This window comes from Mesocricetus auratus, unplaced genomic scaffold (assembly GCF_017639785.1).
Source record: "Mesocricetus auratus isolate SY011 unplaced genomic scaffold, BCM_Maur_2.0 Super-Scaffold_100014, whole genome shotgun sequence".
NCBI lineage: Eukaryota > Metazoa > Chordata > Mammalia > Rodentia > Cricetidae > Mesocricetus > Mesocricetus auratus.
In genome coordinates this window covers 26,858,177-26,930,265 of record NW_024429197.1, presented here as the reverse complement: position 1 = coordinate 26,930,265, position 72,089 = coordinate 26,858,177, and the positions used below count along the sequence as shown (strand labels likewise).

The following is a 72,089-nucleotide window of genomic DNA, read 5'->3' as shown; positions in this document are numbered from 1 at the left end:
AGATGGAGTCTGGGAAGTTGAATGCACACATTCAGTTAAAAATCGAATGGGTTGTTTGGATTACAAGCGCTGGCCTAATGTGGTATGTGATGCTTGTTCATGAGGGAGGTGGGTTAAGGGTGCACTGATTGGAGCTGGACATGACTGGGCATGGCTGAAGTGGACTGCTTTGAGGCAGGCTGGATGGAACACACATGGATGCGTTGGAATGGTTCAGGGGTGGGGTTTGATTTGGGACAGTATTAGACTGAATGGAGGACAGGCCAGGTTGGAGATTCCTTAGCTTCTAATTTCAGACACAGAATTCACTCTGGGTAGTTGAAGCAGAAATAATGTAGTAACTGTATTGAATGGCTTACAGAAATATTTGGAAAGCTGAAGAAACAGACTCTGGGATGCATCTTCGGGAGCAGCTCCCAAAGCTGGGCTGCAGAAGTGGACCACCAAGGCAGCCGCTCCTGGTGCAAGCATCAGGAAGCCATCTGCCAAGCCTGGAAGCCGCTGGCCCAGCTCTGCTTCTAGAAACAGGCTCTTCTGCATGTCCACGCCAGCCAGATGCTCATCTCACTTGAAAGCCCCAATAGCTTTCACCTCCAGGAAGGGAAATGTGGCAAGGAAATTCTTTGGTTCGATACCACAAAATTGTGGAGATGCTCCTAACTGCTATAGCTGGCTGGCATGGACACCGGAGCATGCATACTTCTCTCCAAACAAGCATGCATTTCTATCTACGAATGTCTTTTGGATGGGTACCTCCCTCCTGTGGCTCCATGCTCCATGCATTTAGTTCACATCTGAATTCAAGCCTGACATGAATATGTGATGTTTGGTGGAACTCTCCTCACATTCATAACCCTAATGACAAGGGAGTGTGGGAAACACAGATTTTGGGTTTTTCAGCACGTGTGGAATCCAAAGCTCATCAGAAGCAGAGAGGTGTGAGGGTGGACTGGGCGGGAGCAGGGGCAGGAAAGTTCTGGATATGCATGGTTGGCTGGCTGAGCTAGATTGGGTGTGGCAGCAGTGGGTTAGAAGTGTTCCATGTGGGAGCCACCGTGAGGCTGACATTTGGACACTGGTGCCAAGCCCTTTGAGCCAAATACAATGTCTTATTCAGCTGGAACTAGGGAGGCAGGACTCAGAGGATGACCTTACTGAAGACAGTGACACTCCTCAACCTGACTTTCTCTCTATTCTCTAGTTCCAAGCCCATGAGCCCTTCATTCAAGCCAGGCCTGTCCCTAGGCCTAGGACAGTTCCTGTGTGCAGTACGATCACCTCTGCCTTCCTTAAAATGGAATCTATGTTAGCAAGAGGCTTGGGAAATAAGGTCCAAGCAGGGAAACTTACAGGATGTATTGTTTCAGGGCAAAACAAACCCAGTCAGGATATCAGAGCCAGATGCCCCCCTCTCCCCACCTCTGTGGGAGGGATTGTGGATTTGATGGAATTCAGTACCAGTTCCGGAGTCCCACAGGTGCCGTGCTCACTGAGCCAAGGAAAACGGGTGCTGGCAAGCATGCATGTTTACCCACACCCAAAATACTGCATACACCGCCTGTAAGCTCAGGGCTTTCCAATCAGAAAGGCATCTTCAGTTTATGCCTGTGTTTCAGAGCAGTGCTGTGTTCTGAATGCCTACTCTAACTACAAAAGTTCATTGAATTGTATAGTAGTTGGGTCTGGATAATGAGAGTATGCTTTTATTTGCAACACTTTTAATAATAAAATGGTTTGAGGTTTGTTTCTTTTGTTTTTGTTTTTATTGGGTTTTTGTTTTTGTTTATGTTTGTTTTTAGAAAAGTAAGGCAGGGGTCCCTGTAAAGCATGTTCAAAGAGACAGGGTGATTCACTCAACAACATCCAGCAGATCTAGGATTAGCATTTTATTATTTTTGCTTTACATAAACATGTATGAGCTTGACTGAATCTAGTCCACAAGGTATATGATTTGACCATCTTATTTGTGGTGGTAGCCTAAGCATGTAGAACATGATACAGTGGGCACTCAATATACATTTTCTCAAATAAATTTACTAAATTAATGAACAATGATATCCATGCCTCAAAAACTATATTCATTCAATGGTCACACACAAGGACATACATAAGCACACATGCTCACCGCACACACACACAAGTCCTAAGATCTTGAAGTCCTGTCTCTGCTCCCTGGAGTAGTCTGAACCACACTGTAGGCTCCTGCTTTTGCTAAACCCCTGCTCAGGGTCTAGGGAAGAGGCCTCTGGACTCAAATCTCTGAGCATGCCTGCCACAGGCCAGGTGTGACGAATGTACAATTGTTGCCCCCTCCCCAATCTGATTTTATATAGACACTCTTTGGGGATAAAATGGAAAGGCCAATTCCAGCTGGAAACAAGGTCTGATTTCTGAGAGAGGATGACGATTCAAGAGCACTGGCCTTTCCTCAGATGAGCCCCCAGAGCACAACCCTGAGATGGAAGAATCATTGTACCATCTTGCTCCTAAGGAAATTCAGTCTCCTAAGGAAATCGCCCAGTTGCCCAAGGTCACATGGCTAGTCAGCACAAAGCCTGGATCAGAAAGGATCTAGTCTGGATGATTCCAAGGTCTATGGGCATCAATGACTCACAGTCCCTGGATGCCAAGAGACACCATCTTTCTTCCATACATGGGCTCTATGAAGGGTAGGGACACATCCTCTCTTCCCTCTACCCTGCCTCTGTTCTCAGGCAGGTCAGCACATGGTGGGGGTAGGAGGGCATTGCTAGCTGTCTCTGTCTGATATTGACAGATGGAGTGACTATTGTAAATGCTATGGTGTCATATAATCAGTAGGAAAATGTGACTGTGTCCCCAGAGATGCCAATGGCATTTTGGAGCAAATCCTATCCTTGGTTTTCTGGACCTTCTCAGTTGAAATGTCTAAGTGACTGGTATGGGCTAGGGAACTGTGATACATAGGACCCAAGCAGGCCACTTGCTAGTCTAGCTTCTGTCTAGAGCCTGAGCATGGACAGGTGTGTGTGTGTGTGTGTGTGTGTGTGTGTGTGTGTGTGTGTAAGAGAGAGAGACAGATATACACACACAGAGAGAGGGAGAGACAGGCAGAGATACAGACAGACAGACAGACAGACAGACAGACAGACAGACAGACAGGCAGAGAGATGGGGTGGGGACTGATTCTGAATGGGAATAGGGTGGCATAATGGCCAGAGCGGGCAAGGGATCTCAAGTCACAGAGTTGGCTCTGTCTTAACTGTGAGTACCTTTCTATCTTTGTTAGGATTAACGCTGCTGTGTGCTGTGATAAAACACTGACCAAGAGCAACTTGAGAAGGAAAGGGTTTATTTGGCTTACACATCCTGAATCACAGCCCATTGAGGGAAGCCGAGGCAGGAACCCAGAAGTAGGCTGATGCAGAGGCCGTGGCAGAGTTCTGTTTAGTGGCTTGTTCTCCATGGCTTGCTCAGCCTGCTTTCTTGGCACCCATTATCAGTTCGGTGGTAGCACCATCCAAAATGGGCTGGGCCATCCCCTGTCAATTACCAACTAAGAAAATGCCCTACAAACTTGCCAAAGCCCAATCTTATAGAGGCATTTTCTCAATTAATGTTCCTTTCTCTCAGGTGACTTTAGTTCATGTCGTGTTGACAAAACCAAACAAACAAAAAGCCAGCATGCTCCCCAGCTCGCATTTCTTCTTCGATGAGGAAGAAACAACTCACGAGGAGGAGAGGTGGAAAGGGCTGTAGCACTTACCTCAGGGCCTGGCCCATAGCTGTGCACAAAACGTATGTGTTAAGTGAATATATGAACGAACAAATGAATAAGAGTGTTCCAGTAGCAAGGTGATAGCATTCATCCAGGAGACACAAATTGAAGCTGCTTTTGTCACCTACTGACTGAGTGACCTTAGGCAAGTCACTTAACCTTGCTGAGCCTCAGTTAATAATAGCAATAATCCCTGCCTCTCAGGTCAATGTGAGAATTAATGGAAAGTGCTGGGTAGAACCACTCCATAGTGTCAGGACACTGTGCAAATGTTAGTTCTAATTATTCCCTGCAATTATGATGGCTCCATGGGAGGTGCGTGTGTTTGTGTGTGTGTATGTGTGTGTGTGTGTGTGTAAGTTTTATAGGGAAGCTGGGTGTGAGGATGGGTCTGTGGCCAGACTGTGTGTGAGTGCGCATCGTGTGTGTGTGTGTGTGTGTGTGTGTGTGTGTGTGTGTGTGTGTGTGTGTGTGTGTGTGTTTGAAGAACCGGGGCCATTAGAAAAACCATCATCCCTCTAAGTTGTTCTTTCGTTGGCTAAACTCAACCTGCCAGGCTGACATCGGAAACAGGCATTAGTGGTGAGTCTGGGGGGACGGGATTAGCAGCTGAACTTTCTATTCCTGGAGACCCTCTTTTCTCAGGAGGTCAAAGCAATTTCCATATATTATCCTGATGGCAGCTTGGGAAGGTCAGGGAAATGGCAAACACATGCCACAAATTCCTGGGATGGAGAAATCAAGGCAGGAAGGGCAGCCACTACTGAGACCACCCTGTTCTGCCGATTTTCCATAGGAAGAACTTTGCAACCACCTGGGCCTAGCCCTATCATGTCAGGCCAGGCCTTCTCATGGCTGGTACCAAAGCATTCCTCAGAATGACTGCTAGAGACACCCACCCTAACCCTCAGCCCTACGCTGAGTGTATCAGGAAGAAGGATGAAGTGGGACCCTAAGTCCCTGACACGTATGTTTGCAAACTATTGAGGGGCCTACTTTGCTTCCAAATCTACTTTTCAAGCCCTGGTCAGGCTGTAGGGACCTGTCACCTGCTCCAAGATGTCTGCCTATCCCCAACAGAACAAGAACCTGCCATGTCCTTTGCTGTCCATGGCCCACCAAGACTCATTACCAGAGTAATGTTCTCTGTGTCTCTGTGTATTTCCATAGTGGCTACTTCCTTAGCCCCCATGTATGCCCAGTCTTAAGGACAAGGTCTCATAAGACTTGCTCAAGTCCCTTCTCACCCAGACTCTGCACTGAGAAACCAACAACCAGTTCTGCTCCCAGCACAGCAGCTGTTCCACCCTTGATGTCCCTGGTCTACAGAGAACCACAGGAGGGATGTAATTCACCATCCTTCAGCCCCTCAGCAAGGCCCCCACTCCCAGCAGCTGCCCGCTTTCCAGGTTAACACACCTTGCTTCTAGGAAGGTACCAGGACTTCAGTGGGTTTCCAGAAGTCCGACCTAGGTTCATTAAATCACTCCTCCCCCAGCAATCCTCAGGCATCCTCATCCACTTTGACTGACATCCAGAGAGGTTCTGTGGTTTGCCTATGATCTCATCATCAGTACCTGACTGGACTCATCCTAGACTTCGAGGTCTGAATCCTAGCTCCAGGGAACTGCAGAGCTGGAAAGGGCAGCAAATCAGACTGGGCCAGGGTTCTGCCCCTCACCGCTTACCCACCTGGCCTCCACTGTCCTGTCTATATAGTGGGAATTCATCCCTGCACTTTCAGCCACCCTGGACACCTGTAAAACTCAAAGTCAGGAGGTCAGGACTGGATTAAGGGAAACCAAATTGCATGCCCTGACCCAGTGTGCACCATACTTCCTGGCATGCTAAGAGTGTATTCGTGCTATTCTTCCCTAATTTAGCTGTCCTTCACCCAGGGAACAAACTGAGGCAGCAGTGTTTAGACAGACTAGACCTGGAGCGGCAGGCCTTGAGCATGGTGCGCCTCTCGCCACGAACGCAAGAGGGAGCCATGGCCCCGCAGCGGCCGGTCCGGGCCAGGCAGACCAGCAGGCGGGCCATTCCCCTCTAAGGCCGGGAGCTGTGCCCAGAAGGCAGTTACTAGGCTTCACCAACCTCAGAGAGGTGCCTAGAAACCTGGCGAATCTCGGAGGAACGGCAGAGAGGTAGGAAGAATCTGGGCTGGAAATATGTAGCCCAAACAACTCTCTGCTGCTCCCGTTGTGCGATTTCTGGTGAGATGTTTGACCTCTCTGACCTTCATCTGCAAAGGTGGAAAAAAATTTCTCTCCTGCCTCCAGGCCAACACAGCCACCAAAGACTCTCCAGCCCACAAACGGAGATCTCTGCGCAAGCTTGCCATACAAACTGTTAAAAAGGAATTAGCAGGAAGCCCTTTCTGGCCCCGCCCCTACCCCCTGTAACTCTATCTGAAGCCCCTTGCCTACCCATTTTATGGGCATGCAAACTAAGGTTCAGGAAGTTGTTCTTTTAGGAGTCAAGTGGTTCATACACACGGTTAGGCTGGTCTTCGGATTCCAACTGTGCCTTCCTAGTCCCGTGGCCTCAGCTTGGGTGGTGCTCATGGGACCACCGAAAGACCGGAATGCGCAGCCAAATTTCTCCAGGCCTGCTGGGAGAGCCAGCATGTTCAAGCCTCAGGTCTATCTAGAGTCTCCATCAGGTGGGACTACAAGCCGCCACCCCTGGATTCCTGGGCCGCCTCGCATGTCTGTGGTTCCAAGGGCACCGGCATCCTGAGTCCCGTGGTGTCTCCCACGCCCTCCCCCAGCCCTGTGCAGCAGCTGGGCGGCTGCGGTGGGATGCCCGGGTCAGACCGGCCCGAGCCCCAGCCCTGGACTAAGGCTGTTTGCACACATGTAATCAGCGCTAATTACCCAGGGTTTTCAAAGCTTGCCGACTCCCGGCGGCGTGAGAGCCAGGCAGCCAGGAGCTGCTGCCCTATGGGTCGGCCCTCTTCACACAGCTACAATAGGCCTTGATCCCGATGCCTAGGACATCGTGTCGCCCAGCTGTGTGTGCTCCAGGGTCTACAGGGACGCCACGTGCTGGTCAGCCAGCGTCTTTGTGTGTCCGCTGCGGTGTGTCCGGAGAGGCCACCGGGGCACGTTTAGGAAACCGCACACGGGGAGCTGGGGGTGACTCGGTGCGCTGTTCCGAAGGAAGATAGCGCCAGCACCTGACCCCCTCAGCCACCGCGGGTCCTATAGGATACCTGGTGCTGTGGCTACAGCTGCCCTGTGCAACCAAGGTGTCGCCCACCGAACCCCCGGGGCTGGTCTGTCCCTCAGGAAGCGGCCACCAGTGCTTTTCTCCTGCAGGTGGCATAGCCCATGTGCAGAAAGGTTAAGCAAAGGCGCCACTCAACAAACGAGGCACGGGATTCCGGTTCTGCTCAAATTCAGAAGGTCCGCAGTGGGGCTCCAAGGAGGGAGGGTTTCAGCCTCACCACAGCCTGGGCGTTTGCTCTCTGATCTCGAATCGCTAACTAATCCTAGATCTGCCACTTCCTTCTAGTCCTATCGACCTAGGCCTATTCAACCCCTAGGACTGAGACTCATAAATGAACCGGAGAGTCCAAGGAAAGCCACCACAATCTCAAAGGCCTTAGCTGCAGTCCCTTCCTTCCCTTGCCCTGGGGTCTTGAACCCATCCTGCTGCTGCTGGGGCCTTCCTGGGTTCCAATGTGTTTCTGTCTTAGCTGCTGTGTGTCCCTCTCCCTTTGTTTCTGTTTTGCTCTGACCCCGATGACCTATTTTCAACTGTCTCACTGAGCCTTTGTCTATAGCTGCCCCTCTCTCATCAGATCTCTGCCATGCAGCAAACACCAGCCACCACCCCAACACACACATGCACACACACACATGCACACGCACACACATGCACACGCACATGCACACGCACATGCACGCACACACGCACACACGCCCCTGCAAGGAACACACACCGGCAGAATCCGCCTTTTCAATTAAAAAAAAACCGACAACTGGGAAACAGAGTGAATTAAAAAGCATTAACTTAAAAACAATCCATGTGTCTGCAAATGTGTTCCAAATGGCAGTCCTTTGGGGGGGGTGTTGGGAGGGCAGCAAGTTGGCTACATTTCTGGAGTCCCAGATACATAGGGGTGAAGGGGGCCCAGATCCTCACAGTGCACCCTCACACCCTAACCACAGGGACCTCAGGAGAGGGGACCTCTCTGTCCTCATCATGCTGGACCTCAGCAGGTTGCTTGGACCCTCCTGGAGTTATATTTTAGCATCTGCTAAATCTTTCCCAAGCCCTTCTTTGCACTGACCTCAGCTCTCCAGGGGCATCAGCCCTCCCAGGACCCGGATCCAACACACACACACACACACACACACACACACACACACACACACACACACACACACACACACACAGGAGGCCTGGCCTGCCTTGCCCTGCTCCACCCCAACCCCCTCCCCATGCTGCCCTCCTGGCCCTAGACCACCCAGCAACCCTAGCTCAGGAGGGAAAAGTGGTTAGAGCCAAAGCTGGTCTTGGCCTAGAAAGCTTCTCCTGGGAAGCAGCCATCAGAAAGTAGTTGCTGAGCACCCCACCTGCAGCTTTTGTCAAGCCTGTTCAAGCTGTTTGGAAGGCTGCTTCTCTAAGGTGGCAACTCTGCTGTCCTTTGAAAGCCCTTAGGAGAGAGGATTCCTCCAAAGTCTGCCATGCAGGTACCCTTACCATCCCCAACAGCCTTCTTTCTGTGGGAGGGAGAAAGAACTGTAATATATCAGTTAGGTAGGTGTGTGTGTGTGTGTGTGTTGCTTGATTAGTGGCTCAGGGGATGAACCTAGGTCCCTTTTCATGTTAGGAAGCAGCCTTTCAACTGATGCTAATGACTTACAGCTATGACACTACAATAATACTATAGGTAAGTCAGTGCTTACTGTATGGACTGCATAGAGTGCCACAAAAATGACAGGTACCTGGATGACTTTGAGCTGTGTAGCTTGTACTACCTTGAGCTTCAACTTCTGTATCCACAGCAGGAAGAGATGGGACCTTCTCAGCTCAGGCAGAAACATGTAGCTGAAGCAAAATCTGCTGGGCAAGTGTTTGTTGTTATTGCTCCTACTGTTTAAAAAACAATAAGAAAGGCAGCTAGGAAGGCGTTTGCTCCAAGTTATTTTGCTCTTGAAACAACAGAACAAAAAAGTCATCGCTTACAAGAATCACAGCCATTCTCACCAAATTACTGTGCTCTTCCTCTAAGTAGTAAAAGATGAGTCATTTTATTTTTAATGACCAAAGTGTTCTGTGTTCACTATGCAGAGGAGCCTTTCAGGTTCACCGGTTCCCACTCACATGCTAGGCCCTGGAGGAGCCCGATAAGGTCAGTACACAAAGCTCACACTGGTTGTGCTCTGAGAATTCTGATTCCTACACAGTGTCTGCGAGTGTGTCAGTCATGTGATGCCGGCCCTGGTGTATCATTCTTCTCTGTTCTCACTCTCCTGCATCTGATGGGACTTCTGGCTGAGAATCGCTAATGTGGGCTTTGGAGAATTTTTGTTTCAGTGGAAATATTTATTCAAGCAGCTTCTGCCCCCGCGTATGTGTGTGTTCCTGGGAGCTTGTGGAGATGTGTGTGCTGCATGCTTAAGTGTAAGAATGTGGAGGTATGCCTGTGCGGGCAGCCATGTGCTTCCTTGGGTGTGTAATACAACTATAAGTATGTTTATTTGTGGGTGTGCTATATATGGAGGGCCTGGAAGATACTCTCCTCCGTGTGTGTGTGTGTGTGTGTGTGTGTGTGTGTGTGTAGGTGTGTACTATATTTCCAGGAACATTTCTGTGACTATGCCTTTGTGCCATATTCATATGTGCAGGGCAGTCAGTGCCTGTATGTCTGTATGTGGACATGCCACGTGGGTTGTACTGCCAGATCCACCATTTTCTGCAAGGATTTCTGTGGTTGGAGCCAGGTTTGAGCCACTGAGTCCTGGAGTAGTAGTAAGACCTCTAGGACTCCATTTTCCATGGGTCTCCTCTCTTGCTGGAGGAGAGAATCAGCATATTTTGATCCTAAATACAGACCTCTGTGCTAAGCATTCTAATCCCAAGAGTCAGAAAGGAGTGGGGAGCCAGCAGCTGCCTGTTAGCTACCTTACTCTGGAAAGGGCATTGCATGTTGGAATAAGTCATATGTTTGACTGTTTCTGAGAAACCCTTGACCATCTAGATGCTTTTCCTTTCCTTGTCACCCTCTCCCAGGGGTCTGGGCCTCTACCTGCTCAGAATGGTGGTGTGATAAATTCACAAGCCAGGGCACTAACTCATGAACTTTTCAAACAGACCAATTGCTAAGCAAATGCTGCTTAAACTGGAGTTTGGAAGGGACCAGTGAGACATTGGAATAAATGAGGATGGGTCCCAGACCAGATGGAGATGAGCCATTAAGGTGCCCATAGCACCAAAGACAGAAAAACTGCCCCCAGAGCCAGAAGCCCTTTCATAGCAGAGACAAAATCCTTGGGTACCTGCAGCAGACATCTTAGGCTGGATGAATCCTCAGACCAAAGAGTCTCTGCACCCCTCTTCCAGGGTGATAAGTTGAGGTGAGCAGGAGACTTGCTATGCTGAGCTAAGAGCCCACTGTGGTCCAAGTCATTCTCTCCAAATGCATGTATATAACATGTATGCATGGGAACTCTGTATCTACTACTAATTTTGAGCCTGTGACTTTAACCTTTGCTATAATATCATGTATATACAGGCCTGCAAGCAGACATATATGTAAATGTCTATAAACCTCCATGCACTTTTGATTTATTTTAAAACATGTAATACATAAGTATACACTAGTTTACACTAACACAACACACAGACTCATAAGCACTGCATCGATGCTATATACAGATGCTGTTACAGACTGAATGTGATCCCTAGAAATTTATGCCAGTCTCATACCCCATGTATGGGGGAGATTGGCATTAGAAAGTAATTAGATGAAGTCTTGAGATGAAGTCTTGATCCTTTGCAATGGGATTACCATCTTCATGAAAGAGGAAAGGGCCAGCAAGATGGCTCAGCAGACAAAGGCACTTACCATCATCCCTGAGTTCAATCTCCTGAGTCCACGTGATAGAGGAGAGAACCAACTCCCAAAGATTGTCCTCTGAACTCTACATATGTGTTGTTACGTTTGTGCTCTCCCCGAAGAAAATAATAAATGTAATAAACATTTGTAGAAGGGATAGGAAGAAAGACAGCACCCGGGCTCTTTCTGCCATTCATAGAGACGGTAAAAAAGCTGGGCAGAGTCCCTCCTGAGAAACCAAACCTAGAGGCACACTGTGAGACTCTTCCCCCCTTGCCCCATAGCACTGTGTAAAGCTGGGCAGAGTCCCTCCTGAGAAACCAAACCTAGAGGCACACTGTGAGACTCTTCCCCCCTTGCCCCACAGCACTGTGTAAAGCTGGGCAGAGTCCCTCCTGAGAAACCAAACCTAGAGGCACACTGTGAGACTCTTCCCCCCTTGCCCCACAGCACTGTGTAAAGCTGGGCAGAGTCCCTCCTGAGAAACCAAACCTAGAGGCACACTGTGAGACTCTCCCCCTTGCCCCATAGCACTGTGTAAAGCTGGGCAGAGTCCCTCCTGAGAAACCAAACCTAGAGGCACACTGTGAGACTCTTCCCCCTTGCCCCATAGCACTGTGTAAAGCAAATAGCTATAATTTAAACTACCCAGGCCACGATATTTTGTTGTAGCATCCCGGGGAGACTAGCAGATAAAGCTATGAATTGTGCAGGCTCACATTTCTACATATTTGCTCTCATATAAATAAAAACCACTGCTATTGCTCTAGAGGGATGCTGCAGGGTTAGTTGGGCACCGTGCTTACAGTGCTGAGGGGCTGCCATGCCTACTTACTGCACTCCCAAGGTAGTCACGCAAGAAGGCACTTCACAGCTCTATTTTATCAAAAAGGATAGTAAACCCTGAGTACACACTCAGGGTTGCTTGCACAATTGCTGATCTGTACAATTCAGTACTATGGGATCTGAACTTGGGTTTTCAGACCCCAGTATATAGGAATACATGATGCAGCATTTAGGGCTCAGGGAGAGAAGCTTCACCAGCATCCAAAGAGAACAAGTCTACAAAGCCCACAAAGCCCAAACCCCCATTGTCCAGGGCCACCTACCTTGTTGTTTAGTTCAGCACCTCCTAAATGGTGTTACTGAAACAGGAACAGCTGACTGCCAGAGTGGGCAGGGTTTTCCCAAAGTGCAGATTCATGGGCACCCTGAAACAGCCCAAGAGTTGCCTTTTGAGTTTGATTCAAAGTACTGGCCATGAGAAGAGGAGGAATATAAACTGAGTTTAATATTCTGTCCAGCTTAAGCGACAGGCTTAGTTAGCCCCATGCCACAATTCATGGACAATGCAACTATCCTGTTCTCAGCGCTAAGCGGCTTCTCTGGGGCTGTAGCTGGGGGGCGGGGTGGGGGGCGGCAGTGTTCAGTTCATCTTGAAATGGCAGGATACTGCATTTGCATCAGCCTCTGCTGCAGCCTTGCTCCCTCATATGGTCTAACCGATGCCTGGGTGTTCTGATCCTTCAAGTCGGGCCTCCCCTTAATGCTCACACCCAGCACCGGTGAAGCCTCCACCTTGTCCCCATCCAGAGGGGACATTTGGAAATACCCACAAGCTCTGAGCCTGGAGCAGGCCCACAGACATGTCACCCTCTGTTAGTCTGAGACTACAGTGTGGCTAGCTCCTGCTGAAGACAGATGAAGGCCCTCCCGACAAGCAAACATAAATATTTTCTTTCCCAGCCTGATTCAGATGGAATCTTTACTGTTAATATAGCGGCAGTTGGCTATCTAGGAGTGTCTGAATGTGGCCTTTCCTGGCAGGGAGCATGTCATCTGTCTCTGTCTGTACCCTGTCAGGTGACAAGACATCGCTGGCCTCCTCCCCTTTGGAATGTGCCTCAAATGGCAGAAAGTAGGCAAGGAATATTTGCAAAATACCAGTCTCCTCTCTGTCTGTGGGGGGCAGGAAGGAGTGGCCTGAGCTTGTTGTCTTTGGCAATCTGGCCACCAGTGCCAGCCAGGCTACTTATTTAAGCTCAACATCAAGCAGTGACATTTTATGTGTGAGGACAGGAGGGAAAGAGCTGAAACAGGCTCATCTTCCCACTTTGAAATGTCCTCAAACTAGAAAACAACGGGACTCACTGTAAAATATACCATGCTTCGTGACGTGCAGCCTGGAAATGGAGCAGCAGGGCCAGGGAAGGGTTTGAAATAACATTTCAGGTTGAAGTCCTGCCACCACCTGCAAATAGGTGTTAGGATGGAAAACAGGTCACCTCTCTTGGCCCCTCATCACCAACCAGGGTTGTTTGAAATGAAAACAAAAACTTCTTCCTTAGAAGAACACGTGTTTCCAAGACAGCGTGAGTTCCCTTCATGAGCTGCGAGCCCAGAAGAGGCCTCGTGAAGGTTCCGTTCACAGCTTGCAGCTTTGGAGGCTGCTCTGGGGACCAGCAAGCTGCTGCTATGGGCTTAAATGCCACCAGTATCCAGGCTTCAGCAATGGTTCACCCAGAAGTTTGGTGACTGCTAAGTCTTTAGATGACAAAGGTTACAGAGAGTTCCCTGGGTCTGTTTTCAAATCCTGAAGCATTGGGTAGCCTCAGAGAAGGTTTTCCAACTTCCTGTGCTTGTTTCCCCAGAAGACTGCAGACACTAATCCAGATGTCTCAGGGAAGTTACGAGGAAGTCTGAAAACATGGGACCACACAGCACAGGACTCTCGGTAGCCTGGCAAAGGCTTGCATTGTATTGTGTGTTCTTTCAGAAGTTTCCTGCTGCTCACAGGATAGGCAGAGCTCTTCAGTTTTCTAGTCAGTACCCTCTGGGGTTTGATTTCAACCATGTCTCTTGCCCAGTGTCCTAATATTCTCCTGCAGGAATCAGGGTGCCTACAAGCATGCCCACTCACCATTGCTGAACTCATGCCACACTGTAGACATACCCACATGCTTGTCTATTCTGCACCATGCACTCACCCCACTCCACCTCCCAACTGGGTGCCCTTACTTAGGGAAGCTGGAACTACAGCTTACAGAACGTATGTCATGTATCAGAGGCTTTACATTACAGTGCTAGCATGTTGGCACTCAGAAAGGGTCAAAGTTTGAAGCATTTCAGATTTTCAGATTAGAATTATTCAACTGTCTATCTAAATTAAATAGTCTAAAATCAAAAAACCTCCAAAGTCTAAAGATGGTACAATTTTAGGCATGCATTTTACAGGAGGACACATAAGATCAAGAGGAAAGAAAGGGGGGCAGTAAAGAGTTTCTGGGAGCGAAATAATATCGTCACATTTACCATAGAGCAGAGATCACCATAGGCCAAAGAGGATATGGAGGTCAGGGAAGGAGACAGGTTTTGGGGAGGGAGACAAGTATTCAGAATAGAAGCTGAGGTCTAAGGAGAGGCTATTATAGTGTCCACCAGGAAAAGAAAGTAACCGTTTTTCTTTTTTCTTTTTTTCAAGACAGGGTTTCTGTAGCTTTGGAGACTATCCTGGAACTCTCTCTGTAGACCAGACTGGCCTTGAACTCACAGAGATCCACCTGCCTCTGCCTCCCGCGTGCTGGGATTAAAGGCATGTGCCACCAATGCCTGGTGTGATCGTTTTTTCTTACATGGGAGAGAAAGACCAGTTTTGAGATATGTGAACACCTGTTGTATGGCAGATTCTGTTCCAGATGTTAGATACAATTGTGAACATCGAAGCAGAAAGCCCCATCTTCCTGGGATTTGTGTGTAGCTGGGAAACACATATAACGAACAAAAAAGTGTAGTATATTAGACAAGGGCTATATAAAAATTCAAAAGCTAGGCCTGCTAGTGCGGATCTGAAAATACTAGTTACCTGTGACTTAAGGCCTCACCAACTGGGTAATTTTTTATGTAAGAAAGTGAGTTTATATGTGTTTGGTAGATCAACCCAGGCAAAGAACTGCCCCCCCCCAAAGACCCATCCTGAGCCACCAGCTCGCTGTGGATGGTGTGCTCCTGGGTGGGGCATCTAAAGCTATGAGTGTTGGCTGACGCAAAGAGCAAACCCCGTACCTGCACCTGGTAGTCTGCACAGTCACAGATGCCCATTCCTGAAGCTGAATCGTAGGCTGTGGCAGTGGTGCTAACCCCTGAATTCTGCATCTCTAGCCCCCTGATGCAGAAGGATTGTCTTTGGACAACCCCGACTTTGGGCTTCTGTCAATAAATAATACATCACATGGAATATGGATTTTTTTCCTCCATACTTAACCTTTATCCTTTCCTTCATTTCTCCCAACACCCACTTATGTATTAATTCATGTATTGGTTGTCTCTCTTATTTTGTTTGCTTATTCCTTTCTGCCCCCATTTCTCATCCATGTACTGATTCACTAATTTACCTTCCTTGTGACATTTATCACATAAGTAAGTGGGACAGGGTGTGCAGCTTTTCATGCAAGGCTTGCATCTAAGCTCAGAGGTGCGAGCATGGGACAGACACATATATTACAGCTGTCTCATCAGTATCCATTCATCCTAAGGCTAGCCTACAGATCATGCTCCTTACATAGATTCTCGCAACCATTTGTTCATGCAAACTCAGTCATTATTTCATTACATTTGCCAAACCATTACCAGTGCAAAAACCTGGGTCTGACATGTTTCAGGACATAAGGGATGGGGAAAAAGATAATCCAGATAAATTATGCGAGTCCCTGTCATCCATCCATCTTTCCATCCCTACATCCATACATCCATCCATCCATACATAAGTACATCATCCAACCATTCTGATAAACCACAACTGGCATTGCTTAGCACCAACTCCTGTGCTGGCAGTTGCTTTACCAAGAATGACTTGGGGAAGGCCATGTTCAACTGCAGCTAGGCCTTGAAGGCTGGATACAACTTCAGGACTATGAAGCAGAAATGCTGTCCAGACAGCTGAATGGCATGGGTGAGTGTGGGGTATGGGGGTCCACAAACACCGCATCACAACTGAGTAAGGAAATCACCCTGCCCAGTAGCTAACATCACTACTTTGAGAGAGCTCAAGGCAAATCTCAGTGAGACTGATTGCCAAGCCAAAGAGTTTTCTGTGCCCCCAGGAAGACCTGGCTTGGCCTCTCATTTCCATTTGTGAGGAGGCTATGGAGCGAGCAGGCACCAAAGTGTCAGGTTGGTTGTTCCTGACACAGTATGCTTTCCTGTCCCTGCCTCCTCTACCCAGAAGGAAAATGCTCCAAAAGGTGGTTAAGATTCCCCACTAGCCCCACACCCCTCATGGCTGTGACAAAGCTTTGTGATGGCTTTCATGCTGAATGAATCAAGAATATGTAAATGAAGTTTTCCTCCCCAAAGTAAAGGTGCTGGTAGAATTGGAAGGAAAGTGTTAGCCCTAGCAGAGCATTCACCCATGAGCCTCCTGGGCAGAGATCAGCGGGCCCTGCAGAATTGCAGAGACAAGCCAAGTGTGGGCTCCCAGGTACCTGGATTCATCTGTCATACCATGGAGCTGGTTAATCCCCCCACCACCATTCTAGCTACAAACTGAGACTAGACAAGGACAAAGGAGCTTGAACCTGACTCTGTTGTACCCCATGTCTTCTGGGCCTGGATACCCCTAGCTGAGCTCCTGAGCCTCCTCTTAGCCCTTGCAGATGGGAGAACTTGCACCTAAGTCCCAGGTCACCAGAGGACATCTGACCCTTCTAGCTAGGCAGAAAGCACAACAAACATCAAACAAGAACAAAAGGAACAGGTACCACTCAACACTTACTTGCTCCTATGGAAACACATCTGACTAAGTACTTTCACCCTCCAAAATCTGAGGGGATGGACTAATGTGGGAAGGGTAGAGTATAATCCCCACTTACATTCAAGCCCATACAAGTAAATGACAGCTTTGCTAAATGTTCTTGGGGGGTCTATTGCATCAGACTCCCAAACCAGTAGGGTCCAGTTTGTTTTTCCGGGAAGATGGTATTTTGAATACAAACAGCAGTGAGTGATCCCATAGGTGGAATATGTTTCAGAAACTCTAGTCCCTCCTATATCCACCTGAACCCCATGGAGAAGGTGAGGCTGTACTGAGCCAAGCCTGGGCCTCCTGACTGCAGCCCAGGCTCTTTCCACTTTATCTGCCCTAACGTTGGCCTTGAACAAGGCACTCCCCATTCCTGCAGCCTCCCCATGGGTGCTGGGAGCATATGAGACAGGTGGCTTTGAAGGCCATGTCCACATCCAAGCTGGTGCTGGAATAGCTCTGAGGACAGGAAATGAAGGTAAGAGATCAGGAAGTCGCTGGACTCCATGGGTGGAGTAATCTAGCTAGGGGGCAGGGGCAGAGGGCACTGAAGCAGCCCTTGACCGACTTCACAGGCAAGGCCCACTGTCCTCTGCTTCCTCCTCCAGCTGGAGGGTCTCCTGCACTTCCAGGTCTTGTTGACTTTTGAATTTACAAGGTGTATGGGTCGCCAAGGCTTGGGATGATTGCACCCTGGGGCCAGACCCGCCTTGGGAAAGCATCCTTTTACTCAGGCCCCACAGGAGGGGGTGGGGACACAACCTGAGGTCTCCTAATCTGCTTAGAAGAGGCAGAGGAGAATCACCAAAAGGAGAACAGAAGAAGGAATGAAAGGCTGGCGCCATTCTGGAAAGGGCAGGGAGACGCCATGGACAGCGCCACTGCCGCATCCCGAAGCCCTGAGTTCCTGACGGTGGACTCTGCTGGTGGGTGAGAGCTCAGGTGGGTGAGGAGCTTTATGGTGTTTACTTGGTTTATTGGCTCTGGGGAAGAGGATATGAGGCCCCATGTAGTTTTCTGAAGATAGGACCCTGCAAGGAAAGGCAAGATTTATGACTTCCGGAAACCTTCAAGGTTACCAGGCTGGGCATGGTCAACTCTCCTTGGCTGTGTGGGCTTAAGGGAGGGGAAGCTAGAGGAAAGGAAATCTCAGAGTTCATCGCCCCCCACACTCTCTTTCAGTCGTTTCCCAGTGACAGCTCCACAGGGTAGACCGTGCTGGGATTCCTCTACCCCTTCAACAAAGCAGGGACTAGGTCGGAGGAGCCCACACTGGGGCCCTTTCTCTCTGGGCAGCTGTCACTAGAGTGCCCTATGAGGCTCAATGGGGAAATACCTGAGTCACCCACACTAGGGTGGTGGCCTATAGTCACCTGTGTGCCACCCCAAGCAGGCCTGGGACAATAACTACTCATCCTGCCCAGCAAAGTGGTCAGGCAGCCCCTAGCACGTGACCACAACAAGGGTGCTTGCCCTCCCAGGAAATGCCCACCCCGCCACGCCTGTGGACACTGGCCCTGGCCAAGTGCTTCTAGAAACAAATGTTTCGCTGACAACCCTACTTCACAGGCACAAGAGGCTGGTTCCTGACACCAGCTCCCAGTCTTCAGTGGCCCCTGTTAGCGGGATAGATTGTGTTTCTGGGCTTAATTAAGGGACAGACCATAAATATTCATGCAACCAAATGAGCCTGCCTCACAAGTGCAGCTGCTTCCCGCTTGGGGAAAATTAACATTGTTTTCCAGAGGAGAGTAATGAGACTGCGCACCACAGAGGAAGCTTTTCAACAGCCTCTCTAGGACAGAAAGGGACAGCCACACTCAGAGGCCCCGCACCCTGGGGAATTGTCCTGGCCTCTGCAGACCTCTCTGATTCCCCTGTGAGGCTCAGCCAGGCTCCTGAATGGGGGGCATTTACCAGGGTGCTCGACAGAGCAGGAGTCTCCTAGCTGTGAAGAGAACTGGTTTTGGCAAAGTGTTGGTTAAGGGCTAAATCCACCTGCCACCACTTGTGTTGGGAAGCTTCCCTGGGACCTGGTCATGTTTGTTTCAGTATTGACTAAAGAGTTGAGTCATTGTGTGGTGGACTTTTTAACCTGCAAAGCCTGAAATGCTGACCACTAGGTCTTGTGCAGGGCCTTTGCTGGCTCCTAGAACCATCTAGAACCACCTCATGCTGGATATTTGTTGTTATTATTAAAAGTCTCATATTTGGGCTGGCAAAATGACTCAGTAGCTAAAGACCCTTTACCCCACAGGCCTGATGACTTGAGTTCAGTCCTCAAAGCCCAAGGCAGAAGAAGAGAACCAGCCTCCAAATGTTGTCCTCTGACTTTCACATGCATGGCATAGCATGCACATGCCCATGCATGCATGCACACATGCATCATCATCATAAATAACAAAAGGAATAAATAAACAGAAGTCCCATCACTTCCATCTCTATGGAATCTAAACACTGAGGGCTGTTTTACCTTGTGGACTTAATCTTCTATGTAGACCCCGAAACCTGAGTGCTGCCCCTTCCCTAGCTGTGACTATTAGCAAGTTACTCACCTTCCTCCCTGCTGGCATGTCCTTTGAAGTTAGGGTAATACTGTCCATAGGTAGGTTTCACCTCCCAGGAGCACCATAAAGTGTGTGCTAAATAAATGGGATCGGTTTCCTTTATTTCAGAGTTCTCAAGATTCAGGATCCTAATCCCTATAAAAATCAACTTGTCAGATCTTAGAGTCTTAGTTTCATCAGGAGCCCCCCACCCCCACTCCAGCCCCTGCCCTGACCCCTGAATTTCTGATACTGGGACAAATGTTTTCCATATAGTGTCTCACTGAAATCCCAAGTTACATTGGAGTGGGGGTTTACTGGCAATATTTATAAAATATATCTATTACAATGATATATAATTGACATGTGATATGATCATAAACTATAATATTAGAAAGTAGGACTTTAAAATATTAGGAGCCTGATCTATAGTTTGGTCACTAGGAGTAGACTGCAAAGTCAGAACCCAAGCCTGGAGGGCAAAACCTGTCTCTCGGGCAGCCCACTTCCCACTGAGTCCTTAGCCTCTGAATTCCTGTTGTGATGAGGGGCTCACCTTCCCCCCTCGCCCTTCACACGGGGGTCTGTTCTTACGTTCACCACCCTCTTGCTCCTAGTTCGAATTGGCTCTTCCCATCTCCTTAAGGCCCAGCAGGAGAACAGGCACATTTCAGGGCCATCTTCCAACTTTCTGGGAGCCAGCAGCAGGCTGAGGCTCGAGCATTTGCAGCAAACTAGATCTGGGCCAACGTTTCCTGTTTCTGTCAGACTCTCCTCCGGGAAGCCTTCCCTGGTGCCCAAAGCTCCCAGAGAGCTTTGCCTGAACCACCTCTCCCTGAGACAGGTTATCAATAACCCCAGGACTCTCTGAATCCTTGCATTCTTTATGCTGGTTTTCAACCTGCCTTGAGATCTCCTCTCTGTCTGTCTGTCTGTCTGTCTGTCTGTCTGTCTGTCCCTCTCTCTTTCTCAGTTCTGTGTCATAATGAAGCTCAGCAAATGCCTTGCATTGTAATTGTCCTCACAGCCAATCCCGCTAGTGAGATGATAGACCGGGGACCCACAGGGAGGAGGAACAGACAATCAATGAGAGAAAGAGACACCTACAGAGAAGCCCCATGTGCCAGTGACCGGGAAACCCTTCAGCCACTTTCTCCTCCCGTGGGTAGTGTGAGCAGGCAGCTGTAGCTGAGGCAGACTCTCTGACTGGTTGGAGGCAACAAGACAAGCAGGAAGCTGTTGAAACAAATCCCACATGTCAAACAGTTTCACATGCACACTGGGCAGGTATTTTGATTCCTAGCAGGTTGGCTGTCCTGGGCATCAGGCTAGACCAAGGATGCTTGCGGAGGGGCGGGGGAGCTCTAGCCTACCCCCAGCAGCCCTAAGAGGCCAGCTCATATCCTTTCAGGGAGTGGAAAAGGAAACACTGGGCCCTTTTACAGGGTTTCTTGTGTGTGACGAGCAGCCTCTGAGGATGGCCGAGCTGCCACGGATGGAAGAAACCGTTTATTTTTCCTGTGAGCCGCTCTGGAGCCTTTCAAAGGTGTGAAGTTCCAGGGCCTGCAAATGCTGACTCTACTGCCTGCACAGAGCCAGCCCTGCCTGGGCCTCAGCCCCCCAAAGCTCCAGCCTCTTCATGTGCCGGGGGAACTCCCCCAGGCCCATCTGGCCTCTCCTGCGCTGAAAGGCCGCAGAGTGACAGGCCAGAAACCTGACTCAGTGTTTATTCACCAAACACTGAGAGGGCCCTCCCGAGTCTCTTCCCCACCCAAAGCCTCTGCTGCTTCGGAGGGGGAGGTGTCACTGGCCATCTCCCATGCTCAGCATACCTGGTATTCTTGTCCCAGGAGATTAGCCTCAAGGAAAAGCATCCAGGCTGGCCCCGAAGCAAGAGAAAATCTGTTAAAACACAAGAAAGAACTACCACTGAGTGGCATCAGCCAAGAGAAGACCTCCACATCCTGTGGACTCAGGTAAGGACTTTGGGTACCTCCACCTCCCGTGACAAGACCCCTGCCCATAAGTTATGCCCATGTTGTAATCCTGCAAGTCTACAGCAGAGAAGGGGGCTCAGGCTGAATCAAAGGGCTCTGCGTGTATTTCTCCAGCCTGTTTCAAAGTCTGCTGTTCAGAAGAGATGGGCAGTTGCACCCATGAAATGACTCGTTGTTTCCTCATGCAGCCACCCAGGAAGCTGCACTGGGGTTGTGTTTTCTGTTTCACTTGAGACGGGGTTTTTCTATGTAACCCGGGCTGGCCTCCAAGTTGTCTTAATTCTGCTCTCTCAGCTTACTAAGTGCTGGGATTACAGCATGAACTTCTATGTTCAGCTACGCAGTTATTTAAAAAAAAAAGTCTGAACTGATACTGTTTGCTGACGCCTTCTCCCCATTCCATTTTGGTAACATACCATACTGCTGTGTGGTTCCCATGTGTTGTCTGTCTGAACCTATGCCTTGTTATGGAGCGGAAAATGTGGCCATTTATCCAGGATGGTCAGCTGTGTGGCGTGGCTGAGGTACATGGGTTTGATCTGTCCTGGAGTTGCTTCAGCTGAACCGATTGAGAGGGGTCCCATCATCATAAACAGCCTCGTGTCCTAAGCTCATCTGGAATCCCAGAAAGATGCAGTGATTTCACGACTAGATTCCATCCTCATCACCACAAAAGGACACTTCATACTTCTGGGGTCTTCAGGCCAAGGAGCCAGGGCATCCATCACACAGCACCTGTCAGCTGGCCGTGCAGGGCAGCAATCACTACCTGTTCATCCTGGTGGCTGAGCCGAGACCTGTGACCTTGCCCATGGTCTGTCAGGGCTGCCACAGCCCTGTCACTCTCCTGCATCTTTGACTGACTGCTGGCACGAGAGGCCCACTGACTTCCAGTGGGACAGTGGCAGAGAACCCTCACCACCACCCCACTCACCCTGGGCACATCCTCCACGACATTCCCGGCCTACAGTGAAAGGGGCTTGTTCACAAATGGGTCATTGTCCTTGTCCCTTTGTAAAGGCCACCGCCTCCCTCAACCCTACTGCTCCAAACCCCAGAATCAGTGGTCTCTGTGAGCTGAGAAGTATATGGAGCACAGTGTTGCCCAGTGCCATGCTGCAGAGTCACGCTGGTTGGGGACTGTGTTTAGGAGAAGACAATCGTGATATTTTCCCTAGCACTCCTCCGCTTTTATAGATTAGAGAAACCAGGTCAGACAGTGTGGCCTCTTGATGCCCCTGCTGCTACATCACTTTCTCATTCCCACATTCCTTCCCTGACTTCCCTCAGGACTGAGCAGGCGTCTGTCCCTTGTTTCACTACGATCTACCCACACCACTGGAAAATGTGTGCAACAGCCACAGCCAACATTCTAGGAAGTTTGGGGTCGTGGTTTTTCTGTTTAGCATCGGAAATCAAAAGTGAGAGCCATGAAAACAGCAATTTTTGGTTGAGCGGCCTCTGAAATAAATAGGAACACCGGCCTGGCTGATCTGAAACACAACTCATAAAAAGGAAACAAAGACAAATGGTTCTTTTCCTGTTTCTAATATTTTCACTCCCACACTGAGATTATTTAATGCAACTTCCTACTGGTGGGTGGGCTATTAGGGATCAGAGAGGAACTGGGACTTGCCTGGAGGCACACAGCACGTAGGCAAGGCTGTGCACCTGGAACTTTCCGTCTTGCACTTCTCTGGTTATTTTCAGTTTGGGGAAACTCTTGACTCCATCGAAATAGTATCTTTAGAAGCCGAGGAGAACTGTGATTTCTTTGGCTATGAGGATTTCCAATCTCTAAACTAAGTGACTTGTTCAGAAAAATATTTGAAATTGGCAAGTAATAAAATAAATAAAAGGGGACTGCTTTCCCCATTTTATCTATAGGACACCCAACTAATGTCTTGGGATTTCTGGCCCATGTTCCTCTCTCCATATGGAGTCTTGAGGTGCTGTAGATGAACATGAGGGCCCCAGGACTTCTGGGAGAAACTGGAGGAAAACCTGACTGTCACTGTCCTTAGGCAGAGGATCTGTATTCAAGCTGTTTGTCTTTGGCTAGTCCTTTAACACTGCTTCGGAGTGGACTCGCTAGAAGCCAGTGTTAACTAAACTATCAGGGTACCTCTGAAGCGATGTAACAGAATCCGGAAAGTTACTTCTCCCCTTGATATCTGACCAGCCTCTCCACTGTGCCATCCCCTGCAGGGATTTATAGCTTGGTCAGGAGCCTCCGCGTCTCCTTGACGGGAATTCCACCATCAACTCATCACCAAAGTGTCCTCATCAACCTGGCTTTAATCGCCTCCAAACCCGATAACCATCGGAGGCTGTTCATCCCTGGCAAATTATCTAATCCACATGTTGTTCAATTTGTGTAAACCCCAGCCCACGAGGATTATAAAACAAATAAGCATGAAATGGTTTATAGTTTCCAGTCTCCTTTCACCTAGACAGGCTAAGCTGCTCTCCCGGACACCACCATGGCTCCCTCCTCCTTCCAAGATAGGATAGATGGTGTGGCTTCTAGGAGTACCTGTTTGCTGCCATATCTGCCACAGGCACACACTGTTCTGCCCCATCTCTTCTGCTACCCTTCCCATGGCCCAGAGGAGCCAAGGCTTCACATTACTAACATGTTATCCATAGACTTGTCCTGCGAGGCTCCGGCATGGTGAATTAAGACACTGGGTGATTTGCAAAATGAAAGTAAGCTGTCTCTAGGAAAAAAGGCTGTTAGGAATTTGCAGTGATGGGAGGTAGAGCAGAAAAGAGAGGCAGAAAAAGATGCCAGCAGCTCTAAAGGGTGTAGGAATGACAAGAGTAGAGTGTGCAGTGCAAAGGTCTCCAAGGCTCATGTGTGTGAACCTGTACGTGCAAAGGTACAAATGTAACTGGGCCAAGAATGGAGCTGATGGGCCAGCAACTCCCCCACCCCCATCCCTGAAATTCCTCCAGGCTACGTCTGAAATCCTATAACACCAAAATTCTGGGATTTGTACATCTACTTCTCTTGCAAACAGACACTGATTGTAATGTTCTGTGGTTCTAAGTGCCTAGCTCCGAAGAGTCTGTAATTATGGACTGCTCTGAATCTCTCCTTCCGCTGTTCCGGGATGCAGACGCTCCGGTTCTGAGATTCCTTCCACAACGTTTCTATATTGATATTCTAACACTGTGCTTGAGGTCGCTAGTTGTTAAGAGTCCACCGACTTGTTTCTGTACATTAACTCTGCTGTATTGCTATTCTATTTTTCTTTTCTTTATTTATTCTGGTTCTTCTAGGCATAGGGTCTCATCATGTGGTTCTGACTGTCCTGGAACTTAATATATAGACCAGGCTGGTCTCAAACTAATGGAGATCTGTCTGCCTTTGTTTCTGCATCACTGCATCCTGCTTCAACAAAATCACAGTTGCAATCTCATAACCCCCAAATTCCTTAATTCTAATATTTGCACTACTAATATTTAAGACATTTATGTGAATATGTCATTTTTTTAAGAATTCTAACAGGATGACTCCAAAATTCTTGGTTGCTCAGACTCTGCAATTAAAAAATGTTACCTTTCCCCACAGTCTACATTTTCCAAAGTCTAAGATTCTCAGTTCTATAATTTAAAGATAGTATGTTATACCCCCAGCATTATAGTTTAAGATTTTGTTATTTGAAATACAAAGTCATTTGATCTGCAAAGGACAGGAATTAAGCCGTAGTAGTACAGAGACCAGGAGTGCAAACTGGGTCCCTGGAATCAGGCTGCAGGGCTTCCCAGGCAGTATCTGCCATAGCAAAGGAGACCCAAAGAAGGCTGGCAGTTCTAAGGGCTGAGAGAGACAAAGACAGCGGAAGTGGAGGAGAGGTGGAGAAGATGGTTCCAAGCCCAGGGTCAGGTGAGGAGTCAGGCCCTACACCATGGGTCCTTCCCCAATAGCCAGGTTCCCAAACATCTGCCTGCACCCGTATCCCGTATCCACATCCTGATTTCTAACTTTTAAAAGTATCCCTCTCCCTTTCTTATTCTCCATCAAGGGCTCCCATGACAATCATCTCAAGCAGCTAATGAGTTTCAGATGGGCCTCAGAAACCGGGTACCAAAGTGACGCTCAAAGAGGGGGTTCTTTAGCTGAGTTTTGTGGGGGTTGGGGAGAGAGTCAAAGGCAAGAATCTTATGTAGCAAACAAATTATGGGGCCACACACACCTTCCCCGGGCCTGGGGAAAGAACCAAGAAAGAAGCTGGGAATGTTGTAGTCGCTACTTGCTCTCTGTACCCCGGCTTGCTGGCCTCCTCTCTCTCCCTCTGTAGATAGATTTACAGACCTGCATTGCCCGGCTTGCTCTTCATTGCTGTTTTGAACTCAGACTGCATAAAAGCCTGAAGTATTCTGCAAAAGCATCAAGGATTTCTTCAGGTCAAGATGTCACCATTCACCTGCTGATAATGTATCTTTGCAATTATATCTGTGACCTGGTGACCTTTCAGATGTACAGAGGTACAGCTCAGAGACTGACTGACTGGCCTGGAGGGGCTGGTCACTCAGCCACCCTGGGGAGTCCTGCTGGTGGCTCTCTGCTTTGGAGCCTTCCCCCTTCAGTCAGCCAGGAATCAGGACACGCTGACTCAAGCAAGGCTTTTCCACTCCTGTGCACCAGAGGGCACCGGTAGGGAGGCAGGGGACACGGGCAGGGGTATCTCTACCTTCTTTTCCATGGCACTCAGAGCACCAGAGACCTGGCTGGAATTACACAGTGGGTTCTGCGGTGTTCTCAGTCCCTAGCTGCCCGGCAACTTCCGCTGCTTTCAAGATCTAATTTAGGAATATGCGGAAATGAGCAGAACACTGAAAGAGACACACCAGTGCATTACAGAGGGAGTCGTGGCCCACAGTCCACCGAAGCTGTTCCGATCAGGGACGAAGGGGGAAATGTTTCGACAGGATGTGTTTTACTTAGGCTTCAGAGAGTATCTCTGTTTCCTTTCAGATATCAGCAACAGCAACCATATTTTCTCCACTGCCTACACAGGACAAGTCCCAGGTTAGGCAGTTCCTGGTGGTCTACACACACACACACACACACACACACACACACGTGCAGAGAGAAGAAAAAATCTGCCTGGAAGCAGGCCTCCCCAGCCTCCCCCCTTCCCTACCCAGAGCCCCCCTCCCCATTTGCAATTAGGGGTAATCTTTTGTTGCCTGGAAAGTGTAAAAATCACCAGCTTTTCTTTTTGCATGCATAATATCCATTTCCCCTCCAAGTGAGCTATTTGGTTAGGGAATTACATCTATTTACAAGAGTAGATGTTGCACAAAGGTTGTGTTTATGTGGAAAATTATATCGGTGACACGGGCTGATTGGCATGTGGAGGCTGGGAGAGCAGGCCGAAGAGGCCTTCTCATCAGCTTGGAATAACAAAATGATTGTATTTTCAGCAAAGCTAATTGATCACACACCTCACCGGGCTATCTGTTTACTCAAAGGCCATCCAGGCCCTGGGAAGGTGGAAAGGAGAGAGCAGCGGGCAGTGGTCACCACCAGGCAAGGCCAGCCAAGGCTCTGGGGGTATGTAATAGACAGGAGATGGGATGAGGGGGCAGGGTGGCCCACTGGGGCCTGCAACTGTGCAGAGATGGGGGGATTTTCTTACCCTGGAAAACTAGGGCTAGACCTAACACCAGCAATTTTGTCATTTCTGCGAAGCCCTTAAGTTCACATGGGCATCAAAACTGCGGGGAAAGGCAGACCAGAGTGGGACCCGGAGCCACTGCAGAGAGAAGATGCGCTCATTCCCTTCCCCTCCTCCTTTTGGAAACCAACCCCACGCTTTTCAGGCTGATGCTCAGCGGTCTACACTAGCATGGAAGAGCAGAGGCTTTGGAAGCAGGCCGGGCTCACCTGCATGTCTTGACTGTCACCCCAGTGCAGAGTTAGGGATCAGCTATAGTGGAGTGCAGACCTTGATAGAGGACATCCAATTTCCAAATGTGCTCAGCAGAACAGAACCCTTCTCCCAGCCACCACAGAGGAGGCGACTAGCCTTAGTCCATGCCCTGCTCCCCTGAGCTGTCTGATGACAATATGCTGGGCCTCCCAGAGAGGTAAATGACCTCCCCAAACCTGGCTAGCCCAATGGGCCCAATAGCTCAAACCATCTTTAAAAAAAAAAAGAATTCTAATTCTCCCTAGAGTTCAAAACTCCAGTTGTGGAGGCAGAAAATAAAACAGTTGAATACAATTAAGCAGGCACTTGAGTGAAAATGACTGGTTATTGTAAAATTAACTGGAGACTAGTGTAGGAACTGATTCATTTACCAGTACTTTGCAACTGTGAAGGTCCTTTGGAAACCACCAGTCAAAAACATCGTCAACACCTGCCATCCCATGACACTATCACCAAGTTGTCTTGCAAACTTCCCTCGGGACCCTGTCCTGTGACTAGTTACTCTTTTTGTTTGTTTTGTTTTTCGAGATAGGGTTTCTCTGTATTGTTTTGGAGGCTGTCCTGGAACTGGCTCTGTAGACCAGGCTGACCTCGAACTCACAGAGATTTGCCTGCCTCTGCCTCCCAAGTGCTGGAATTAAAGGCGTGGGCCACCAACGCCCGGCATAGTTATTCTTTTATAGTGACACACCACACAAGCACGGTTCCTGGTTTGTCAGGTTCTAACTCTGGTTTGATAGTTTTCCATTGCTGACCAATATTAGATCTAGTAATTATTTCCTAAAGCAAAAATGAAAAAACACTCCAGAACAAGCAATAAGTGCCCATGATTTCCTAGAGAATTCCCAAGATCCTCTGAGGCCACTGAAAACAAAAAGCTTATTTTACAAATAGGAAAAATGGGACCTAGGATACCATGCTGACTCCTGCTCTGTTGGGCACAATTTGTACATTATTTGGGGTACTGGATCACACGGCCCCAAATAAACCTCAGGTGCTTTTGCTCCAACCTCAATCAGGACTCTTCTCTCCTCTGCCCAGATCTAAGGGCAATTTGTAACAACCTCCAGCTTCTTGTCACTGTGTGTGTGTGTGTGTGTGTGTGTGTGTGTGTGTGTGTGTGTGTGTACACGCATCTACCACAGCATCTCTGGCCCTTTAGGAGGACAAGCTGTGGCACTCTCTGAATAGTTTTTTTAACTGGAACCACTTTGCAATGAAGGAACATTAATAAAACCTGAATACAAACCAAACTTCTCTGTGTACATTATTTTTACTCTGCAATCAATGCTTTTTATTAGATTTAAAACTTTCACTGTGCTTTTTATCTCTGACTGTATAGTGTTCTACAATAAAAAAGGGGGGGAGTGGGAACCAGTAACTCCAAAGTCTGGCAAAATAATATACTTTCTTGGATGTCTCTGTGTGTTGCCAATTAGCTTTGTTGAGAGCATGGGCCCCATCCATCACCCGCCTCTGGGTGGCTGTAACGGAGACCTAATTTGTTTCATATGCCCTGTGTTCAGGCGTTCATCCTTGCCTCCAACCTGCCATGGAGCCCCTGTCCAAGGAGGAGATGAATGACAAGAAAAACCAAGCCAAGCTAGCAGGACCCCTATCAGAAACGTCTCTGCCGCGGGTGGGAAGATCCCAGCTCTCCTGGGCTTGCAGTTCCTCCCACAGCCCCTGCCCCTCAACACACACGCCTCTCTCCCCACCACTCCTTCTCCCCTTTCACCACCCAGAAGACCCAAGACTCACTGGCGGCCCGCAAGGCCCTGAGTGGACAATGGAAAGCTGCCTCTTCTTCCAGCTTCCCAGGGCTGGCCCTGCCTCGCCCCTCTCTGCCGTTTCCACCCCTCCCACCTACTCCTTCCACAAGCCCGACTTTTGAACCTCCAGTTCCCTAGGAATTTTATGAATGCTCAGCACAAGCCAAAATAAACTCGTAAAGAAAAGGCTTCTAAAGAAGGCCAGAGCCGCGTACAGCAAGTGCTAAGCGGTAAATACAAAAGTTCTCCAGGTCGCTGGGAGCTGTGCTCTGGGTGGTAGAAGGTTGGGGTCAACCAAGGGAAAAGAGGACAAGGGGGACAGTGAGTGGAGACTTCCTTTTCCTTCCTTCAAGGGGCGGGGGAAGCAAGCTCCAAATCCTAGACTCAGTCTTTATTTCTTGTAAAAGCCTGATAGTCTGTCCCCTCATTTATTGATGAGCTAGCCCAGAGAAGTGGAGAGATTTAGCATGTCACACAGTAGTGACCTGTCCAACCTTGGAGCACCCCCTCCCTGTGGAACTGTGGGACTGCAGGGTAAGAAAAGAAGGAGCCTACTGCAACCAAGAGAACCTTCTGTTGTGGCAGAATGCACTGGATCTGAGAATGCAATTTTCTGCCCAATGTGTCTTTCAATTACATTTAAAACTCAGTCTTGGCACCAGGGAGAGAGATGGCTTAACTGGTAAAGGTACTTGACACTAAGCATGGCGGCCTGAGTTTGATCCCCTGGACTCTCATAGTAGGAGAGAACCGACTTCTGCAAGTGATACACATGGATACAAATAAATAGATGTAATGGAAGCATTATTAAAAAATAAACTCAGTCACTACGCCGCTACCTGAGGCCGTCGTCCCGAGTACCACAGCTCTTATACGCCATCACCTCTGTCAAAGTATTACCAGAAGATAGTACTCCAGAGCACAAAGGCCTGGGAACTTGAAGTAATCTTCTGGAACAAGATGGGTTGCTCTGGCTTCCATAGAACTTGGCATGTCTGTGGCTAGTGAAGATATTTGTCACTCAATGTGAAGGGCTCCTGTCCTGTGTACCCTCCCATCAAGGTTTGTCCCTTCCATGCTGGAGACTCAATCCAAGATGCTAGAGTTGGAGAAGGCCACTTGGTTAAGCTCCTCCTGGAAAGAATCTCTCCTCAACTTCCTTCTCTTTAAACTGAGAATGGTTCCTCATCAGTATCCCACGCAGTCACGCTCAGCACACCCCCAGATCCTCCTAGGCCAGGTGGAGCTCAGATGGGCAGGGCAGTTACGTGGGACTGTTCCAGGGAGCCAGCCTCCATGGAACCCATGAGGGCCTGGCCAACTTGGGCTGCAGTTAGGGCAGCTTCACTCATTCCCTGATCTCCACACTTGATCAAGAAGGAAGTGTCAGAAAGAGATGCCAGGGCTGAGAAGAGAGGGCTTAGCAATTGGTTAGCAGTGTGTGTGTGTGTGTGTGTGTGTGTGTGTGTGTGTGTGTGTGTGTGTAGAAGTAGAGCCAAGACTGACTCAGGGATGTGGCATGTGTGTTTTCCGGAAGGAATCTGACAGTCATGACAACATCAGCTGGCATTGATGGAGTACTTACTATATGCTGAGCATTTTATATATGCGACCACACTTAATCCCCTCAGCAATTCCGAGGGTTTTCCAGAAGGAATACAAAAGAGTTGTGACAATAGCTGGCATTTATTATATGCCAGGCATCACGCTAAACATTTTACATACATGCCTTCATTTAATCCTCACAGCAATTGTGAGGAACCCCTCCCACTCTACCCTTTATTCTACAGATGAGCAAACTGGCTCAGAATGGGTGCAAAGTCACAGCCTAGCACTGGTGTTCAGCACCCAGCTCCTCCCTCCTCCCCCACTAACACTCTATCATTTCCTGAATAGCTCCCTGGGTTCCTGTTCTTGCCAGGCTATCCCCATGCTCATGACTACTCAGGCACTCAGGCAGGGCTGTTTCCTTCTCTCTCCTCCTCCAAGATCTTCTATACGAGAACTTACCCTCCCTCGATCCCATCTCTCCACATCTCTGTCCTTCAGCAATGCACACGTGAACCTCGTTCTGAGGCAGGCCCTGCGGGGACCCTGGAGATTCGGAATTGAGTTGACCCCTACCCATGCCATTAGCCAGTACAGGCCTCTCTTTGTAGAAGTCTCCTCCCCATACAAAGGTCCTGCTCTAGTCTTTCCTAGTCTCCCTCCACCCGTTCAGTTTGTTCGTAACTATCATGGCTGAACCACCCTGATTTCTATCTGCAGTGTCTATCTGCCCCCAGAGGCAAGTTCCCCATTACAGATCACACCCCCCACACTCTTATGTTGAAGTCTATATTATTTACTTTTGTGTCACTGTGATAAAAATGGTAGTGGTAAAAATATCAGTCAGAAACAAATTAAGCGGAGAAATATTTATTTTGGCCAATGCATTCAGGAGGTTTCAGCCACTATGTTGGCAAAGGCATGGTGAGAGGAAGAGGAGCCCACACAGGGGGGAGCCCACAATGGCGATAAGGAGTGTGATGATGAGGATGGTGAGGGCGATGGCAACGATGGCACTAATGACAGCGTGTCAAGATGACTCCATTCTCCTCTTGCAGCTTATCTTGGCTTCCTCTTCACACCAGCAGGGACCTACTCTCCAGTTAGCAAATGTTCCCTTTTCCAAAGCAAAAGCCCAGGAGCGCTGGGAGGCTCCGCTGAGAAGAGAAGATGACACACAGGTGAGCCAGTCCAGCTTGAGGGTCCCAGGAAGGACAGGCTTCTGGCCACATTCAGGCTGTGCAGAGGACAGCAGGGTGTGTGGATCCCTGAAGCAGAACTCACCGTATGGGACAGAGATGTGTCAGGCCGACACACCCCAGTACTACACAGGCCAGAAAGGACTAAGCAATGAGGCCAAGTGCTGTAAGCCGGGGCCTCCAATATCCTGATCGTGTTCAGGCAGTGGGGGGGGGGGACCCTGACCTGAACCAGTGTCGTGAGATCACATAACATCAATGGCCATCACCAGTCATTGCAGGATTGTGCCAAGTCTCAAGGCAGGCTCAGGGGAAGGTGCTGGCATCCTTCCGTTTGAATCGTGGAGACACCAAAGCTCCAGACAGCTTAGTCACCATGTCAGGTCTTCCTCACCTCCCCCAAACTGTCCTCCTCAGTGCCTTGCCTCCAGGAGCCGGGACCCTCCCAATTCTTTCTCATCCTCTGTTTCTCCCTGTGGTCTGCTTCTTGACCCCTTGCTTTCTGGACATGGGTCTCTGCCTCTGCGTGTTCCTGCAGGCTACTCTGTATGCTCGTTTCCTGAAACATCCTCATTAGCCACACAGCTTATGAACTACTTCCTCCAGGAAGCCTCCCTGGCTACTTTATTCAGCTGCAAAGAAACTCAAGAGGTCCCCCAGATTTTCTTCCCAGTTCCCCTGGTCCCCTCTTGTCTTCTCATGCAACTCTATCCACTTTTCACTCTGGATGTGTCAACCCAAACGCTGCCAGTTGCTCTAAGGCAGAAACCATGAAGAGCATACAGGTGACCCAAGCACTTCCCACATGGTGTGATACCTAGAAATGTCTAATGGATGAATGAATGAATGAACGAATGAACGAATGAACAAACGAATCATGATGGTGGTTTCAGTTGAAGCCAGGCTAACGGCTTTCTGCTCCATGACTTTCTGAGGATGCATCACGGGGGTAGGAGAAGAGGGTTGGACTTTTGAGCTGGCTGCCCTCAGCTTGGCCCTCTGTTCCTGTGACCCTTTTAGCTCCTGCCTCTCAGTCTTCATACTCCCCTGACTAGGACGGAGCTGAGAAGCCACCTTGACTGAGAACAGGACCTCACCACCACAGACTGCACAGCCCCAGGTGCCCTGTGTGGCCCACCCTGGTGTTCTCTGCTGGAGGTCTTGCAGATCTATGGCTCTCCCAGCTTCGTTGACTCTTGGGCCTCCCCTCTCAGCACCAAATCCAGCTGTGCAAACCCCCTGCTGCCCTAGAAGGACCTCAACCTTAGACATGTGGGTAAGTGGCTACAGATGAAAGTCAGGCTGGCAATTTATGGTGTGTGGAGTCTGCTCCCTCCAGGCGCTCCATCCGTCAAGGCAAGGCGGTGTTTTCCTTGGAAACTACACAGGTGGGACCTCTTCCTGGCAAGGCGCTTGTTCTCCCTCGGGTGCTGCCAGGGTCATCCACAGGGAATTCCTGGGAAGGTCTTGTTCACCAGGAATGGCAGATGAGTTTCCTCAGTTCCAGCCTTGGTCTGAGCATGCTCCTCCGGCAGAGCAAGGTGGGCAGCTCTGAGGGCTGAAGGAACTCCATGTGGAGTCCTTCCTGCTCCATCTCACTCTCCCTTCTTGCTGTCGCCGACTACAGAGCAGCTGATGGGACAGAAAGAAAGGAGTGAGCCACAACACACACCATGCGGGCAGAAACTAGAAATAAGGCAGAGGAATTCAGACATAGACCAAAGTCAGTGACAGCTTAGAGGATTAGAAAGCCACAGGACAGAAAGTGACCAAAGATGCGCGCAAAGGACTTGGCCTACAACAAAAACAGAGACAAGGAAAGAGAGTGGCCAGGAGAAGAAATTGTGAACCAACCCCAGCATGAAAGAGATAGTCCTAGAGAGAGATAAATGGAGAGAGAGAGAGAGAGAAGAGGGAGTGAGGGAGCAGAGGTGGAGGGAGTCACCATGGTCCACACAGGGAAGACATCAAACTCCATGGTCTACATGAAAGGCAGTTCCTGGTGAATGAATGATACACACAAATGATACATCCACATGATACACAACAAATGCCTGGGCCAGTGCCTGTGACACAAACTTTCCAGTGCTCCCTTCCTGAGTGCAACAAGTCTAGGGCCCGTGGCCAGGGACTGGAACACGGGTCAGCCCCATCCCCCAATATGGAGGCTGTGTGAGAGGCTTGGGTCAATCCTATCCTAAGGGGCTGTATGGGGGACAGAGAGGAAAAGGAAGTACCAGGAATCCTGGCTGGTCCAGGGTAAGACGGCCTTTGTATTTGTTATAAACTTAGACTTGTGTGTGAATGGCAATCTCGTCTCTAGCACAGTGGTTCTTAACCTTCCTAATGCTGCCACTCTTTAACACAGTTCCTCATGTTGTGGTGATCCCCAAACATTAAATTATTTTGTTGCTGCCTCATAACTGTAATTTTGCTACTGTTATGAATCAAACTGTAAATATCTCTATCTCCCGATGATCTTAGGCGACTGCTGTGAAAGGTTGTTCCATCCCTCAGGGTCATGAGCTATGTTGAGAACCACTTCTCTAGCAGAACAAGAATTTACTCCCTGGGTGTGTTAGGTACTTTTGTTGTTTCTATATGCAGTGGTTTGGACAAAAATTTCCTTCATAGGCTCTGGTATTTGAAGACTTGGTTCCCCAGTTGGTAGTGCTGTTTGGGGACATTATGAACCTTTGGGAACTGTGGCCTTGCTAAGGGAATATGACACTGGAGACAGACTTTGAAGGTTTATAGCCGCTTCCAGTTTGCTTTCTCAGCTTCATGTGCAATGAAACCAGGTCAGTCAGCTTCGTGCTCAGCCATGCCAAGCCTCCCTGACCAGTATGGACTCCTCCTCTGGAACCAGATGCCAAAACAAACTCTTTCTTCCTTGAGTTGCTTTGGGTCATTGTTTGTTTGTTTGCACAGCAGCTACATTGTAACAAAACACCTGACAAAAGTACCTTCAGGAAGGGAGGGTTTGTTCTGACTGATGTTGTGAGGGTTTCATGATCTGGAGAGCAACTCTAGCTGAAACACAGAGTGTAAAGTGACTGGTAACATTGTTTCCACAATCAGGCAGCAGAGAGATGAATGATGGTGATGAGCTAGCTTTCTCCTTTTTACCCTTTCAGCCAGACCCCCAGGCCATCAGAGGATGCTTCCCACAGTTGGACTGGGTCTTCCTTCTTCAGATGACCCTCTCAGGAAATACAGACACTCCCAGAGATGTGTCTCCTAGGTGACTCCAAGTCCTGTCATGATGAAGATCAACCATCACTTTTACTAAGCCTCTCCAAGAGCCAGGCAGGCCTCTGTCCTGAGAATGTCACAGCAAACAAATGACAATGGACCGTGCCCTGCCCAGCTTGTTTCCAGTAGAAGACAAAGACAAGAAGCAACAAGGCATGCATGCATACATGGCATCTTGGGTACAAGTAATAACTGTGACTGGTAAGAGTCAGCTGGAGCTCTAAGTGTGGTAATAAAGAGACCCACAAAAGACATCTGGAAAGACGAAAGGAATAGGCTGAGAAAACATCTGCGGAGTTCAGATCCCTATATCCAAGTAAGGAGTGTGGTGTGGACATGTGTGCCTGTGACCCCTGCACTATGGGAAGCAGAAACAGAAGTATCACTGGGGTTTTCTTTCTGCCAGCCCAATGCCAGGTTCAATGAGAGACAATGTCTCAGGGAATAGGCAGAGAGGACAGAGCAGGGAACTGGGCATTCTCCTCTGGCCTTTGTACACCTGGTCAAACATGTATACCTGCACACACATGTGCACATACACCACACACACATCCAAAAAAGCACAACTGGAAGGAAAATGTATGTCACAGTTACTATACAAGAGTCTTAAAGAAGAAATGATTTTCTGGGTTTCAAAACCTGGTGTGTGGACCAGGAGTATTTCAATGGCTGAGTCCTACCAGATATCTTAAATCTACATAAGCACAGACACAGTAAATCATGCTTGGCTGCAGAGGCACACGGGAGGACACCATCACACAGTATTTACATAGCACAGCTACAAATTAATGGCAAATTAGGAGACCCTAAATTCAATCCCCAATACTGCAAAGAAGAAGAAGAGGAGGAGGAGGAGAAGGAGGAGGAGGAGGAGGAGGAGGAGGAGAAAATACTCACAAAATTCAACAAAAACCTGATATACAATTTATAAGGTGTTTGATCCCATTTTTCATGAATGGGTAAAGTTCTTTTATGCTCATCTTACCTGTCAATATTAAGTAAAATTATCATCAAATGTTTACATCACAATTACATTCATTCATCAGTTACACCAGATGAATACAAAAACTAGTGAAACTAATCTGTAAAAGTTAACTGGTTACATGGAATTCACAGTAAAAACAAATATATTCAAATATATATAGTCTATGAATGAATTTATATCTAAATACACAAATATAAGATACTTTATTTCATAGTTATGTGATATATTTATATATTTTTATTTATTTTATAGCAGTAAAATCTGTAACAAATGTATATACATACATGCACACATTTTAAGACTCAATTTTAAACATGGAGATTACCAATTTCATTTTTATTATTGTCTTTATACATAGTTCAATACAGTTTCTATATTGGTACAGTAATTAATTCAGACCAAATTCTGCCGTTACATACAACCAGAAACTAATCAACAACAATGACAACAAACTTATATGCCTGAAGTCATTAGAGGGCTGTTGGCAATAAAGCCTTATTTTCATATCAGGCATACATTTTTTTAAAAAATCATGATTAGTACATTTAATAAATTAACAACTGGAGAACTTATATTGAGGGGAAAGTCAGCTAGTGCAATTTCTAGACCAGAAATTAAAATCTCTGGAATTTAGAATTTGGCTGGTCAATGGATCAGATTAGTGGCAAACTAGATATAGTTGAAGATAGAATTAGTGAATTAGAAGAAAAGTTAAAAAGAATTAACCAGAGTAATGTAATGAAAAAAGAGATATAACATACAAGAAACATATATGTATATACGACAAACTTAATGTGATTATAAATACAATTCAAAGTGGGAAAAGAAAGATAATAGAATAAAAACAGTATCTAAAGAGATAATAGAGCTTCCTCGGCGCTACCTGCGAGGTGGCTGCCATCTCTTTCGCGGCATCATGGCTGCCCTCCGCCCTCTGGTGAAGCCCAAGATCGTCAAGAAGAGGACTAAGAAGTTCATCCGGCACCAGTCAGACCGATATGTCAAAATTAAGCGAAACTGGCGGAAACCCAGAGGTATTGACAACAGGGTTCGGAGAAGATTCAAGGGCCAGATCCTGATGCCCAACATTGGTTACGGGAGCAACAAGAAAACTAAGCACATGCTGCCTAGCGGCTTCCGGAAGTTTCTGGTTCACAACGTCAAGGAGCTGGAAGTGCTGCTGATGTGCAACAAATCTTACTGTGCTGAGATTGCTCACAATGTTTCCTCCAAGAACCGAAAATCCATCGTAGAAAGAGCAGCCCAGCTGGCCATCAGAATCACCAATCCCAACGCCAGGCTTCGCAGTGAAGAAAATGAGTAGATGGCTGGTGTGCATGTTTTATTTGCATTTAAATAAAACCACAAAAACTGAAAAAAAAAAGAGATAATAGACAGGAACATTTTAGAATTATCCATCAAATCTCAGAATCAATCAATTTTACTCAATTTGACAAAGCCCAGACACAAAAAGCCACATTTTAATTTAAGTGAATCACTAAGGAACTAAAAAACAATAACAAAAAAGATCTTTAAGCCAGTCAAAATTTAAAAAGCCCATACTGACCCCACAGAAGCAATAACCAGGCTGACAGAATAATTCTTCAAGTCAGACCAAATGGAAACAATTTGAACCAACAGAAAGAAAATCAGAAATGATGGAAGCCGAAAGATAATAAATTGACCTCAAATAGCTATAAGAAAGACATCTGCTGAAAAACCTATTTCCAGGGAAAATTTTCCTCAAAAACAAAATAAAAACGTTTTAGACAAACTTAAAAAGAATTTATTACAAACAAACCTGAGCAATAGGAAATGTTAAGGAATCTCTTAAAGGAAAAAATTATCTCAGATAAAGGTTTAGAGAGACTGGAAGAAATGAGGAACACAGAAGAGTGTAAGGATACATGCAAAAAGCATTGGCTACAAAATAGCAAAGGCTTGTGTGCATTAGAAATATTCGGAACTCAGAGATGCGAAGATAATAGCATTGGAATTAAAATAAATGCTAAGTATTCTGAAATGCTTATATTTTCAATAAAATAGAGTTACATTATGTAATATTTGATATATTAATATCTAGATTAAATAACTAGAAATTGCAACAGCAAAATCAACAGAGGAGATAAGTAAATGAATACAAAGAATGAAGAAAATAAAGCAAGAATAGTCCTGACACATAAAAAGTAGAGGGAAGGTGTAGCTTCAGATTCAAATACTTCAGTGATTATGTTGAAATAGGGGTGAACTATTACCTTGCAATTAAAAGGAGAGACAGCTGTGAGATGGTTCCACAGGTAAAGGTGAATTGCTGACAAAGCTGATGACCCAAGTTCAATCCTTGAGTCAGAAGGAGAAAGCCAACTTCCAAGTTATTCTGTCTTGTGGCACACACACATACACACACACACACACACAAGAAATATACTAAAAAAGATAAATATGCACAAGTGTTAAAATCAACTTAGCCTTATCTGTTTATAACATAAATATAAATAAACCAAAATATTTAAAATAGAACTATGTAAGATGCAAACTATTCTTAAGGGATACAGCTATGTTAGTATCAAACCTTGTGAACATTAAGGAAAGGGTTTACAAGACTAATGAATATAGGATCAATCACCTAAAACCCAGCATCAATTCTATGTAGAACACCAAACAGTTTAAAAATGACAGATACTGAGGCACTAAAAAGTTTTAAATATCTAGGAGAAATCTAACTAAAGGTATTATAGCATTTTGAATGTAATTAGCCCCCATAATCTCATAGGGGGTGGCACTATTAGGAGATGTGGCTTTGTTGGAGTGAGTATGACCTTGTTGGAGGAAGCATGTTACTGTGGGGGGTGGGAATTGAGGCTTCCTATGCTCAGGATATTATCCAGTGTCTCAGTCAACTTCCTGTGGCCTGCAAAATGTAGGACTCTAACTACTCCTCCAGGATCACATCTGCTTGCATGCCACCATGCTCCCCACCATGATGATAATGAACTGAATCTCTGAAACTGTAAGTGAGCCACCTCAATTAAATGTTTTCCTTATAAGAGTTGCTGTGGTGATGCTGTGTCTTCACAGTAATGGAAACCCTAACTAAGACAGACATTGGTATCAGGGTCTGGGGTATTGCTATGATAGGCCAGACTATGTTTTTGTTTGGAGGAATTTGGGCTTTGGTACTCTGGGTTATGAAAGAGGTGGAATACTTTAGGTGCTGTTTAATTAGCCCTACTAGTAAGAGCAAGGAAGACAGTGGTACTGAATATGATTTGATGGACAGTAGGAAGCTGGCTCAAGAGGTTCCAGAGGAGAATTTTAGTATGTTGCCTAGAGATTGTACTTGTGATACTCTCAGGAAGAAAGTGGATGCTCTTTGCCCTTGTCCAAAGTGTCTACCTGAGGCTAAAATGAAGAGTTTTGAATTAATTCTGTTGGCAGAAGAAATCTCAAAACAGCTTCATATAGACTCTGCTGTGTGGTTTTTAGTGGTAACTCTAATGAAGATTTATAATCAAAAGGAGCAGACTGAACAGGGTAAATTGCAAAATGTAAAATTTAAGAAGAAAAGGAGCACCTAAAAGTGGAAAGGAACTAAGTCCTATGCTCAAAATAAACATATCAAGAAATGAAACAAAGGCAGTAATGACCTCAGGGCAAGACCCCAGACAGCCACATTTCCAACATGTGAATTAAATGAAAAGCATAGAGTGGGTGTGGTGGTGCATGTCTTTAATTCCAGCACTGGGAAGGCAGAGACTGGCGGATCTCTGAGTTTGAGGTCAGCCTGGCCCTGGTCTACAGAGCGAGTTTCAGGACAACCACGAATAGACAGTGAAGGACAGAAAGCTGGTGGAGACGTAATTGAACAGGCGGCCATGTTCCAGCCCCAGCAAGCAGCAGAACTTGGCAGCTCTGGCCACATGGGTCTGTCCTTAGAGTTAAGGATAGAAGAAATGGGTTGTGGAATTTGCTTCTGTGCTTAAAGAAAATCACTAAGGCCAGGCATGTGTCAGGGATGTCGAGGCCATTGCTTGAAACTATAAAGTTGAAGCCTGGATTGCCTTAAAGAACCCAAGATTATAGAGATGCCAGAGTTATGGGATACCTGTTGAGGAGGTCTGCTAGCAAGCAGTGGAACAAGCCCAAAAGAAAGACATATGTTGGAATAAAAAAACTGAAAAGAGTTGGAAATCTGAAGAGCTTTTTGACATCAAACATGAAGATGCAGAGTTTGCCCAGCTGGCTTTCAGTTTTGTTTTGGTCCAGTAGTTCCTTACTATACTCCCTTCCCTATATTTAGGGATTGTAATGAATATTCCATGCCATTATATGCTGGAAGTGTGTGTTCTGCTTTTTATTTTGATTCTTTTACAAGTGATTACAGTTAAGAGATTACATGAATCTCAAGAGAGACTTTGAACCTCGGACTTTAAAACATTATTGAGACTGTGGTAGACTATGGGGACTTTTGAAATTTGGCTAAATGAATTTGCATTATAATACTGTTTCAAGCTTATGAAGGCTGGGGAGTGGAATGTGGTAATTCAAATGGAATTGACCCCCATAATATCATAGGGAGTGGCACTCTTAGGAGGTGTAGCTTTGTTGGAGTGGGTATGGCCTTGTTAGAGGAAGTGTGTCACCGTGGGGGTGGGCTTTGAGGTTTCCTATGCTCAGGATACTGCCCAGTGTCTCTGTTGACTTCCTGTTGCACGCAAGATGCAGGACTCTCAGCTATTTCTCCAGCACCACATCTGCCTGCATGCCACTGTGCTCCATGCTGAAATAAATGGAGAGACACTGCAAATTCATGGATTGAAACCTTCCATGTTGCAGAGACATTAGTTCTCTTCAATTTGATCCGTCAAGTCAGTATAGCTCTAATAAAAATTCTCAGTAGCTGCTTTGTGGAAATTGATACTTATTAAAATTTATACAGAGATGCAAAGAGTCAAGAACATGTAAGTCCTGTCTAAGAAAAGGGAATATGATCAGAAGAATATTCTACCAACCACACAAACTTTTACTGTGAGTTGCAATAGGCTGCAGCAACTGCTGCTTTGCTATTACCCACAAAATAGGTTAACTACATCAATGAAACAGAATTCAGAAATTGAATGTTTATATAGGTGCTTAATTAGAAACAAGGGTGACGCAGAGAACCCTGAAATAATCATGGGCTTTTTGCAAATGATGCCCAAACACTTGTTTTCAGCAAAGAGAGTTAAAACTAATCCTTTCCTCACTCCATACACACTGACTCAAACTGAATTGTAGATCTGAAGCGAAACAGGAAACAATATAGGTAACCTAGAGGATAATAGGAAAGTATCACCACCAACTGGGGGTAGAGAAAAGAGGTTTCTAAAGAGGGCACTGAAGTGAAAACTTCTATTCATTGTAAGACTTCATTGCGAGATCAAAAGGCAAGGCATAGAGTGAGGACTATTGCAATACATATAACTTTAAAAAAATTGCATTTATAAAATTCAAAGGAGTGATACTAAATAATATGAGATGGGCCATTCAAAAGCTAAAAAATAGATTCCAAAAGGCATTTAATTAAAAAGGGAAATCCAACTAGCTAATGAAAATTTGAAAAGGTGTTCAACCTCATTAGTCACCAGGCAGATGTAAATTCAAGCCACAGTGGGAAAATATGACACCCCCAATCAAATAGCAAAGCAAAACAGAATCCACAGCAATGAGTGTTAAGGAGGATCTGAAGCAAGTAAAACAAATATTGCTGGTGGGAGTGTTGTTAGTATTCAGGCATCTGTACTGGCTTGTCCTTGGGGTTCTGACAGGATATGCCCTCAGCTGTAGTCACTAAGAGCATCATCAATGCATATTCACTGTGTTCCCTTTTGAAAGGGCTCTGTCCACCTCCCATCCTGCTGTCTGTCTTTCTCTCCCTCTCTCTGTCTGTCTCTCGTCCCTTTTCCCTCTCTCCCCACTCTCTGCCCCTCTTTTCTCTGTCCTGCTGTTCCTGTCTCCAGAGGCCAAGCTCCCTGCTTATCCTTTCCCTTTTTTATGATCCCTTTCCCTAATAAAACCCCCTCTGCTTGAACCCTGTTGCATGGCATCTTTATCTCACGTGCTGCTTTTCTTTAAAATATTACTTGACATAAACAATTTTGAGGACATTGTTTGACATTATCTACTGAACTTGAGAATATATACACCCTACTGCTGTAGAACATTCATGCCTAGCATATGCCCAGCACAAATGTGTGCACATATAAAGCAATACCATGTCTAACACAAATGTTGCTTATAATGACGGTAAGTATAAAACCAGTAGAAGTGAAAACATCCAGTGACAGTAGAATGGATAGCTATATATGAATAGTGTGCATGGACAAGTATGCATAGAGAACCTTCTGACATAGGGATAAAGTAACAATGTAGATAAACCTTACCAGTAAAAAAAACATGTCTGAAGTAGATATTCCATGCTTCTATTCATGTAAGTTTTTTGGGTTTTGTTTGTTTTTTTAAGTTTTACTTATTATGTATACAGTATTATAGGATGTAGATGGTTGTGAGCCACCTTGTGGGCACTGGGGAATTGAACTCAGGACCTCTGGAAAAGCAAGCAATGCTCTTAACCTCTAAGCCATCTCTCCAGCCCTCATGTAAAGTTTTTAAATGGATAAAATCAACTTACAGTAGCAAAGATTAGAAGAATGGCAAGTCTTGAGGATGAGGAAGGGACATGAGTGTGGTGGTGACTTGAAGGGTTTGGGGAGCTGGTGCATGGGCTGAGACAGTGAGATGCATATTTGCATCAGTGCATTGGTCCACAATGTGCTATATCCACATGAAAATCTAAACAAAAAGGAGTTTAATTTTTTTCTCCTCCAACCATCTTCATGATCTAAAATGTCTTCACTGGCTTGGGTTTCACTTACCCAATATCTTCCACTTCCGTCATTTGCTGCAAGTGACAGGACATCATGAAAAATAAATAAATCCTGTGTGTTCTTTCATCTGTGGATGTCAAACAAAGTCAGTCTGAGTGCAGAATAGTGACAATGAGAGGCTGGGAAGGGTTGGGGGAGGTTAGAGAATGGTACCAAGATGAGGTCAGACAGAAGGGAAAGTTCTATTGCTGTCAACACCATCGGGTAACTACAGTTCTTAGCAACCTATTTTGTGTTTTAGGCATCACTAGAGGAGAGGAGCTCAATGTCCCCAAACACAAAATGATGAGAAAGAGCTAGAAATGGTAATTACTCTGTTTTGATCCCCCTATGTATACATGGGCTGAAATATCATTGCATCTCAGAAATATATGCAATTACTACACAATATTTTAAGTGGTTATTGGAGATGGGAATGCTAACAACTCCAATTTGGTCATTATATATACATTTGGAATTACCACCATGTAGCTCACAAATATGAACAATTAAAAATGGTAATTTTAAAGCCCAACTTTCATACTGCAGCCAGCCCCCTTCATTATTCTCCAATGAAAACTTTCTATCTTGTCTCTGTGCCAGCACTAACCTGAGCAGAAGAGACACAAAGGTGGGTAGGAAGAGAAAATAAAGCTAACAAGATGCCCTCAGGTGATAGCTGAGACATGACTGTGTCAACCAGGCTACCATTGATGGAAATGGGGTTGGCCATAAAGGGAACATGGGAAAACCATGAGTTTGAAGCCATCCTGGACTGCATAGGAGAGCGTGTGTTGGCAGCAGCAGACGTCAGTGCATATCTCAGCTCCATCTCATCCTCGGTGTGAACTTGGACAGGTTCTTTAAGTTCTTTACCCTCAGATTCGTCAACCATAACAGTGGGTTCTACCAAGAAGTCTTCTGAGGACTAAACATGAGCAAGCCAAGTCCATGACACGTCATGTATGCTCACAAGACCAAGTCCCTTCCCTCTTCCTTCTCAGCAACCGAGTTGAGTCTACGCTGAAAGAAGAGAGGTATTCCCTAAGTGATGCTCACTTGAAGGGGTCTCCTCCCACTTCCCTTTCTCATATCTCCTCCAGCAGCACCAGCCTGGGCACTGGGTCCTGAAGAGCACGGGCTCAGCTCTGGGCTCTGCCATCCCCTTGTCTCAACATTTCTGCGTTTTTCTATATATAGTAGGACTGTAAAATCCTCCCTCAAATGAGTAAGATTAGAATTCAGTGAAATTATGCATGGACAAGCCCTTGTGTAAAATGCAAAATGCTGTGTAAATGTCAGAGGTTATTATGAGAGGAACAAACATGAATTAGCACTTTCTCTCATCAGAGTACCTTGGAAGCATGACCTCATTAAACCCTTACAGGCCTGGGAAGCAGTTCCAACAAACACTGCCGCTTTCCACGAAACAGATCTGAAGCTTTGAGAAGGCCGACCATGTGTCCAGAGACTGGACTAATAGATGTTGAAGTCAGACACCAAAAGCGGGTCTTCCTGATCCAGGGTGACCTATCCTGGGAACCCTCATATGCTCCATCACTGTTCAAGCAGAGCCGACTGAGGGTTCTCTGCCCCCTTTCCCAGGGTACTGAGTAGTCCCTTAAAGAAGCAGAAGGTCTGAGGATGGGGACTTCAGGCTGTTCCACAGGTTCTGGAAACTGCTGATGGTGTGCGCTCAGGTTCCCCTGCATGCCCCTGTCTCTCACTGAATGCTCTCAGGTCAAATGTGCTGCCGCCTGATGGAAAGTGAGCCTCAGTCACTCATCTGAGCCTGGTGCCTCTGGTTCCCATCCAACTCCTTCAAAAATGGAGCCTGGGGCCAAGACAGGGCACCAGCCAGTTTGTTGGGTTTAGTGGGTTGGGGTGCCCTGACTGAGTTCCACTGCCTTGAGCTTTGTTGAATCTTTTCCCTGCCTGGTGGTCACTGAATCTCACCCTCAGTTATAACAAAGAGCACTTCACTCTAAAGTAGCTAGAGAGGTGTGGTGGTCTTGATTTTTTAGGAAGTCCAGGGCAGCCTCTCCAGACCAGCTTCTCCAGGGACCGGAAGCAGGTACTTTCTCACCCGCCACCCTGTGCTGTCTTGAGTCATCGGTTCTCATCAGCTCCTGCGTTAGGTGGCTCTGCCCAACCTCCTGATGGGTGCATATGGAGAGGGATGACCCATATTTTATCTCCTCTGGGTTAACCCCAGACTGAGCTACTAGTGTTGATACAACCACAACAAGGATTCGATTTTGGGTCATGTGCTCAACCAGAGCCATCACCACATTTAAGAAGTGAAGTATTGCCAGGCGGTGGTGGCGCACGCCTTTAATCCCAGCACTCGGGAGGCAGAGGCAGGCAGATCTCTGTGAGTTCGAGGCCGGGCTGGACTGATAGCCTCCAAAACAATACAGAGAAACCCTGTCTCGTAAAAACCAAAAAAAAGTGAAGTATTATAAAAAATAAGAAATAAGACACCCTGAACCGAAGGGACAAACACTCTAGCTGGTGACAACTCTCGTGGCAGGGCAGAAGATCAAATTTCTCTTTAGGAAACTTCCCAGAGAAGTCAGGCCGACTTAGCAAAGTGTACATAGAAGTTTTTGTCCTGCCCAATCCCACAGCCGTTTAGTTCCAAATAAATGCACAGAAGCTTATATTAATTATAAACTGTTTACCCAATGGCCTAGGCTTCTTATAGACTAGCTCTCTCTTAATTATTAGCCCATTTCTATTAATCTGTATTTCTCTACGTGGTTTTGGCTTACCAGAGAATGCTCAGGCATCCTACATTTCCAGCAGCTACATGGTGTCTTGATCATGACTTATTATTCTCCGAGTTCCTCTTCCCAGAATTCTCCTAGTCTAGTAGCCCAGCCTATACTTCCTGCCTGGCTACATCCTCCTGTCCATTGGCCGAAACAGCTTTATTCATCAACCAATAAGAAAAACATATTTACAGCATACAGAAGGACTTCCCTTGTCAGCAAAGGCCAGGCTGACTCAGCAAAGGCAGACTTTATTTCTGACTGGTTCGCTCTATAGGCACCTCTTCCTGGACTGTAGGAGGAGAAAGGTATTAGGGAAGGAATTAGCCTTGCTCTAATGGACCTCAGAAAAAGCCCAGAGTAATTCTTGAGTGCAGAGTTAACTCCCTCCCTGGACCTAGGTCACTTCCCCTTTACCATGGGAATGATAGCTATGCCAGGAGGAAGGTCATGTAGATAAAGCACGATCCATGCTTGGGCACTGGGGAAGCCCCGTGGGAAGTTGCCTGTGTGGGTGTGACTCAGGCCACAGAAGGGAGAACATGATTGGAGAGGCTGCCAGGATGGAAGCTAATTCATTCACTCCACACATTTGTTTATTTACCTGTATATCAGGCTCTGTTCTAAGCATTAATACAACAGCAATTAAGTTAAAATCAAATTAAGTTCTCAGGGCAGTAGTGCCCCCATGCCAAGGGAGGGGACACACAACAAACCACTAACAAAACAGCTAAGTGAGCAAATGATACAGAATATTAGACCAAATATGATTGGTGTGGGGATGGGGGTAGGTACTAGCCGTGAACAGAATGCTAAGAACAGACTTCACTAAGAAGGTAGCTTTTATGCAGCCTCAGGAGGGATGAGAAACAGGTCATCTACATAGAAGAGAAACTCAAAGGAAAACAGTGAGTCTCATCTGCAGTCCATGAGCAGACTTCCAGTGCTCATGAATACCTTAAGATGAGATATGTATATAGGTGTCTGTGTGTGTGTTGTATATGTCTACGTAGAAGCCCTTGACATCTCATCCCTGAAACAGCTCTCAGAAAGTACCCCATCCTGCTCCTACCCTTCCATGTTGCTGCAGGACTCTGAAGTCAGAAAGAGAGCTAATGGCTGGACTGAGGTGGGAATGCAGGCCCCAGTTTCTGGCACAGGATTCAGGCTCCCTTGTGAGTAGGAAGCCTAGTCATTCCGTGGCATCACCCTCCATCTACCTCCAACTTTGGTAGTCTGGGGTGACTATGTCCTCAGTGGTGGACAATGGGCCACATGGAGAACAAGGGCCAGGACCATATGACAGGCACAGTCTGTTTATCAAGAGTCTCTATGCCTTGCCCACTCTAATGAAAGATCATCTTCGGTTGTTCACTCCAGAGTCACAATCCAAGGGGCAGTGCAACATGCTTGCTCTTCAACTGTGCCTCCAGTTACATTTTAGATGGTTCAGTATCATCTTCCAGACCTCACACACTGGGGCAGTGCCTTACTTCAAGATGCTCTCAGGCTTTGGTTCTCAGGGTCCTAAAAGGCACCATCCTCCTGCCTTAGCACCATGAGCCTTGAAGAGGCCAAGTGAACAAAGCTCTAGGCAAGAGAGATTCATTTGTTATGCAAACATCCACTGATTATCTTTTGCCAACATCACTGATTATCTTTTGCCAAGAGTCACACTGGCAAATGAGGTAAGGGTGCTGCCGGAAGGACCTTGACTCTCTTGGTGGACATGCAGCTCTGCACAGCTGCTTTGCTGATCTCATCATGGAATGGGATCTAGTTCTCAACTCTGCAGCTCTGTGCTGACTGGTGAAAGGAGCTATGACCAGAGACATCTGTGCAAGCACTGTGAAAGCACATCTATGAAAACATGTACAAGTCCTGCTGGCGGCTGATCTTGGGAACCCTGCAGCCACTGCCACACTAGGACACTTAGGCTAGCCTACTGGATAAGAAGCATGCCACTCACTATCCCTACCCACACCTGAGCTGACCACAGACACTTGAGGAGCCCCAGATGACATAACAACGGGACCACCCTTACCACAATCTACTTGGCCCATCTTCCAATTTCACTTTTCAGAGTAACAAAGGATGGGCACACTTGCACGTAAATATTTGTCTGTATCTCATGTTTTCTAGGAAAATTTTCTAGACACAGAATTGCTAAACTCAAAAGTGTACGTCAGGTTATACTCTGCTATATGTTGCAAATGTCTGAGGCAGAAGGTAGTCCCCTCCCACCAGCAATGTTTAAGAACCTTGCACTGCCTCCCAGTGCTTCTGTAATCTTAAACCAGTGCCTGCCAGTAAGAAAAATAGGATCTCAGCTTAATTTCCATTTCTTTTCCCTCTAACAAACCAGTTTAGACCCATGTTCTCTTGCTTCTTGGCCATTTTGCAGTTGTGACTGGCAATTCTGCCACTAGCCTCTATTTTGATAAGGATCGAGGATTTCTACAGCAGCAGGCCCAGCACTGTGTGTGTGTGTGTGTGTGTGTTCAGTTAGGTCAGCAGGCCAACAGAGTGCTTATTAAAACCCCACTGTGTGGCAAACCTGGAGCTTGGTGTTTGGAGGCATCAGTGACGGGTGATCATTACCACAGAGGTCTTGAGATTCCACAACAGACAAGGCCTTACACGAAGAAGACAATTAGAGAGTGAGGCAGACACACTCTGATCAATGCTAATCAGGCAGCCCAGCTACGTGCTATGAGAGCCAAAGGAGGAAGAAGGAAGTTTGGCCTAGCCAACTACAGCCAGGGAAAGAGGCTTTCAAGAGAAACCCACAGACAGGAGCCATGGCATTTAATGTGTGACCGTTGCGTGGTGACACATATTCCTGTCCTCAAGCAAGGAACATGACGCTTCAAAGCTCCCAATCAAAAAAGTAAGCGTGTTGGCCACTGCCATGGCCCAGCCTGGCTAGCGTTGCTAACCATTGCCATCATTGCCCTGGTAATGGCAATGACAACTGGCATTTATTGGGTTCTATCCACATGTCAGACACAGCATATTAAGTACTTTGTTCTCAGTGTCTCATTTAGGTTCCTGTAGCTCAGGACGTAGATGCCTTCATTGGTCCTCTCACTGGTGTGGAAACTAAGATTGGATAAGCCACACACAGGGCATCACGGAGAGTATCAGATCCTGCCAATAGCCAGGTTTGGGTGAGAACCCCAGGTTTTCCACCCATCCAACCATCTCTTCATCCTGTGTTGCATGTGGAGGAAAAGCATTCCTTTGATGTGATTGATAAGGAAACTACACCCACTATTGACGGGGGAGGAACTGAGTTCTGGAAGTTCACAAAGACTGCCCCAGCTTGTGCTAGACTTCTGTGTGGCATGGGGGTTCCTGCTGCATGGAGAATGAGGAGGGGCTGACAGGGGCCGGTGGAGATTCTAATGAGCAGGAAGCATACAAACAGCAAGAGAACCTCAAGCTCAGGCAGGGCTGGGAGAGTCGGGAGGTCTTCCAAAGGCAGCTGCTAGCTGAGTCAGTACTGGACAACAGAGGGATCAGGAGGGACAGCGTCTCCACAGGAGGCATCTCTGGCAGGAACCTGAGAGAGGCGGCTGTCACTGGGGACAGACGGTCACACCCTTCATCATAGCACCAGTCATGTCCCTGCTGACGTATCTTCTCTCCAACAAACTGGTACTCCTTAGGCCAGAGATACCATTCAACATGATCCCATAGTGGCAGGGAGCATACTGGGCAAGCAGGTGAAGGAGGTAATGACCAAATGTCCTGTGTGTGCAACCAGACCGTGCGCCCCTTTGAGACTGTGTAGGCAGTCACATGCCGTAATAATCATCATCCCTTCTATAGTAAAAGCACCTAGAAATAACTTGCAGGCCTTACACTAAACCACCCTCCCACGACTACCTCAAAATCTCCCCTGTATCCCTCTTACAGACCAGAAAGGGAGTCTCGGGAAGGTCTAGTTGCTCATCCAAGATTACCTGAGGAAATCAGATTGGACCTACTTTCAAAGCCTAGTTACTGTTAGGCTGTTGCATAGCATCTCTAGCCTCAGTTTCCCATTTGTGAACTGGTCATTATTATACCAGTCTCATAGTTTCCTCAAAAGGAGAAAATGCTATCATGAAGTCCCTGTGTCAGCACCTGGCATAGGTAGAGTTTTGGGTATTCGTAGCCATTTTTTTGACCTTGGAGTCTGGAAAACAATTCCCAGTTAAATGGGTCACACACTGTCCTCCCTCTCCTAGTATCTTCTCAGGCTCGACATCCTCCCACCACCTTTGAGAGGCACACAGGAAGAGGCATGAATCAGACCCCATCCATCCAAGCTTTTAACCTCCCATCGACAGACTTCTTCCATATCGAGCAATCTTTTCCACGACCTGGCTGCCAACAGAGCCCAGCATTGGAGAGCATCTTGGCTCCCATTGGAAGAAAAACAAACTTTGCAGAAAAATAAACACTTTTTTAAAAATCCTGCGGTTTTTACATTCAAGACCTAATAGTTTTTCCTTTCCTTTTTTCCCAGATACTACAAATCTTCTGTTAGAGGACGAGAATATGAAGAGTGTCTGGGAAGGGACTTCTTGACTGTTCTTTGATAAAAGCACAAACCAACATGGCAGCACCCAGGAATCAACATCTCAAAGCTGTCAGCAGTGAGAATTATAGCAGCAGCCTTCCAGACCCCAGACACCTCTCTGCCCAGCTCTCTGAGCCATCCCTTCTCCTTGCTCCCAGAAGGGTTAGGAAGCAGTCCTTCTGGTCCCTTCTGTTGCTCAGAGACACAGAGATAGAGTCAAGCAGGACCAGACAGTGGTTCTCATGTGAGAGGCCTAGGACATTTTCATTCCAAAATACAGTTACCTCCCACTGTGAGCCTGGCTGGACAGAGGCCTTCTTGTTCCACTGACAGGTCTAAAATAGGAAACCAATTCTTAGAGAAACACGAAACCATCACTCTGGAGTAACACAGCAAGCAGAACCAGCCCACTGGTGCGGAGGGCAATTGCCTGACAGTCTCTGCTGTGCCCATTCCCCAGGCAGAGGGTAAGCTCTGGGAGCCATCACTCACACACCCACAGTAGATTCATCCCCAGCCTCACGTCTGGGTCACCTGTGGTGGGCAGCTGCTGGTAGTGATTTAAGGTGACAGGTAGCGCAAGGACCTGGAACATCATGTTTGTCCTTTTCATTTCTGTTCCTTTAGATCTGGAACTCTTAAACTTGGTACCCATGGCTTCCAATGTCCTAGAAGTATCATTACTAGGTGAAAGGATTTTGTGGTGACAACATTCATTAAAATCTCCAGGGTAGGGAGGGGCCTGAGGAGATAGTTCAGTCAGCGTAGTGCAAGTATGATGTTCCCAAGTTGTATCCTAAGGCCCTCGTTTTTTTTTTAAAGCCAGGTATGGCAATTCATATGCATAATCTCAATACTGGAGACACAGAGATACATGGACACTTGGAGCCTACTGGCCAGCTAGCCTAGCCTACCTGGCAAACTCCAAGCCAGGGAGACAACCCAACTCAAGTAATAAGGTGAATGGTACTTGGGAACCATACCTGAGGCTGTCTTCTGACTTCCACACGCATGTGCACAAATATTCATGTGCACCTGCACAGACACATACATGCATGTGAACACACACATGTGCAATGCACCCAGGTGCACAAGGGTCAAGAGTTCCCAGAGGCTCAGAGCCCCCAACTTATAATTTACCTGTTTAATAGTAGAGCTTCATGGAACCAAGGGCATGTCTTATCTGTCTTGGCATCATTATAGCACAGGGAAAGATTTGGCATTTTGGACATTTAGTGAAATGAAAGAATGAATGAATGAGCAAATGAATGACAAATGTCATATTCCTTCTAAACTCCAGAGCTTGGAAATGGGGCTATACAAAACAAGAAATGGAACACTAGGCAGGAAATTATAACATTAAAAATGGGGGAAATAAAGAGCTATAAAAGTCAAGAGGGATGGGGAGATAGAGGGACAAAGCCAAGTCTTGGCACTGGGCGGGACTGAGGACAGGGACAGTCCTAGATGCAGTGGACAGGGAGCTGGGAAGACATTCGGGAAGCATACTCTTTCTAAGACAAACATGAACTTTTTTTTAATAGAAATCTGTGGTTGGCTTTGCATCCAGGGCTAATGGGTGTTCCTTTCTTTTCCCATGCAAGCTGCCCAGTTTGGCTAGAGGGGAGAATATGTTCAAGGAAGGGGTGGGCAAGAGGTTTGGAGACAGAGACCGGGCCCTGAGCAGGAAGGGTGGGCCCCAGAGGCCATCTGCCATAACCGTTCCCTGAAGCCCGAGGAGAGAGGGTTTTCTCCTGTGGGGTCTGGATCTGCCTATGCCAGCCAGGGGCTGCTGCAGGGCTCCACACTGAGACTGAGAGGCCAGCATGGAAAGAGGGGTCAGGCTACAAGGGACAGGACTTCCAGCAACTGCTCACTGACGTCTTGTAAGCTGTGTGAGGAAAAGCTGTCCTCAAACAGTCCTGTGCTTTCCACAGCCTCAGGTATGAGCTGTTCGTGGCAAATATGGAAGATGAAATTAAATAATATAAAAAGCAAAATGAAAACATGAACAAGCAAACACATGGACTAGGCGCATGATGGGATAATTTTCTTCCCTGTACTCAGTAATTGTTTCTACATCTCCAGCTTTCTCCCTCAGGCTCGCCCCCTCTGCTTCCAGATCCCCATAGATTCTGCCTTGAGTCTCTGCCTCCTGTGCTTCTCATGGACCCCTTGCAGCACAAGGCAACCTTCCTAGGTAGTGGCAGCCATGAGGATTGGATGGTGGACACTGGATGCTACTGAAGGTCACAGCCAAGGTCATCATCACCACCACAGGCAACGCGTTTTAAAGCTGCCCTGAGTCCCTGCATCTGGCCCTTGACCTTCTCTCCCAATTGCACTTCTACCTGGGCCTCAGTGGCTATGAAAGGTACGAATGGGAATCAGTCACTGCTGCTACTGCATCCAATTCTCATAAACTCCCCGCAGAGAGTCACAGATAAGACTGAGGCACAGGCCTGAGCCAGGCAATAGAAAAGCCAAGATTCTGTCTGTACTGGGCTTCTGAAACCCTACCTCTTGACGCTGTCATGTGAGGATACTTCCCTCATGTGCTGTCATGGATGTACTGCAGTGGAGTTTGTCACTGTAGACATTCATACAGAAAGAGGAGTTGGCCAGAGTGCCTTGCAATATTCTTAGGAATACATACTTGTAAAAAGGCTAGAGGACGGCTAGGGTGTAGCTAAAGCCCTCACCTAGCTGTGCAAGGCCCAGGTTCAATCTCCAGCATTGCAATAGTGACACTGACCCTACAGCAAGAGCAGAGAATTGTTAAATGATGTGCCCTGTACTCCATAGTGACCTGAACCCCAGTCTCTGCCATGACAGCCAATCTGCAAAATGGCCTTGCAAAGTGAAAATGAGCATGGGTGTGCAGACCCACACAAGAACACAGGTGTGTGTCTCAAGCAAGGCACCAAGGACCTCAGGGGCCACAGGAAAACTGTGATTCTAAACACAAGAGAAACACAGCACTGGAGAAACCCTGCCTAGGGATGAAGTTTCTGTTTCTTTACTGGTTCAGCCACTTTCCTAGCTGTGAGAGTGGAGTGAATTCTACCCTCCAAACTTGGGCGGGTCCGTGTGAGTAATCTTCATGCTGCATCCATGACCTTATTCCTTTTCTGCTTTTGTTCTCATTTTCCATCAGTTGAACTTCTACTTATCCTTCAAAGCCCCATGGAAATGCCCCCCCACTCCTCCATGATCCCCAGGGACTGTGGATGCATGGAGCTCTCTTCAGGGGACGTCTATATTTTTGTGCCTTGCATTTTATGTGTCTAATTGTTTTAAAAAGTGTTAACTTGATATTATCTCCTGAGTCAAGGGTTGTACTGGGGCCTGGGAATACAACCAGAAATGAGAGATTGTTACAGGGGAAATTGTGGTCCCAAAAGATAAGTTTGAAATTCCAACCCTAAGTACCTCAAGATGTGGCCTTATTTGAAAAGAGTCGCCACAGGGGTAATTAGTTATGTTGCTGTGGTCAAAGTAAAGTGGCCTGGTCTTAATCCAATATCCCTGGTATCTTTCCAGGAGACACAAACAGGACACGCAGTCATGGAGATGTAGGTAACACTGTCACCATACAATGAGGGTTCAGGGCCACCAGGAGCAGAAAAGGCCAGGGAGGACTTCTCCCTGGAAGGCCAAGAGGAGGCGTGGCCCTGCCACATGTGGTTTCAGCACACTGGACTGTAGCTTTGTGGCCACATCCCCTTCTGTGTTCACCACGCCTGGCCGGGAGTCCTCTGCTGTGGCAGCCCTAGGAAGCTAACATAGAAATGATCTCTGCTTTCAATTGTTCCTCGCCTTACACAGGGTTCCTCACTGAGCCTGTCTCTCGCCAGTGGCTGGCAAGCAAGCCCTGGAAATCCTCCTGTGTCTGCTTCCCCAGCAGGTGGGGTAACAGGTGCACACCACTGTGCCCAGCCTTTTACTGATGTTCTTAGACTCTGAACTCAAGTCCTCATGTTTGCACAGCAAGCATTTTACCCATCCAGCCCTTTCCCCAGTCTCCCTGAAGCTGGGTATCGAAGGATGTATAGGAGTTCACTGGAAGAAGGTTATTGGGGAGAGGGAAAGTGTAGATTAAAGAATGACAGCGACACCCGTGTGTCTTCATGGTGTCTCCTTAGGAGCTGTGATCTTGGTACAAGGTGCTGCCTTTGACAGATGCTCAGCATCCATCCCCTGGGCCTACAGAAGAGTCGGACTTTACGCAAGAGGAAGAAGGAAAGGGGATGGAGTGTTCCTGGCTGCGACTGTGATGTACTACTCCTGCAATGGAGAGCAGATGCCGAGCCCAGCAGAGGCCCCGAGGAGATTTAGAACAGGGCAGGCTTTTAAAAGAAAACAAAAAGCAAAATCGGGTTGTTCTCTAGGGCTCCGGCTCAGCAGAGAAGGAAAGCAATTTATGGTCAAAGGAAGTAGCTTGACAGTAAACAAAAATACAGTGACCCCGAGTTCCCACTGGACAGAAGATAGATGGGGCCGTCGTAAAAATGAGATTAATTTTAATAAGGGCTTTCACCAAGCTTCAGACCCTGGTGGCCAGAGCCTGTCCAAGTGCCAAGGACAGGCAGCACTGTTGATGGATAGGGCCGACCTCAGAGAGCTGGAGACATGGGGACACTCGGAAGTTTAAGACTGGCCCCTTGCTGTGACGTGGCAGCCTCTCCCTGCAAGCACCCTTTGTCTCTAAACTATGGTTCATCCACTGCAGGTGGGAATCCCCTGTTCACTCCCCTTGGTGGGGATCATGAGCTCTGTGCATGTGTAATTCTGAGAATGGGGTGCTGACTAACTAAGCAAGCCGTGGGATAGCTCTCCACACACAGACACTCAGAAAGCTCTGCTTCATTAGTGGTGGGAATATCCTGCAGTGTCTCTGGTCACTCCTGATTTAAAACAGCAGGACTCGATTCTGCACAGACTGCCTGAGGACTCACTGAGTAATAGGTTATGAGAAGAGAGACCCCTAAGGATTGGCTCCTGATTCCAGAGGCGAAGACCGACAATGTCCTTATCCTATCTATTGACTGAGCCCAAATCCTGATCAAAGGCTGAACCCAGATCTCTTACAGGGCTAGCCCTAATCTCAGATGGCAAACTGAGCCTTGAAGCTAAGTCCTCACTCAGATAGGTCTTGTAATCTGAGTCCTGATTCTTCTCACTAAAAGTGAGCCTGATTCTCACTCACTCTCAGGCATAAGTGTTCATGTACTGAAGGGCAGAGGGGCTGAGAGAGATACAAATGAGAACATACACAGCTCACTGCAGCTCATCATGAGCCTAGAACAATATCCGAGTCCACGGTATTACAGATGTGTTCAATACACAAGCCTTGAAGCACTGTGCTGAGTGGAAAGGATTATAAACATTGCATCCCCGAGCTCGCAAAGCTCCTGCCACCCCACCCACATGGGGTCAGAATGTCACTGTTCCTGTGTTCCCGCACACTGCATGGGCTTCTGCTCTACTGATGGGCAGAGCTTGTGTTAGTCACTGGCTGTTCTTTTCCGCCTCACTCCTGGATACCCATTCTGTGTGCTAAGCACTGGCCCACTCAGGATACAGAGCTACACAGGCTCATAGAGTGACAGGTATCTGCAAAGGCCAGATTAGATCTTTAATCATTTTCCTTATCAGCATGCTAAATGGAGTGATGGCCCTGTAGAAAACATCGCCCTCTGGGGTTTCACGAGCCAAGTACCTGCCAGCCAGAGAAAACCTGCCCTGGTGACTTCCTAGCTCTTGACCCCACCGGCATCTGATAGCCCAGTGTCTTGTCAGCTGTTCTCCCAATTATGTATCAATAAATGTCACACAATCGAGTCTTAGCTCCCAAGTGAGTGTTTGAAAGTCAGAGATATTTGCCTAATGCAAGCCGATGTCATGTCAGGAATTAGTTTGACTAATAGGCCTTTAATGAGATCCTTGTGAGGTCTGGGCCCCAAGCAGAGGCTTTCTGAAGTTTTCCTGCAAAAGATAAACTGTCTGCCCCCCCACCCCCAGCCCCAGCCCCATGGCCATGTCAATCTCTTGCCAGGAAGCTCTCAGCCAGGCTCAATCTGACTGTTATACCAACCACCCAAGAGTAAATTTCCAGAGGCCTTTTACATCCCAAAGCAAATTGGGGAGGTGTAGGCTAGTGCCACCTGCCTGAGATGAGGTCCGGGGTCATGGAGGCATACCCTCAACAACAACATCAAATGTCCATTTGCCACCCTAGGTCACCTCTACAGGGCCAACTGTGACAGAGAATAATGCAGACTCACCACCTGGAGCTTTCCTCCTAGGGACAGGAACATGGATTCTGGAGAATGGCATCTTCATGCCAGCCTGATGGCCTGAGGGGAGTTCACTACTGATGCATGCAGAGCACCAGGCACGGAGCTGACGCTTAGTGGGAAGGAACTCAGTCACGAGCCATGCCTACTCAGCTGTTGCCTGGACTGACTCAGGAGACGCAGGTCAGTCTCACTCTAGCGAGTCCAGGGCCTGGTTGTTACCCGTTTGTAAAGTCACAGAGGTTGAAAGCAGGTGGTAAGAGAGGGAGTGACATGACTCAGGGTGTAAAGGCACTGTTGCCAGACCTGAATCTGATCCCCCGGAACGACAAAGGAGAGAACAGAGCAAGCGCGCAGAGCTCTAATCTGACCTCCACACTCAGGCCGAAGCATATGCACCTCCCCACCTACATATAAAATTAATGGTTTTTTTAAAAGAAAGTGGTTAGAAATGTTTGCGGATAAACGGCATTACAACATTTATTGTATTTTACTAAACTGTGACTGGTCAGTGAGAGATGAAAAAATCAAGTCTTTTCACCAAATACAGTCTGAAGGGAGGGAGCCAGAGAAGCTTCCAGGAGAGGCTTTTGTCTCACACCATCTCACACCCAGCAAGCTGAGCCTCCTGCTTCGTGTGCCTGACTTCACAGGGTCTAGGTAGGCCTTGTGCTCAGGTTCTGTTCTAAAACCTTGCTACTTACACCATTTAATTTCAGAGGCCAAAAGAGTTGAAACCTGAATGGCATGCTCTTTGAACAATTAAAACTAACAGTGGCCCGCAACCAAGTCGGACACCTCAGCTCTGCAATTGGCTCTTACAGTGAATCGTTTCCCCATATATTGCAAAGTGGGGTGTTGCCTTCAGTTACCATAAGACACCTTCATGTTGACCATACATCTCCAAAGGAGGCCTTTAACATCATTTGATCAACTTCCCTTCAAGAGTGACCTGAGCCGGGCCCCACAGCCTTCTGTCTGCTCCCAGCATGTGCTTCACCTGGCTCCTCACATGCAGACTGGCTCTCCCTCTTGAGTGCTTCTTCCATGAATACTGGGAAGGGACCTGTCATACTCTAAGTGCTAACCCCATATCACTCTCCTGGGGCATTGTTCCTCAGAGGTGGGTTTTTCTCCTACCCTTCCCTGTCCATTCTCAAACACCCAGCCTCACACTGAACCAAACACATGCTTTACCTTAGGAAGACATTGTATCTCCTGGAGAGGCTCACCTCTGGAGCATAGAAGACACCTGTGCTGTAACCCTGGGAAAAGCCTGAGAAACCCCTTTGTTCAGCCTCCAAGGATTCCATACCAAGAATGATCCCCAAAGCTTCCTATTTCCTTTTGTAAGAAGCCTGAAGGACTCAGGAGATGCCAGAGGCTGTCCATAGGTAGATAATGACTCCAGGGTGCTGCTCACTTGAGCCCCTCCCCTCCAGAGTCCCTGGGCTACACAGCAGGATGCTGCCTGCCCAGGCAAGACTAGGAAGACCCTACAAGTCCTATTAAGTGCCCAAGTCCACTCTTCATAAAGACCCTTCCAACCACCCACATCTGCCTACAGAAAGAGGCTCTGATGAGGCTGTCACAGGCACACAATCCGTCACCTCATGTTCCGTTGCTGAGCCTCTCCTAGGTGTGTCTGCAGTGCCAACAAACAGCAGAGCTCTCAGGCTCAGTTGATCTGGAATGCAGTAGCCAAATGCAGATCTGGAAATACAAGCATCTCAGGGCCATCAAGCCCAAGAATCCAGACTCCAAGGACCCTGGGGGGACTCCATCCAGAACCTCTGCCAATCTTCACAGCTCATGCTCTGGCTCACCCAGGCCCACTTGGCATGCCAGAAGACTTCAGAACAGGAAAGAATGCTCCCCTGCATTGCCAGTGGTAGGATAAGGTCAACACACCTGTCATAAGACAAGAGTAGCCTAAAGGAATGGTTACAGTAGCAAATGGACAGGTGTTCTGGGGAAGCAGGAGATGAAGACCAAAGACAAAGAGCCCTGATAGCGTAAGACAAGGCCAACCAGGCTCTGGCAGGTGCTGGCAGGCTCCTTAGCACCCTGCCTGCTACCTGAGGATCTCCTGGACCCTGGGAAAAGCCGAGAGCTTCAGGGCAGCTCTCTCAAGTTGAGTTTGCCTGTGTGGCTAGCACTGAAATCCCACCTCTCCTCACCTCTGTGATGTCCTCTGCAAAATGACATCCTGCAGTAAGCAGGTTCCAGTACTTTGTCTTTCATTAAATCACTTCTGGCAAGGACAGGCACACTGGCAAAGGCAGAGAGGCCAGAGCATGGGGCATATTCATAAGAAGTGGTCAGTTCTGGGTGTGGAGGGCAGGGTGAGTGACAGGGAATGCTGGGATGACATATCGACATAAAATGACAGAGGTCCGGAGGCTCAGGGGTTGGGTTCCGGTGCCTCTTATCTTTCCACATCCTTCTGTATCACGGTCTGTAGGCACAGAGGCCAGAGTCACTCACTGCTCATTGTATGACCCTCGTACAGCCCAGGCAAGACCATCCTGTGCAGCAGATCTGTAGGATGCCCTTTTCCTGCCCCTGGGTGGCTCCGTGAGGCTCTGGAATAGTCATGTGGTGGGCTCAAGGTGTAATGTATAGGCTTAAGTGTCTCTAAAACAACTAGTAAAAACCCTAACCAAATCCAAACCAGATGCCCCAGGACGCATGGGGCTGAGAGCTGTCAGCGCCTCTGCATTTTCACCTGCTCATGTGGGTTGCACCTGTAGGCAGCAAGCGTGTGGGAGGGCTCCAGGCTGCCCACTAATGCTGGCCCACTGGCGTCCCCAGAGAGCCGGTACCCAGGACTGCAGCGTCAGTCTCTTGGTCCAGTTACCACTGTTGGTTATCTCTACTTCCTCCAATACCCACGGTAGTCCCTCGAGATTAATTAATGTCCAAACTGTACTCCAGACTCTGAGATGTTGGGCAATTAGCCTCAACTTCCTATAAGCAACACGAACACTTGGATATCATCCTCCAAACTCACTGGATTGTTCATTCATTCAGCAAGACAAATGTTTATTGGGTTTTACTCTAAGCCAGGCATTGGACTAGGAACTAGGAAAAAGGGTCCTTGACTCCTTAGAGTTTGCAGAAGTGGTTCTCAACCTTCCTAATGCTGTGACCCTTTCATGCAGTACCTCAAGTTGTGGTGACCCCAACCATAAATTTATTTCATTGCTACTTCATAACTGTAAGTTTACTAGTGTTATGAATTGTAATGTAAATATCTGATATGCAGGATATCTGATATGCAATCCCCAAAGTGGTCAAAACCCACAGGTTGAGAACCACTGGTTCATAGTCTATAGAGGTGACAGATAGGCAAAACACCCTCTCCCTCATGTGCAAATAAATATGCAATTTGTAGGTCGGGCTAATACTCTCAGAGGATGTGTCAGGTGCATATGAGTGCCAGGAAACACACAAAGGAGCTGCAGTAAAGGAGCCTTCTTTGAGGAATTTAATGCTGAGACCTAAATCCTGCACATGACCTCTGGGGAGGCACAACAGCTCGTTTCACACAAAAGAATAGCTTGTGTCAAGGCACCGAGACAGCGCAACTGCCCACTCATTTTCTCCTTGTGGCCAGAGAGGAGAAAGAAGGGAATAACATGAAGTGAGGCCGGAGACCAGACAGAGATGAGATGGAGGCCAGACAAGGTCTCATGGGGGCAAGCGCAGGAAGGCCTGAAGGAATAGTCAACAGAGAGCTTTGGCATGGCTCTGCAGGCAGAGCTTTAAAAGATCCCTCCAATGGGGCACTGAGAGCATGGGGGCAACTGCCTCACTTCTGCCCAGCAGAAAATCTCCACTAAGATCTGAGGTCCTGTAGGTGGAGGGATCAGCACATGGCCAATGAACCCCCAGGTCCAGGAGCTGAGCAGGTCCTGGCTCTGGGATGACTCCCACCATTATAAGGTAACCAATTCCCACCCACTGTCTCATTCGGTCCTTCCAGCCTTGAGGACAGAGACAGAGAACAGGCAGATTTGATTCTCTGCTTCAGTTAAAGAGAACCAGGCTAGGAAACTGACTAAACTCCATAGTTTGCAAGTTAGTAGGACTCAGATCTACATCCTGACCCATGATCAGACAAGGTCATTCCCAAGAATGAATGAGCCCAGCGCTGCAGGAATGACCAGCTGAGAAGATGGAGATGAGCATGTGAAGGGAGACTTTAAAGTCAAGCACCACGCCAAAGGATGGAGGTATGGGACTTGAGGGACCAAGCTCACCCAGTCACTACAGGGACTGGAGTGAAGTAGAATGAAGCCAGGTGGCATGTCCGGGGACAGGGTGACAACTCTGTAAATGCCAATGGCTATGATTGTCCCAGGCTCATTCCAACCCTCCCCAGAGACCTCACCCTCAAAGCATAACTGCTTTTTTCTCTCCAGAACTTGTCTGCTGGGGATCAAGGTTGGTGTTCCACCCATTATCTGATCATCATCACATTAGGGTGGATCACTATCCCCCCCCCCCCACCTAGAGAGTATCCTTCCCAACCAGGGTGTCCATGGTCCAGAGAGCCCTTGGCCCTTTGATGAGATCTCTGTTGGTGCCACCTGGCCGTGGCTCCTTTCACAGCCACACTTCCTGTAGCACCCTCCTCTTCTTCCCCAAGCTGTCCCTAGCCTTGCTTCTAGGTGAATTCCTACCTCCCAAGGGCTCGCTGCCCTGTTCTCAGAGATGCCGGTCACCAGTAAGACTCCTGGTCCTCAGGGACTTGTCTATGCTCAGGGCTCATACAGCCCAGACTTTCTGTTGCTGCTTCAGGGGATATGAGCTGATGAGCAAGATTCTGTGTCTCTCCTGTCTCCTCTACCCAGAGGCCAGTGAATATCTAGATCTCTCCTCTTCCTTTCTGGGAAGAGAGCCCAGGAAGGGACTAGGAGCATGAAAAATTAATTTAGAGTTTAAGTAGTGCCTGTTTAAAATCCTCCAGTGTCTAACAACAAATTCCTCCTCAACTGCCCCCTCCCAGGGCTGCAGTGGCCCCAACACCCTGACACTCCTGTGGCCATCCAGGAGATTGAACAAAGGTCATTCCTTCCTTGTCCCCAGATGCCCGTTCTACTCTTCCTCTTTCCCTCCTAGCCAGTGACCAATGCATTAGGTGACTGTGGCTTGAACCTTGGCCCAGGTGTGATGGGGCCATTCCAAGCCCCAAGTGCAGGACAGGCCTCCTGCTCCTAGGTCCTAGGCCTGGAGAAAATGCCAATGTCCCCTCTCCCTCATGCTTTCCTGTATAAATCTGCTTTCTCCTCCAAAACCCAGAGCTAATCCCTCTCCTCTGGGAAGTCTTTCCTCCCCGGCCTCTGCTGAGCTTGAAGATGAGGTGACCTCCCAGCCCTTGGGTCCCCTCGCGGTGCACTGCGGGGCAGGATGGAGCCACCTCTAAGCCTGGATAAAGGTGAATTCCAGCAGTTGGGAGAGGTTATTTTTGGAGCTGACACGGATGAAGCGCCCCTCGCCTTCCAGGCAGTCTTTGCTTTGTGCTGCAAGGCCCAAAACTAACATTTTCATAATAATTTTCCAGTATCAAAGTGATAGTTTTGATTCAAGACAGCTGGAGCCTGCAGAGCTGTGTGGCAGCCTCTCCCTCCCTCAAGCCAAACATGTGCCTCCTTCTCTACTTTAACACCTTTAATAATCGCTGAAAAATGCATGGCCCCAGCACTTTTCACAGCTCCCTAATCAGAGGAGTCGGCCCTGGAAGGAGAGCGCTGGGTGTCTGTTTTCCTTCTACGATGCCTGAGCCCAGGGCTTAGTCCTCCCAACCTCCCTCTCTACATTCCATTAGTGATGTCTGATGAAGGAACTGGCCTTTCTGCTACTATTAAAAATGGGGGGAGCCCAAGAAACACAGAAACCCAATAGCACGGAAAACTGATATAATCTTTTCAAAACTGTAAAGATTGTTCACCCTAAGGAACATCTGCACAGAAAAAGAAAAGGGCTTTAAACAAACTGGAACGGGGTCGAGTAACTTGTAAAGGCGGGTGTGCTGGAGAGATGGCTGGCGTGTCCGTGGCCTGCTGTCACTTTGGAGGAGGAAAGCCACCTCTAAGGAGCCAGTTCCCTCACCGAGAGCTCCTGCCATCTGGAACTCATTGCAGGGTGGAATACTGAGGTTTGTAAAAAGAAACCCAGCCTGACGATAATTGTTCCTTAAATCATTAATACGACCTGAGCACCAGATGGAGAGTGGACAGCAGCGACAGGCTAGGGACCCATCCAGAGTCCTGGCCAGCCCACTGTCATCTACTTCAGAAGCTGTGGCCACCTTCTCCCAGGAAACAGCCTCGGCACATTCCCTACTGCAGCCTCTCCGTTATCTGCAAGGACCTCCTCTGGCCCTCAGCACCTTCCTTCTGGACTGGGGCTGGGCACGGCTGATGCTTGAAGCCTGCCTCCCAGAACCTTGGAAGAGGAAGTATGGCCTCTTCCATGCTCAGGAATCTGCCGATGACTGAGTCAGACACTTGGGCCACATGCACTCAGGACAGAGCCAGTGTGGGACAAGGTGAAACCAGTGACTTGATGTGTTGGACATGGGGTTTTGAGATGGAAAAGGTTAGTGTGGGCCGGTCACTGGGCCTCAGAGTAACAGAGATTCCGTTGTGACATCCTTTCTGAAACCTGGAATCTGAGCTCCCCTGAGGCAGAACTCTGGCAACTACTTTCTGCCATTCATTCCCAGAGCCCTGGGAGCCAAACTGTCTCTACCCCTGATACACTGATGAACTAAATAGGGAACCATAGGTCCTAGGCTGTTGAGAGGACACATGCAGGCCCCAGCATCTCCAAGGACTGTGTGAGCCCTCAGAATAGCAGGAGACCCTTCCTCAGGGACACTAAACACCCCTGGATGGAGTCCCCGCTCCAGGGGCCTGGAAAGGATCACTAAGGCCTGTGCACTTGTCTCTGGGGACACCTGTGCCTTTTGTCCCTTTGCTGTAGAGACAGTTGCAGGCCTCTGCGCTTCTGAACCTGACTCTATCCCAGCCTATCTCTCTTTAGAATGAAAGCCAGGTATCCAGAAGCTGCCACACACACTGGCCTTGATCCCTCTCAGAATCTGAGACACCCAAACATACAAATCAGCTTCTGCATCCCTGGGATCTGGTTCCTTAGCAAGCTCCCTATCTTGTGGACAGCAGCACCATCCACTAGGAATACAACTCATCCCTCATGACCTTCTTGCCCTCCCTCCCTCCCTCCCTCCCTCCCTCCCTCCCTCCCAAGTCAGTCCTTACTGCCTGGAGTCGTGTTCTGCCAGCTCTTCCTTCTAGAGTTCTCAGCCCACTCTCTGTGTCCCACTATTGGATGACACGGTAGTCCAGGCTGTCCCGCCGCAGGCCTGGTCACGCAGCTTCTTCTGCACTGACTTCTAAACACCTGTGAGCCTCCATTCCTCCCCCACCCAGCAGCTGCAGCTCTCCTGAAAGTTCTCACCTCACCTTTCCTCCTCACGCTCTGAATGCTTGGAACCCTTGAAGGGTGTCTGTAGGACAAATATTCCCCGCCCTATTGCTGTAGCTCACATAGGTTACCTCTGACATCTACACCCTAGCTTCTTGTTCACACCCCATCAAGGGCTGACAGCACCTCTGCTTACTCAGGTTTCAGGCTGTCAGATGTTTTCGGGCGCTGTGTTATATGGGAATATTGCCACAGAAAGCTTTGCATTGGCAGTTCGACACATGAGCTCCTTACTTCCTAGTGTTGTAGCCCACTGGGGCCCAGGAAGAGTGGCACTCGGGGAGGACCAAAATGGTGACACCTTAGCCATATGTGTCTCAAGGTACCATTCCTGAGGTTCTTCAGAGGCTGCCCCTTCCTCCCAAAACCTCGACCTCCTGCTTCATGCACGGGGAGTCTCCCTGACAGCTAGGATATCAGGCGTCCTGAGAAGCAGGGCCGCTTCCTACTCTCAGCCTTACCACAACTGTCTGGTTATTGTTTGCTTTGTCCCGGACTGCGTGTTGTGTGAGAACAGTCACCTGCATAGTCCACCCCTCCACCATCTGAGCAAACACTGGTGGAAGAGAATAGTGGGAACTTGGATGAATGAACAGACATATACATGAATGAGAGAGAGAGACAGGGAGATGCATTAAGAGTTCCCTCGCAGGGCCATCAAGAGTGGCAAGGAGCCCAGAGTGCTCAGGAGTGAAGTCACCAGTCCATGTTGAGTGAGCAGCAGAAGGCAAATGTGGGCTGGGGAAGTGGAAAGGAGCCTTTGAAAGGCAGCCTACTATTAACCCCGCAGTCCAGAGCTTCTCACTGGGGTTGAAGCCCGGGCGGATGTCGCAGGTCACAGCAGAATTCCTGTGCAAAGCCAGAGCCAGCACTGTGCCTGCCCTTCCCCCCCTTCTCCCTCCTCTGGTGACCTCTGACTCAGATCCATCCCTCCTCTCTATGCCATGAGAGCTCAGCCACCTGGATCTGCTGTCCCTCCAGTCACGAAGGCATTGGTGTCTGCCATTTCCCCCAGTCCACTGCCCAACCTGAGTCCCTGAGTGGATACAGGACACAAACGACAAGTGTCTCAACTTCATCCTCAAGCTTCATTAATTTCAATCTTCACCAAGATGAGAAGATACCAGGCAGCCTTCTAGGCACCCCTATCCAAAGCTTTGAGGGACAGACAAGACAGAGTCTGTTCAATGTAAGCGACATTAGAGTCTCAAGTTGAGAGGCCAGGACAGTGTCCAGGCATTCAGCAGGGTCTGTAGATGGTAGTCAGAGTCCAAGGGACTGATTCCCATAGTGATGACCATCACTCTTCTCCTTCTTCCTTCTCATGACCATCCCATCCCATCAGTCACTTTCTGTCACCAGGTCTTCCTCTTCAACGTCTCAAGATCCTTATGCTCACATGAGTTTCAATAGCAGCCCACTCTGCAGCCTGAGCCATCTTGAAAGCACACCCCACATGGGGCATGGCCCTGCTACATACCTTCTGCTCTGGAGTCAAGGTTAAGGATAGCAAGATTTTCCACCTCCTTAGCTGAACGAACCTCCAACAGCACCCATTTCTGCAGCATGCCTCTCCTCTTCTGAGAAAGCAGACAGTGTGCACAGGGCCTGGCCAGAAAGGAGTGTTTTGTTATATGCTCCTTCTCCATTGGTTAGGACCTGCCTTAAAACTGGGACAAGCCTCAGTTTCCATCCCTGCAGTAGTCCAGTTGCCAGAGACCACAGCACCCAGCATATAGCAGTTGCTCAATAAACTATAGGTGGCTGACTGGCTGACGGTTGGGAAAGAGCCCTGTTGAGCACATACCTGCTTGCTCATTCAGGCATCATCTGTGGGTGCCAGGGATCCAGCCGAAACCAGAACTGCCCCTCCACCCTGCCATAAATCCCAGTGGCCTAGTTTTTGTTGAACACCCCCCAGTGTTCCTCCCTCCCAGCAGCAACTGTAATGGAAGAACTGGGTTTTGCCAAGGCAGCGGTAGCCATGGCGCCCTCACAGCCATTCTCCTGGCCCGCCACACTGGGCAGCCTTTCTCCTGGGAGTTGCATGCCAAGCAGTCCCACACAATTGGTTCCAGTGCAAACTCAAAGGTTCTTGTTGGAATGAATGACTTCTAGGTTTTGAGCAAAGAACCTGAGCGCTCTTGCTCATTCTCTGTACCCCTACCCAATCACAGAAGACCAGTGCCTGCATGCACACTTCTGTTATCAGAGGCCTCACTAACAATAGAGTTTCCTCCATGGTTGGTAGAACTAAATACTGCGGCCATCATTAGGCAGAGCTGGCACCTGCTTGCTGTAGTCATCCTGGTATCAACCCTGAGGTGTCACGTGCCACGTAGGTCCTTCCATCTGTGGCCAGTCTATGAGGTAGAGACCTCGCTCTGCACTCCCACCTGCTGCCTCCTTCTGCAGAACACTGAGTTCCTTCTCTTTCTTTGTGGATTTTAACAAGAACTCTTGAGTCTCCATCTATAAGGTTTTTGTCAAGGTCCGTCATTGTCTTTCTTGTTCTATACTTCTGGCCCCAAACATGCAGACTATAAAGGTGAGCCTGAAATTCTGTCTTTTCTGGGAGGGTGAAAACTTGGGTACTGAGTGATTTGGCTAGAGTCCTGCAGGTACCCAGTGGTACAGTGGAGGCAAGATCCCAGGCTGTGGGGGAAACCAATGGGGTCAAATAAAAAAGAACATGATATACTCAAATCACTGGAGACCAGGGGGTGACTCTGAGAGCCCTCGGCAGTGACACAGGAATGAGGAATGGGCAGGTGGGAGGCTTCCAGGGTGCAGCATGGCACACCTGCAGCCACTGCCCAGCAGGTAGGGACCACCCAGAGGGCAAAACTTCAACAGGCATCAGGCTATTCCTGTTCCAGGACCACATTCGTCATCAGCTTAAATCCAGATACACAGAAATCCTAGCGGAGACGTCAAAGTTGTTCCTTTAGAGAAAGAACTAGAAGGCCCCAAGAGGAGCTCTGCTCATGGGAGCCCTGTAACATTCAAGGTATAGGGGTGACAGTCATTCTGTAAGATTCTAGGTTAGGACCTGTACTGCATAGGACACCAGTTTCCCTGTTTGTTCACAACAGTCAGTAATGAGTAGAAATCTGTAGTTAGTGATCTGTAGCTAGTGACCTTGCCAAGTCTACCAACTACCCACAACTTAATATGAATCGGTACCTCAGTGTTGCCAATGAGCGAATCTCCAAATGTACCAGTCATTCATCTAAGCTGGAGAGAATTAAAAGCAACGTCAGCTAACTTGAAGAAGGGGAAAGAGGATAGGATAGAGGGAACGAGCTGGCGTAGGAGCACATGGGATCGGGGGACATCAGAGAAAAAAGAGGCCTGACCATCAGATGTCCTCACACCAGGCCTCCGTTGCTCTATCATCAGACAAACTCGTCTGATTTTCCCTATACCCTAAGGTGGAGACACCGTACCCACAAAGCTCATCACTCCCAAGCCACTGCCTCCTGGAAGCCCTTTTGGCTTTCTCTACTGCCCTTTCTCTCACTCCACTATGATAGGTGTGGGTGTGAGTGGGTGGTCTTCATGGCCCAGGATAGAAGAGAACAGATAAGGTCGTACACAGGTTCTCACTGTGCCCATCCGATTCAATGCTTACTCTCAGCTGAGTGGGCCCTGCTCTCTGAGCTGTCAGCATCACACAGAGGATGTGGGCTACTGAAGTTAGTAAGGCAAAAGTATATGCTCTGATGGGGACACAAAGTGAGAGGGAATCATGGTCCCTTCCTGTCGTCAGTCTCTATAGTACAGGACTGGCCTCCAGAGAGCAGTTATCAGTCCTTACATTTGAAAGGGACCACCATGAGAGGGAGGGGGAGTCTCGTTGCTGTCTTCCTCTTTGTTAGCTAAGTGTCCCCATGGTGTGCCTTCACTGGAGGGAGCTGTGGATGGGAATGAAATGCACATGTTCTACTTACACTCTTTCTCTGCCTTGTGGTCCTCAGGATCTCCTACACTTCATGAAGCACTGTGATTCCATCATCATGCAGAGTGCATGGGGAGGGGGGGTGGAGCAAGGCCTTATGGGTGGATTTCAAAGAGCCTCTGGCTTTATCCCTTTCCCCTTCTCATCCCTGAGAGCACACCCTATGCCACCCCTATTCAGGGGGAAATTATACCAGGTTGTGATGGGGGGGGGGGCAGAAGGGAAAGCGTCTCTGCTATTCATCCCAGCCACTGCACGGACCTCTTGAGCATCCATTGTGCTTGCCCGGCTGGGCTGCCTGGGCCTCAATTGTGATCAGGTGGTCTATGTGGTCCCCTCCCCCCTGGCCTGGGATAGGAACAGGCACAGGCAATGGGCTGGCCTGCAGAGTTCTCTGTCCATCTTCTCGAGGGGCTTTTGTTGAGTAAAACAGCACCCGCCACTTGACCACTTTAAACGGAGGCCAGGCACTTGAACGTGGAAATAGGGGCCCAGGCGCTGGGAGCACAGGGACAATGGCCACCCTCAATTAGCTCACTGAGGTGCCCCAAATGGACTTGAGGAGGGGCCATGACCATGGCCTGCTCATACATATTTATCACAAGCTGGGCTTGCAGGTTCCCATGGCAGCAGGAAGGGTGAGGGGCTCACCAGGCCCTGCGGAGACTGTGCTTCAGAGTCAATCTGGCCTTAATTCCGCAGATCAAGGCACTGCCTTCAGCCTTTACTTGTCCTTTTGCCTTTACTTGGCCCTGAGGCTCATGGCCAGCATGACTGGAGATTCTAGACCATCAGGGACACAAAAAGCCCAACAATGTCCTGGGCACATCTATGAAGACCAGAGTGGAGAGAGACATGCATTCCCCCTTGATGAGACACCCAGGGTGGGAGGCAGCCAGCCACAGTATTTATTGGGTGTTGGATAAATTCTGGGGCCCCAGATAAGTTTCCTCTGCTGTATTATCAGAACAAAGACATCAATTCTGGATGCCATCCCTGGAAGAAGCTGGTGCTTCGGGTGAAGTGGGGGATTTGTCTAAGACCTAATGGATAGTACAAGCTACAGGGCTGGATTCTCATCACTGGGAATGAGTAGGTTACCAGTGCTTATGTAAGCACTGTGTAGGCTGTGTTCAAGATACTTCCTTAATCATTCATAATAACACGGAAAAAACTTAACTTGCCAGATCTGAGACTGGGGCCAAGAAAGTACCCTGCCCCGAACCACATAGGGCTAACAAGTAACAAAATGAGACACAGTTCACACTCAGGCACCTGTTCTCTTTAAAATCCCCATTGGTTTCCAACCCCTCTTAGGCTATGGGAAACCTCCAAGGTTATCCAGGGCACAGACAGCCTCTGTGAAAGGCGACTGCAGCCGAGCTTCCCAGCATCCTCCTAGGAGACTCTGGAGTCCCATCGGGAGCCTCTGCTGATGCCCCAGATTTCCCAAGCAGAGCTAAAGGTCCTCTTCCTTCTAGAATGCAGCTTTTCTGGGAATTCACAGCATCAGCCCAACACAGCACCAAGACCAGGACCACAGAGATGGCCCCCAGTCCAGAGGGATAGCAGGGTAGTCAGTGTCCCCAGAGCCCCCATTTCATGGCAACTTGATGCTTCCTGACTGATGCCCTTCCAGCAGGCCAACCTGCTACCCCTGAGGAGATGGTCCTGCTTCCCTTCTCTCCGCCCATGCTTGGAGATGAGCAGGTGGATAGAATTGGGTTAACTTCAGTTCTTACGGATAGAATTGAGTTGACTTTATTTCTTATGGATGGAATTGGGTTCTATTCCTCTTGCTCACTGGGGTTGAACCAGGTTGGCTGGAGCATGCTTGTTGAAGGATGAGTTAAGTACTGCTGCACTGGGTTAACCTGGGCTAAGCATGGTAAAGGGAAAAGAGTTGACAAGGATTCCTTAAGTTCTTTCTTCTACTAACTTGACCTATGGCAATGGGCAAGTCTCAAGCTGGGGAGCTCCCCGGAGCCAGAGTGAGAACTCTGGAAAGAAAAGGTTCCAAGAATGAAGAGTCCCCATGGGCAGAGGGGGAGTCCTTTCCATTCTGTCCCTAACGTGCTGTTGACACCACTCAGTAAAATGGAAAGTCACTTGGGTTTGGGAGTTTCCTTGCTTTTGTGACAGCAAGAAAAACAAAAGCTTCTGTCCCATGATGTTCCACACATGTCAGCATAAGTTCTAGTCCTTTGACTTATGATGGGCAGACCCACATCAAACAAGCCACTTCAGGAAAAGTAACAGTAACTCCACTGTGATTGACCATGTCCGATATCACCTCCAACACCACGATCCTTCCACACTCTCCGAGAGGGGTATAGGCAGATTTCTCTTTGGGCCTCCAGCTCACAGATAATGACACAAAGACTTATTAAGAAAGCTCAGCCTTAGCTTAGGCTTGTCCCATTAGCTCTTATAACTTGAATTAACCTGCTTCTATTCATCTATGTTTTGTCATATAGCTTTTTACCTTTCTTTCATTCTGTATGTCAGACTCTCTGAGTCTCCATGGCACCTCCTGCATGCCTTGATTATCTTCTTCCTCTCTTTGCCCAGAAGCCCCGCCTATCTCTCCTGCCTAGCTATTGGCCATTCAGCTTTTTATTACACCAATCATAGCAATACCCCTTCACAGTGCACAAATATCCCACGATAGAGGGGTTTGTGGGCACTAAGACAAAAATGTGCAGAGCACTTGACTCCACACAAGGCACACCGCGAGACTGAGTATTGGTTGCTTTTTCAAAGGCTGTGACAAAACCCCTTGGCCAGAGGCAATAAAATGAAGAGTTTATTTGGGTTGGTGATCCCAGAGAGGCAAGTGTCTGTCATGGCAGGAAGGCATGGTGGCAGGAGCAGTAGCCTGAGAGCTCACATCTTCAGACACTAGCATGAAGCAGAGAAAGCAAATTGAACATGAGGGAACAAGAACAAAGTTCATCCCTGGTCACACACTTCCTCCAGCAAAGCTGCATCACCTAAACGTCCCCAAACAGCACCGCCAAATGTTCAAATACCTGAGCCTATAGTGGGCATTTCTCATTAAAACCAACACATTCCACTCCCTGGCCCCCATCAGCTTGTGGCCATATCATAACACAAAATATATTAAGTCCAACTTCAAAAATCCTTATAGTCATTCATAGTCTTAACATTGTTTAAAAATCTAAAGTCTCTTCTGAGGCTCAAGGCAGTCTCTTAATTGCAACTTCCCATAAAATCAAACAGTAAAATACATGCTTCCAGGAGCTAATGGAACAGGATATGCACTGCCATTTCAGAAGAGAGGAATTGGGGACATAGTGAGGAAACACTGGATTGAAGGAGGGCTGAAACCAGCAAAACAAATACCAAACCCTGTAGCTCTACGTCCTGTTCCTGGGACATTAGATGGCTCTGTGTCTCCAACTTTGTTCCCTGCAGCATACATGTCTCTTTTAGCATGAGTCAGGCCTTGTGTGTGGCTCTCCTTGTCAGAGATCTCATGGCTCTGGCACCCCTAACACCTTGGGATCTCCACTGTAACCCAGCCTTCACATTGGCTTTACCCAATGTCTCTCACAGCTTCTAGTCTTCTAAGGGCCTTCACACAAGGTCTTCTATGCCACCCACTGCCTGACCTTAGTGGCTCTCTGAAATATTGAATGAAACATCCATGACCACTGTACCCTTGCATCCTTCTTGCCTCTAAAGCCAGCAACACCTGGGCAACACTGTCAAGTTAGGTTGGCAGCTTTGGATGGACACTGGCCCACCTTGAATCACATTAGCAATAGTGCATTTATTCTGCTGCTTTTTTTGTTTTTTTGAGACAGGGTTTCTCTGTATTGTTTTGGAGGCTCTCGTGGAACTCGCTCTGTAGACCAGGATGGCCTCCACTCACAGAGATCCACCTGCCTCTGCCTCCCGAGTGCTGGGATTAAAGGCGTGCGCCACCAATGCCTGGCTTTATTCAGCTGCTTTCTAAGAGCATAAAATGCCTCAGGCTCTCCTGTACAAGTTGGAAGCTTAGCTCAGTGGGTCTTTCCCTGAGTGCACCCTTCCCTTTGTGCAAAGCAGGACTCTCTTCATTACTGTTTTGCTTTTCCTTTTATTCCTCCTCTTCCTTCTCTCTTTCCTTCTTCTCCTTCCTTCACCTTCCTCCCTCCTCCCTCTCCCCTCTTCTTCCATTCTCCCT

At 48.0% G+C, this 72,089-nt stretch overlaps 1 protein-coding gene across 1 annotated transcript; it reads left to right on the top strand.

The window, feature by feature from the left end:
- Positions 1-36,725: 36,725 nt before the first annotated feature.
- Positions 36,726-37,246, top strand: LOC101825055 (60S ribosomal protein L32). Its single transcript, XM_005072096.4, has one exon. The coding sequence runs from the start codon at positions 36,790-36,792 to the stop codon at positions 37,195-37,197; it is 408 nt and encodes a 135-aa protein (XP_005072153.1). The 5' UTR covers positions 36,726-36,789; the 3' UTR covers positions 37,198-37,246.
- Positions 37,247-72,089: the final 34,843 nt, after the last annotated feature.

Coding starts and splice junctions, on each gene's coding strand:
- LOC101825055 (XM_005072096.4), top strand. CDS start 36,790: ATGGCTGCCCTCCGCCCTCTGGTGAAGCCCAAGATCGTCAAGAAGAGG.